The following is a 71306-nucleotide window of genomic DNA, read 5'->3' on the forward strand; positions in this document are numbered from 1 at the left end:
ATATACCGCAGAGCGTCTGAGTTCATAGACTTCGACTCGTCCACTCGGCAGCAAAAGGAGAGGGCCCTTGCATTTCACAATATTGCTGGTTTCCCCAAAGTGATTGGGGCCGTCGATGGAACCCGTGTTGCATTGAAGGCACCAATTGATGCACTTGTGACAGTCATCAACAGGAATGGGTTTCATTCATTAAATATAATGATAGTCTGTGGCAAGAACATAAGAACATAAGATAAACGAGAAGGTGTTGGCCATATGGCTCCACGTACTGGCTCCGCCATTCAATAAGATAATGGCTGATCATCACCCTCAACTCCTCTTTCCCGCCTGATCTCCATATCTCTAGATTCCCCCAGAGTCCAAAAATGTATCTATCTCAGCCTAGAATATACTCAAAGACTCAGCATTCACAGCCCTCTGAGGCAGAGAATTGCAAAGATTCACAACCCTCTGAGTGAATAAATTCATCCTCATCTCAGTCTTAAATAGCCAACCCCTTATCCTGAGATTATGCCCCGTAGTTCTAGACACTCCAGCCAGTGGAAACAACGTCTCAGCATCTACCCTGTCAATCCCTTTCAGATTCTTATATGTTTCAATGAGATCCACTTTCATTCTTTTAAACTCCAGAGAGTATAGGCCCATTCTACACAATCTCTCATCATAGGGCAGCCCTCGCAACCCAGGAATCAATCTAGTGAACCATTGTTGCACTGCCTCCAAGACAAGTATATCCTTCCTTAGATAAGGAGGCCAAAACTGTGCACAGCACTAAAGGTGTGATCTCATCAAGGCCTTGTACAATTGTAGCAGTACTTCCTTACTCTTATACTCCAACCCCATTGCGATAAAGGCCAACATGCCATTTCCTTCTTTATTGTCTGCTGTACCTACATTCTAGCTTGCCGTGTTTCTTGCACGAGGACTCCCAAATCACTCTGAATGCCAACATTTGAAAATTTCTCACCATTTAAAAAATGTTCTGTTTTTCTATTCATTCTACCCAACGCTGTTTACGGAGGTCACGGACCATCATCAAAGACCCTACCCACCCCAGCCACAGTCTCTTCGCCCTCCTGCCATCTGGGAGATGCTACAGATGCATTCGCACCCGAACGACCAGATTTAGGAACAGCTTCTTTCCCAGGGCTGCCATCCTGCTGAACTCCACAAATAAACTCTAAAGCCTGCACATCTGCCAATGCACTTTATTATGGTTATGTTTATGTTAATGTATTACAAGCCAAATGAATGTTGAATGTTTAAATGTCTTAATCTAAATGTACACTCTCGGGAGCCGCAAGCCTACATTTCGTTGTACTGCACTTGTGCACTAACAATGACAATAAAGTTGATTATGATTATGATTATGATTATGAATAACCTCACATTTCCCTACATTATACTCCATCTGCCAAGTTACTGCCCACTCACTTGGTCTTGTACCTCCACACAGCTTGTTGTCCCACCTAGCTTTGTATCATCAGCAAACTTGGATACATTACACTCAGTCCCTTCATCTAGGTCATTAATATAGATTGTAAATTGCTGAGGTCCCAACACTGATCCTTGCAGCACCCCACTAGTTACAGCCTGCCAACCTAGAAAAGATCCGTTTATCCCTACTCTTTGTTTTCTGTCAGTTAACTGATCCTCTATCCATGCTACAATATTACCCCAACCCAATGAGCCCTAATCTTGTGTAATAATCGTTTATGTGGCACCTTATTGAATGCCTTTTGGAAATCCAAATATATTACATCCACTGGTTCCCCTTTATCTACCCTGCTAGTAACATCCTCAAAAAACTCTAATAAATTTGTCAAACACGATTTCCCTTTCATAAACCATGTTGACTCTGCCTAATCAGGTTATGATTTTCTAAGTGACTTGATACCACTTCCTTAACAATGGATTCCAGCATTTTCCCGATACTGATGTCAGGCTAACAGACCTGTATTTCCCTGTTTTTTTCTCTGCATCCTTTCTTAAATAGCGGTGTTACATTTGCGACCTTCCAATCTGCTGGGACCATTCCAGAATCTAGGGAATTTTGGAAGATCAAAATCAATTCATCCACTATCTCTTCAGCCACCTGTTTTAGAACCCTTGGATGTAGACTGCAGGTGCAGGGGAATTGTAGGCTTTTAGTCCCATTAGTTTCTCTAGTACTTTTTTTCTACCTATATTAATTATGTTAAGTTCCTCACCCGCATTAGACCCTTGACTCGCCATCATTTTTGGTATGCTTTTTGTGTCTTCTACTCTGAAGACAGATACAAAATATTTGTTTAACGTTTCAACCATTTCCTTATTTCCCATAATAATGTCTCCTTTCTCAGCATCTAAGTGACCAACGTTTACTTTTGCTACTCTTTTCCTTTATACATATTTGTAGAAACTCTTACCATCTGGTTTCATATTTCTCGCTAGTTTTCTCTCATTTTAGTTTTTCCCTTTTTATCAATTTTTAGGTCAACCTTTGCTGGTTTCTGAAACTCTCCCAATCCTCAGGCTTACTATTATTCTTTGCAACATTATAAGCATCTTCTTTCAATCTAATGCTATCTTTAACTTCTTTAGTTAGCCATGGTTGGATCCCTTTTCCCGTGGACTTTTTGCTTCTTAATGGAATGTATTTTTGTTGAGAATTATGGAATATCTCTTCAAATGCTAGCCACTGCATTCTACCGCAATACCTTTTAATATATTTTTCCAATCTACCTTAGCCAACCATCCCTTCCAAACTATGGAATTGGCTTTAATAAGTTTAAGGCTCTAGTTTTGGCAAGTCGCTCTCAAAATTAACGTAAAATTCTATCATATTATGGTCACTCTGCCCCAGAGGATCCTTTACTATGTGATTGCTTATGAAACCTGTCTCATTACACAATACAAGATCTAAAATAGCCTGTTCCCTGGTTGGTTCCACGACATATTGTTCTAGGAAACTGTCCAGAATGCATTCCATGAACTTGTCCTCCAGACTACCTTTACCAATTTGATTTGTACAGTCTATATGAAGATTAAAGTCCCCCAAGATTATTGCATTACCTTTGTTGCAAGCTCCTACAATTTTTTGATTAATATTCTGTCCAACGGTATAGCTACTGTTAGGGGGGCCTATATGCTACTCATATCAGTGTTTTCTGCCCCTTGTCATTCCTTATCTCCACTCATACTGATTCTAGTTCCTGATCTTCTGAGCCGAGATCCTTTCGCACTACTGTTCTTATGTCATCCTTTATTATCAGGGCTACCCCACCCTCCTTTCCCTTTCTGCCTATATTTTCGATACTTCAAGTACTCTGGAACATTTAGTTCCCAACATTTAGTTCCCAACCTTGTCGACTATCCAACCATGCCTCTGTAATGGCTATTAGATCAAAGCCATTTATCTCTATTTGTGCCACTAGTGTGTTTATCTTGTTATGAATGCTTCGTGCATTCAAATAAATAGCCTGTAATTTATTTTGTTACCATTATTCCCTGCTTTGACCTTATTCTCTGCTGCATTGCTACCATTTTACTCTCTGCCCCTTCCTGTCACACACTGCTTATTTTTTTTTACATCAAATCGCTACACTGCTCTATTGCCTTGACATTTCTCTTTAGATTTCTAAATATCCCCTCATCTGGCCCCTTCCCCCCCCCCCTTTTTAGTTTGGAGCACTATCTACAGCCCTAGTTATTCAATTCACCAGGACGCTGGTCCCAGCTCGGTTTAAGCAGAGCCCGTCCTGATGGAACATCTCCCTCTTTCCCCAGTACTGGTGCCAGTGCCCCATGAATTGAAACCCCTTTTTCCCACAACACTCTTTTAGCCATGTGTTTAACTCTCTGATCTGCTTGGCCCTATGCCAATTTGCACGTGGCTCAGGTAGTAATCCAGAGATTATTAATTTGTTGTTCTGCTTACTAATTTAGACCCTAGCTCCTCAGACTCCCTCAGCAGAACCTCATTCTTAGTTCTACCTATGTCGTTGGTTCCTACATGGACCACGACAACTGGATCCTCCGCCTCCCACTTCAAGTTCTTCTTCAGCCGTGAGGAGACATCCTTAACCCTGGCACCGGGCAGGCAACACAGCCTTCGGGACACTGTTTTGTGGCTGCAGAAAACAGAATCTATCCCGTGGACTATACTGTCCCCTACTACTAACACATTCGTTCCTTCTCCCTCCACCTGGATGGCCCCCTTTACCACAGTGATCAGCTGGCCCATCCTCCCTGCAGTCATTTACCTCATCCATATATGTAGAAAGTACCTCGTACCTGTTGGACAAGGTTCAGGGCTGAGGCTCCTCCATCACTACATCCTGGTTCCCCATACCTTCCTGACTCGCAGTCACACCCTCCTGTCCCTGACCACTAACAGATTCTAAAGTACTACTTAACCTAAAGGGTGTGACTGCCTCCTGAAAGAAACTGTCCAGGTAACTCTCCCTCTCCCGGATGTATCGCAATGTCTGCAGCTCATACTGTTCTGAGCCAAAGTTCCTCGAGTTGGAGACACTTACTGCAGATGTAGTTGCTCAGGATCGCAATGCCCTACACAAACACCCACATGCGGCAGTTACGGCACACTACCTGCCCTGCCAGCTCTAACCTTGCTTTATTTATTAATTAATTAGTTTAAGATTTTATTCATTCGATATTTTAGGTTTATTGCTTGATTGTTTTATTAGGTTTAAGTTATTAATTTTAGAAGTACTAGCAGGTTATAGTTTCTGAGCTCTGAATTTAACCCCATTCCCTAAAATAGAGCAAAAAAGAGCAACTGATGATCCTAGACATGAATACAGTTCACCGGGGAAGTGCTCATGACTTCTTCATCCTCTGTCATTCGGACTTATAGCACCCACAGCACATTACCTCCAGGATCCGCATGGATGTTGGGCGACAAGGGCTACCCGCTAAAACCGTGGCTTATGATACCATACGGCAAAACAAATAATGAGGCAAAGGAGAGATACAACCGGGTACATATGTCCACACAGCAAGTGGTGGAGAGGACAACCGGGGTTCTGAAATCATGCTTCGGGTGCCTGGACAAGACAGGCGGGATTTTGCAGTACTTTCCTCTGAAAGTTTCAAGGATCGTGGTGGCCTGTTGCGCTTTACACAACTTTGCCCTCGGGAAGGCCTGACCCTTAACCCTGCAGACGAGATCCCCGTGGAAATGGAGGACATGGAGGATGCCAACATTGATGCCCCTGTTGCCAGGCTCGATGGGGAGGAGCGAAGCACTGTGGAGAGCAGAGCTGCAAGAGAACAGCTAGTCGCCAACACGTTTACGAGGTGATGATTGTGTCACCTCCTACCTCCCCCTCCCCCAGCAAGGCACGATAAAGAACACACACAATATAAAGTGAAACAGTGCACTTTTATTGTAGCATCAAAGATGTTTGATGAACTTTCTTGATGTTCTAAATCTTTAAATGCAAATAGTTAGCTAGCTTTTTACTACTTTCTGAAAATTTGTCATGATAAATTGGTTGATAAAAAATGTAAACAGTTAAAAGTGCATTTTTGAATTATTTAGTTCAATAAAGACTTTACATTCAAGATGTAAACTTGATTTTTTCTACTTTGTAAACAGTTGTCATGTTAAATTCGTTTTAATAAAAAGAGTTAAAATACTTTAAAGAGACTACAGGCTATACATATGAAATGAAATAGTTAAATACACTATAAGTCACAAATAAAAATTTCAAGAAATAACACAACACCGTGCATCTGTGCCTGAGTGTTGAAGGAGGTGGATTGTGCAAGACGTGGCACCCTACTGTCTCCTGCTCATCCCCCATCCCTGTGACCGGAGCCCTCTCATGCCAAGGGCATGACCCCTGTGTGCCACCTCTTGCCCTACAGCAGTTGACTGCTGACGGGGTTACTGCTGCTGCTGAAAGGTAACATTTGTTTCCAACATAATTAGCGGAGCTGCTGTTTCCTGGGGTTGCATTGTGTCTGCGCTGGGAGCAGGCAAGGTGGTTTCTGTGGGAGTCAAATTAATGGCAGCCGAACCTGCTGGCCTCAACTGGAATAGTTGAACCAGAGACTCATTAATCTGATTCATCGCTTGATGAACATGGCCCATCACATCAGAAATGCTGTGTAAAGCCAGGACGATCTCAGTAAAAATTGCCTGTGCAGTTTTGCCGAACTGATTGATGATCTGTAGAATTCTGTCCAACCTATTGCACATATTGCTCCAAGAACATCAATCCCCTGCTTGATAGAGGCAAGGGAGTCAAGTTTTTTCCCATGAAGAGTGAGCATTTCTCGCCTCAACCCTGCAATCTGTTGCACCTGAGTTTCTAAATCATTCTGCTATGCGAAACGTCTAGCTGCTTCTCGCACTTGCTCTGCAGTATCAAGTCGGTGGCTGGCTGTGGGACGACAATCGTCTCTGCCTCTCACAGAGCCAGAGGAGCGTATCATCATGGTCAAGGTTCCCACTTCACTCAGCCACCCACCCAGGTTCCAGACCCTCCCCTTCCACTAGCTGACACTCCACAAATTCCTCCTCCTCCGCCTCACTTACTGTTCACATTTGATCTGTGACCACTCCCCCAATGCCCTCTACAGCCGCAGACTCGCTGCACTGTTGGTCACGTGTGTACGGCGACAGCTTTCCACCTGTAGGAAGGAAACAGTAAACATTTACAATGGTGAAGCATATTGATCTGCCACATCACTGAAGTTGATATTCTGTTCACACCTTAGAGCTTTAAACATACAGCAGGACAGAGCAAACTACCTTTCCTTACTCCAGTGTCTGATTGTGCAACAGACACTGAAATGCCACTACTGATTCCAAGCTAGTGTGTGACCCTTTCCTCATGATCTGACAACTTCCTCAGAGTGGCAGCACCACCATCTTTCATGGCACGCTCTCTGGCGTTATGTGCCATTTTACTCTAAATCGAAAACAGAAATGAAAATGAAATTCAGTATTCCTGCAGAGACCACCCACCTGTTTGGAAAGAGGACCAGATGCTGCTTTGGAGACAGGGCATTTTTCACTAATTGAAATTTCACACCTGAAATCTGTGGAGTACAGATAAGTTTTCTTACAAGCACAATAGATGACCCTGACCGGCTCCAAAACCATTACATTTTATGACTAGCTCAGATGCCTGGCTAATGAATTCACTTCACAACAGCTATGCAACCAAACATGTTTTACATTTGACATTTCTAATAAGTGTAGAATCCCTGGCAGATCGCATCAAATCATTACATTTTTGCGGCATTGTTCCGCTGTCCGTGGAAAGGTGGCGTTGGCGTTAACAGCCTCACAACTTCTGTCCAAGCTGTCATTTGTCCTTTCTGCGTTGCTCTGGACTTTGTTGTTCCAATGGTCCACAGACACTTCACCTCAACCTCACTGTGAAGATTGCTGATGTCATCGTCAGTGAAATTCTGAGTTCTCTTCATCATCACAAATATGTTTGCTCCTTCCATTTCACTTTGTTTTATAAATAAAATTATTGAAAACTCTTTTAAAGTTTTTAAAACTCTTTAAAATCTTTAAAATTATTAAAAAATCTTCAAATCCATGTAAAAGTCTTTAAAATTTTCTAAAAGTTTACAAAGTTCTTTAAACCTATAAAAAAAACTTACCATTAAGAATTACAACTTCTTTTTAATGCTGAAGGAGCTTCACAGTTTTTAAAGATGGGGGCATGGCCTATGCAAATATGGAATTTTGACTGGTCTTGTGGGCGGATCTCACTTACGAATGAAGGCTGTGGCTCTGCGCACGCTGCACTCCTGGGCAGCGTGATGTCATACGCTGTTGAGACAAAAAATGACTCTCCGTGTGGGGACAGACTGCAGGTAGGCGCCGATTTATGTTGCTGGTCAGAGGCGTTCGCCCGCGGGAAGCCTCCGACTGCAAATTCAGGGCTGGTGTCAGTATAAGTGACCATAACGCTGTCTGACTGTCCTAAAAACTAAACTGGTGCTCTGAGGTCCATTTAGGGAAGGAAACCTGCCGTCCTTACCCTGTCTGGGCGCCTATATGTGCCTCGAGTACCACAATAACGTGATTGATTCTAAACTATCCTCTGAAGTGATCCTAAAAGTCACTCAATTTGCTGAAACCCGCTACCAGCGGTTCAAGAAGAAGGCCCACGACCATCACCTTTTCTCAGGCCAGCTAGGGATGGCCAATAAATGCCGAGTTTGCCAGCAACGCCCACATCTCCAAAACTATTAATAAGCAAACATTGTAAAGGTTAGATTGAAGTCTCCCTTGGTGACTGTGATATGAATCTGAGCTTCGAACAGGGTGTGGAGCAGAATAACTGTAAGGATTAGAGCGAAAAATCTCTGTTGGTGGACTTTGCTCAGGGTGTATTTGTTAACAGGACAAACATTCAACTGAGTAACCTAAGAAGGTGCTGCGGTACAAGGTAGGAACACAACAAATTATGAGAGCATGTATATTATGGGTTTAAAAAACTTATGATCTGTAAATCTGTACATTTATCCCAGATATATAGTTTTGGAATTGAAAGGCACCGTGTGTTGCTGCATCATTCTTTTTTAAAAAGGCGAGGGATGATCTATTTGAGGCGCTTAAGATGACTAAATGACGTGTTATTTTGAAAGGGTAGATAGAGAGAAACTTGTTTTCCTCTGGTGAAGAAGTCCAGAACAAGGGGGCATGAACTTAAATTAGAGCTAGGCAGTTCAGGCCGCACCTCTTCAGACAAAGGGTGGTGGGAATCTGGAACTCTCTCCCCCAAAAAGCTGTTGAGGCTGGCGATCAATTGAACGTTTCAAAGCTGAGATTGATAGATTTTTGTTGAGTAAAGGCATCAAAGGTTATGGAACCAAGGTGGGTGGATGGAGTTAAGATACAGATCAGCCGTGAATTAATTGAATGGAGGTACAGGCTCGAGTGGCTGAACAGCTCCTGTTTCTATATCCCTGTCCCTAAGTCCCTATGATCCGAGGTCACTGTGTCCCTCTTTCAATCTGCCCCTATGTCTCTATATCCCTAAGTTCCTAAGTTCCTATGTCCCTCTTTCACTCTGACCCCTGTCATTATGTCCCTCTTTAACTCTGACTCTATATCTCTAAATCCCTATATTACTATGCCTCTCCGTCCATATGTCCCTCTGTCTGTATGTCCCTCAATCACTCTGTCTCTATGTCTCTATATCTATATGTTCCTATGACCCTTTGTCCCTATGGCCCTTTGTGCCTCTGTCCCCCTATTCCTATGTCCCACCTTCCCTCTGTCACCCTGTCCCTATGTCCCCCCTTCCCTCTGTCCGCTTGTCCCTATTACCCTCTTCTCCTCTGTCCCAATGTCTCTATGTCTCTAAGTCCCAATATCCCTTTGTCCAATTTTCACTATGTCGGTATGTCTCTACGTCCTTCTGTCCCTCTGCCCCCTTTCCCCTGGTACCACTGCCCTCTGTCCCCGGTACCTCTGCCCTCTGTCCCCCGGTACCTCTGCCCCATGTAGCTCTGATCCCTGTCCCCGTATCTCTGCCCTCTGCCCCCCCTGTACCTCTGCCCCGTCCCCCTGTCTCTCTGTCTCCGTCCCCATATACCTGTGCCCCCTGTCCACATGTACCTATGTTGCTGTGCCTCTATTTCCCTATGTCCTTCAGGGCCTCTGTAGCCAAACCCCCGTGTCATGCCCCTCTGTTGCCCAGACACCATCCCCCTGCCTCCATGTGCCTCTGTCCCTCTGCAAGATGTCCCTCTGTCCCCTGTCCCTCTGCCCCTGTCCCCCTGTCCCTCTGTTTATATGCTTGTGTTTCCATATGTCCTTCTGTCCCTTTGTTGCGCTGGCCCACTGTCCCTTGTACGTCTGCCCCTGTCCCCATGTCCCTCTTTCCCTCTGATCACATCCCCCTGTCCCTCTGCCCCCCGTCCACTGTCTCTCTGACCCCGTCTCCATGTACCTCTACCCCCTGTCCCCATGTACCTCTGTTGCTATGCCTCTATATCCCTATGTCCTTCTGTCCATCTGTTGCCCTGCCACCTCCCCCCTTTGCCATGTCCCTAAGACCCTCTTTCCCACTGTCCCTATGTCACATGTCACTATGTCCCTTAGTCAAAATGCTACATTTCAGGGTTTGCATGGCGACCAACACCTCCACTCATCACTCGAAGATCAAATAAAAGGCGTGTTTTGAAAATGACCCTAAAGGAAATAATGGTACCAGGTCTGATCACTGGTCCCAGCTGTCTTACATAGACATAGAAACATAGAAGATAGGAGCAGGAGTAGGCCATACGGCCCTTCGAGCTTGCTCCGCCATTCAATGTGATCATGGCTGATCATCCAAATTCAGCACCCGGTCCCTGCTTTCTCCCCATACCCCTTGATCCCTTTAGCCTTGAGAAATATATTCTAAATTGGGGGAAGGCCGATTTTAATAGGATAAGGCAGGATCTGGCCAAAATGGACTGGGATCAGCTACTTGTAGGAAAATCCGCATCGGAGCAATGGGAGGTTTCAGAAGGGAGATTGAGATCATACAATGGCAACATGTTCCCGTAAAGGTCAAGGGTGGTTCCAAAAACCACAGGGAACCTTGGATGTCAGGGGATATACGAGAATGGATTAGGAAAAAAAGGAGGGCTTTTGGTAGATACAAAAGGCTAAAGACGGAGGAAGCCCTAGAGGAGTACAAAAAGTGCAGGGGGATACTTAAAAAAGAAATTAGGAGATCAAGGAGGGGCCATGAAATAACACTGGCGAGCAAAATAAAGGAAAATCCAAAGATGTTTTATAAGTATATTAAGGGTAAGAGGATAACGAGGGAAAAAATAGGGCCCATTAGGGACAAAAGTGGCAATCTGTGTGTGGAGCCGGAAGATGTAGGAGGGGTTCTAAATGAATTTTTTGCATCTGTTTTCACTATGGAGAAGGACGATGTAGACATAGAAATAGGGCGGGGGGACTGTGATATGCTCAAACATATTAACATCGAGAGGGAGGAGGTATTGGCGGCTTTAGCTGGCCTAAAAATGGATAAATCCCCAGGCACGGATGAAATGTATCCCAGGCTGCTGTGTGAGGCAAAGGAGGAGATTACGGGGGCTCTAACACATATATTCAGGACCTCTCTGGCCACAGGGGATGTGCCAGAGGACTGGAGAACCGCTAATGTAGTACCATTATTCAAGAAGGGTAGTAGGGAAAAACCGGGGAACTCCAGGCCAGTGAGCCTAACATCAGTGGTAGGAAAATTATTGGAAAAAATCCTGAGGGACAAAATTTGTCTCCACTTGGAGAGGCAAGGATTAATCAGGGATAGTCAACATGGCTTTGTCAAGGGAAGATCATGTCTGACTAATTTGATTGAATTTTTTGAGGGGGTGACTAGGTGTGTGAATGAGGGTAACGCAGTGGATGTGGTATACATGGATTTCAGTAAGGCCTTCGATAAAGTCCCGCACAGGAGACTGGTCAAGAAGGTAAGAGCCCATGGAATCCAGGGTGCCTTGGCACATTGGATACAAAACTGGCTTAGTGGCAGAAGGCAGAGGGTGATGGTCGAAGGTTGTTTTTGTGACTGGAAGCCTGTGGCCAGTGGGGTACCACAGGGATCAGTGCTGGGTCCCTTGCTGTTTGTGGTCTACATTAATGACTTGGATATGAATGTAAAGGGTATGATCAGTAAGTTCGCGGATGATACAAAAATTGGTAGGGTGGTAAATAGCGAGGAGGGTAGCCTCAGTCTGCAGGACGATATAGATGGGTTGGTCAGATGGGCGGAACAGTGGCAAATGGAATTTAACCCGGAAAAGTGCGAGGTAATGCACTTTGGGGGGACTAACAAGGCAAAGGAATACACAATGAATGGAAAGACCCTAGGCAAGACGGAGGGTCAGAGGGATCTGGGTGTGCAAGTACACAGATCCCTGAAGGTGGCGGAACAGGTGGATAAGGTGGTAAAAAAGGCATATGGGATACTTGCCTTCATTAGCCGAGGCATTGAATATAAGAGCAAGGAGGTTATGATGGAGCTGTATAAAACACTGGTTAGGCCACAGCTGGAATACTGTGTGCAGTTCTGGTCGCCACACTACAGGAAGGATGTGATTGCGTTAGAGAGGGTGCAGAGGAGGTTCACCAGGATGTTACCAGGGCTGGAGCGCTTCGGCTATGAAGAGAGACTGGGCAGATTGGGTTTGTTTTCCTTGGAGCAGAGGAGGCTGAGGGGGGACATGATTGAGGTGTACAAAATTATGAGGGGCATAGATAGGATGGATGCTGAGGAGCTTTTTCCCTTAGTAGAGGGGTCAATAACTAGGGGGCATAGATTCAAGGTAAAGGGCGGGAGATTTAGAGGGGATTTGAGAAAGAACTTTTTCACCCAGAGGGTGGTTGGAGTCTGGAACTCACTGCCTGAAAGGGTTGTGGAGGCAGAAACCCTCACAACATTTAAGAAGCATTTGGATGTGCACTTGAAATGCCATAGCATACAAGGCTACGGGCCAAATGCTGGAATATGGGATTAGATTAGGCAGGGCTTGATGGCCGGCGCGGACACGATGGGCCGAAGGGCCTCTATCCGTGCTGTATTACTCTATGACCCTATGACTCTATATCCAACTCCTTCTTGAATATATTTAATGAATTGGCCTCTACTGCCTTTTGTGGTAGAGAATTCCACAGGTTCATCACTCTCTGGGTGAAGAAATTCCTCCTCATTTCTGTCCTAAATGTCCTACCCCTTATCCCTAGACTGCGACCCGTGGTTCTGGACTCCCCAACCATCGGGAACATTCTTCCTGAATCTAGTCTGTCCAGTCCTGTCAGAATTTTATAAATTTCAATGAGATCCCCTCTCATTCTTCTAAACTCCAGCGAGTACAAGCCCAATCGATCCAATCTCTCCTCATACGTCATTCGTGCCATCCCAGGTATCAGCCTGGTGAATCTTCGCTGAACTCCTTCCATGGCAAGAACATCCTTCCTCAGATAAGGCGACCAAAACTGCACACAATACTTAAGATGTGGTCTCACCAAGGCCCTGTACAACTGCAGCAAGACATCCTTGTTCCTGTACTGAAACCCTCTCCCTGCGAAGGCCAACATACCATTTGCCTTCTTAACCGCCTGCTGCACCTGCATGCTTACCTTCAGCAACTGGTGCACAAGGACACCCAGGTCTCGTTGCACTTCCCCTTCTCCCAATCTATTGCCATTCAGATAATAATCTGCCTTCCTGTTTTTGCCACCAATGTGGATAACCTCACATTTATCCACGTCTTATCACAAACTGGGTGGTTGAGTAAATCTAGGAATGGAGTAGGGGACATTTAGCATTCCCTTATTTTTCCATGTCTGGTACCCTTGCAGTTGCCCCTGTGCTGATTAACTGCTCTGTTTAAAAATCTTTGAGCAGGAAACATGCTGATGGCTCCAACTATCCATGAACTGGCCTGCGCTTGCGGGGCACATTGCTGCTAGGCTTCAGTTTGTGGGCAAACAATACAGAACCCCATTTCTATAGTGCTATTCACGAACTCATGGCGTCCCAAAGTGCTTTACAGCCAATTAAGTACTTTATTTGCTTTAATGTCGGGAAATGTGGCAGCCACTTTCCACACTCCAAGCTCACACATAAAGCAATGTGATATTGACAATCTGTATTTGTGTTGTTAGTTGATGGATAAATATTGGTCCTGGACATTGGCTATTAGTGCCCTCTTCTTCTTCAAAATAGTGCTGTGGAATCTTTTATCTCCAAGTGAGAGGGCAGACCCGGGCAGGGTTTAATATCACATCCGGACATGGCACCAGCGACAGTGCAGTGAGCTGATTGGTCTCAGTTCACCTCGGTAGTGACTCTGAGTGTCAGTCTGGCTTTTTGTTCTCAAACTTTCTGTAGTGAGACTTGAACCCATGACCTTCTGACATGGCGTGAGAACTCTATAATGAAAACAGTGGAGAGACAAGCAAAGTTAATGTTTCCAGTAAATGACCTTTCGCCACATAGTAAGCCAAGAGCGACATTCACTAATCCAATTTGGAGTTGGCTCCATGTGTCAGTCATTCTTCGTGTGATAATGAAATTCCTGATGACATCTGTCAATTGCTTTAGGCCGAGAAACAACTCTGACTTTATGGAGCTTGCGGAGGGTTTGGAATTGCACCTGGAACGTCGACTCTATTTTCTCTCCATGGATGTTGCCTGGCCTGCTGAGTTTTTCCAGCATTTTCTGTTGTTATTTTTAAATTGCATTACCCGTGCCCCTAGTGGCAGTCGCTGTTAATGCTTTGGAATATCCTCATTCTCAGACCTTAAATCGAGAGAGGAATTCAATAGTCCAGCTGGATAAAGTTAAGGCTTCACTACAATGTAATTGATGTTTATGGGACCTTGCTGTGCACACATTAGCTCACATGATACCCTATGTTACAACAGTGACTACACGTAAAGAAGTACGTCATTGGGTGTGAAGTGCGTTGGCAGGTCCTGACGTCTTTAAAGTTGCGATATAATTGCAAGTTCTTTCTTTCCTTCTAGAGGATAATATTTGTGTTACACGCATTCTCGTCTGCTTCCCAACAGATGGATTAGGAGAAATTGGCACCCTTAAGTTGTCTGTAAATGAGAGATTTGTGGAAAAATATTTAAATTATAACCTCAATAATGAAAATGGGAAGAAATGAAGAGAGATCTCAATAATTCTACCCAATATAATTTCATAACATCGAATTGTGATATCTACAAACTAATCTCATTGTTGGTGTAATGGTGCTGAATTAATCCACCAGATACAATTTGTCGATATTTAAATACCCTAACAAGAACAGATTATTTTTGATTAGATTCTCAGCAGGTGAACTATTGTGGCCGAGTGATTGAAAATGGAACCAAAACAATCCACATCGACAGATGGAAAAGGTGCAATTCGAAAAGTGATCAACTATATAACTGGCAATGGTAAGAGAGGAAAAGTAAAACAGGCAGGCATCAGAGTTATGGCTACATGAATGAGTAAGATGTTAACTTGGCTAACAGGATGCAGCACAGTAAAAGAGGAGCAGGAGTAGGCAGTCCAGATCCTGCAGCCTGTTACACAAGTCCAGGAGGAGGCCATTCAGCCCTTTGAGGCTCTTACATAGGAATAGGAGTAGGCCATTCTGCCCCTGGAACCTGTCACACAGGAACAGAAAGAGATCAGTCAGCCATTTGACCCTGTAACCTAGGAACAGGAGGACGCCATTCTTCCCCTGGAACATGTTGCATAGGAACAGAAGGAGGCCAGACATGCCCTCGACCCTGTTACATGGTAACAGGAAGAAGCCAGTTAGCCTTTTGAGTCTATTACATAGGAACAGGAGTAGGCCATTTAACTCCTCGAGCCTGTTGCACAGGAACAGGAGCAAACCATTTAGCCCTTCAAGCTTGTAACATCGATAAAGGATTAGGCCATTTAGCCCCTCAATCTGTTACATAGGAAGAGTGGGAGGCTCTTCAGCCCCTCAAAACTGTTACATGGGAACAAAAGAATAACATTCAACTCTCGGAGTCTGTTACATAGGAGCAGGAGTATACCATTCAGCCTCTCAACCCTGTTGCATAGGAATATGAGTCGACCATTCAGCCCCTGGAGTCTGTTACATAGGAACAGGAGTAGGCCATTCAGCCCCTAATGCCTGTTAAATAGGAACAGGAGTAGGCCAGTCAGCCCCTGGAGTCTGTTACATAGGAGCAGGAGTAGGTCAGTCAGCACCTGGAGTCGTTTACACATTCAGCCCTCGAACATGTTCCACCATTCAGTCAAGTCATGGCTGATCTGTATAATAATTCTATTTAGACATTTTATTACGTGAGATAAAGAAAACGTTGTTTATGGCCAATTTAAAAGTTGTGCCAATCGGTTGACATTAATAGTTATTTGTACTAATATTCCTATAAATAGGTCAGTCATATTTTGTAAATTGCTATTTTCATTCACGTTCACTTATTTTTTTTATAGCTGAGGATAAACATGGAATCAAACAAACACTGGACAGTTACAGTGACACGGAGTTAAACATTATCACCCAGTTCTACCGTCAGAGATTAGAGGAGGCGATTTTGGAACTGGTGGAAAATATCGCCCTGGCACTTATGGCCGCAGATTCGTTGAGTGGCGACGAATATGGGGTAGGTTGGATTACACGAGTCCTGTGTTATACCAATTTTGTGTTAATGTTTATTCGAATAGAAAGCTCATTTTGAATCAAGGGTAAAGTATCAATTAGTTCTTGTGTAAATTGGGTGTTAGCCAATTGGTCGCCCATTATATGCCCTGCCCGATTTACTTCATTTAGGTGCACCACTGCTCTACTCCCCAAACACCTCCAACATGCCCAGCATTCACCAGCTAAGACAGCTGGTTGGCAGTCAACTGCTGGACCCTTCCCCATGTGTCTAACTATGCACCAGGAAATGCGCGGATCAACTCCAGAGTGATTGGCTCACTAGTCTTTCCTCAGCTTCTCTTGAAATCTTACCACAAGCTGTATTGGAGTTTGCATTCAGCTTCGATGGAATAATGTTGGATGCTGAAAATGAGACATGTGTAATCAAGCTGTAGAGCAAATACCCGCAATAAAAGATTGAGGAAACTCTGCTGCAAGTGTGTAATGCTGCACCTGAACTTCCTCACTGTTTGTGCTGATCTTTCAATCCATGCCTGTGGTAAACCACTGTTATACCTGCCTGTGTGTGTGTTTGTATTCCACTGTGTACATGTCTGTACATGCCTCGGCTGACTCCTCCCACGAGTCCAGGTATAAAGGTGACTGCTCCACAGTCCCTCTGTATTCTGGACTGGTCGACCACTCGAGGCACACCTTCATTCTCTTGTTAATAAAAGCCTGTTAGTTACTCGCTTAACCTCAGTCTTTTGAGTAATTGATAGCGCATCAATTTTATTAACAAGATTTTTTATAATGGAGAAGATCCTCACACCAGCATGCCTGGACTTAGACCATCGGGAGGCGGACGCATCCACCAAGTTTGCTCACTGACTTAAGTGCTTTGAAAGATTCCTGATCGCCTCCGCTGCAACGGTCAAATCGGATGAGGACAAACTGGATGTCCTGACCTCCAAAGTGAACCACCGAGCGTACTCGGTCATCCAGGACGCGACCTCATACACGGCTGCTCTCAAGCTCCTCAAGGACCAGTACACGTGCCCAGTGAACGAGGTGTACGCCAGGCACCTTGTGGGGAGTCGTAAACAACAACCTGGGGAATCGACCGAGGAATACCTTCAGGCACTGTCTGTGCTTGGCCGGGCCTGTGGTTGTAAGGATGTAAAGGCCGCCGTGTACACAGAGGAACTTATCCGGGACGCTTTTGTTGTGGGCCACAGGTCCAATTACACACGACAGCGACTGTTGGAGCAGAGTGACCTCGACAAGGCCTCTGAACTCGCACTATCATTGGACGCAGCCTACCGGGGCATGGATGCCTACTCCTCTGCACCGTGGACGCCGCGGGGAATGACAGCCTGGGACACGGTAGGACCGTCTCATAGCGCCGTGCCACCCCGGCCACATCCCAGCAACGGCCCAACTACCGCAGCAGTGTCCCAAGGCCAGAAATGCTACTTCTGTGGCCAGGCCAAACACCCCAGAGCGCGCTGCCCGGCGAAAAATGCGATCTGCTCGGGCTGCGGGAAGAAGGGACACTATGCCAGCGTCTGCAGGGCCAAAGCCACCCCGAACCCCAGCAGCGCCGCATGTGGGCTGGGCGGGCCGCCATCTTGGGCCTCCCCAGCCATGTGCGAACCACCGGAACAGCAGCCATTTTGGATGCCTCCAGCCACATGGGGATCATGGACATCGCCATCTTGGACGCCAGCCGGGACGCAGCAGGCCCCCAACACCGCCTCATCTGATACCCGCAGTGACACACCGACCCCTACGCTGGCCTCCGTTATGCTGGACCAAGCGAGACTGCACCAACTGGCCCGGTCCACAATGGACATTAAGGTAAATGGTCATGAAACAACCTGCCTTTTTGACTCTGGGAGCACGGAGAGCTTCATCCACCCCGACACAGTGCGGCGTTGCTCTCTCCCACTCCTGCCTGCGCACCAGCGGATTTCTATGGCCTCCGAGTCCCAGTCGGCGGACATTGGCGGCTACTGCGTGGTGACACTCTTAGTAGACGGGACTGTGTACGATAATTTTAAACTTCTGGTCCTGCCCCACCTCTGCGCTGCCGTTCTACTGGGGTTAGATTTTCAGTGCCACCTTAAAAGTGTTACGATGGCGTACGGTGGACCCCTCCCCCCACTCACAGTCCGCAGCCAGCAGCTTCCAAATTGCCTGCTGCGCACCAGGTGCAACATCTCCACACTCAGAGTCACCCCCCCCCCCACTGTTTGCTAACCTCACCCCCGACTGTAAGCCCATCGCCACAAAGAGCAGGCGATACAGTGCCGGGGACAGGGTTTTCATTAAAACCGAAGTGGAGCGGCTCCTGAAGGAGGGGATTATTGAGGGCAGCACCAGCCCCTGGCGAGCCCAGGTTGTGGTCGTTAAGACCGGCGAGAAGCAGCGCCTGGTCATCGACTACAGCCAGACAATAAATCGCTACACCCTGCTGGACGCTTACCCACTCCCCCGCATAGCTGATATGGTCAACCAGATCGCGCAGTACCGCGTCTTCTCGACCATTGACCTGAAATCAGCGTACCACCAGCTCCCTATCAGCCCTGAGGACCGCCAGTATACTGCCTTTGAGGCAAACGGCCGCCTCTACCACTTCCTTAGGGTTCCCTTTGGCGTCACCAATGGGGTCTCCGTCTTCCAAAGGGAGATGGACCGGATGGTCGATCAAAATGCGTTGCAGGCCACTTTCCCATATCTGGACAATGTGACCATCTGTGGCCATGACTTGCAGGACCATGACGCAAACCTCGAAAAATTCCTCTGCACCGCCCAACTCCTGAACCTGACGTATAACAAGGAGAAGTTCATATTCCGCACAACCCGCCTCGCCATCCTTGGCTGTGTTGTGGAACACGGAGTCATCGGCCCCGACCCCGACCGGATGCGTCCCCTTATGGAACTCCCACTGCCCCACTGCTTCAAGGCCCTGAAGAGGTGCCTAAGGTTTTTCTCCTATTACGCCCAGTGGGTCCCCTACTATGTGGACAAGGCCCGTCCGCTGATCAAGTCCACCTCTTTTCCCTTGACGGCAGAGGCCCGCTTAGCCTTCCACCGTATCAAGGAAGACATTGCCAAAGCCACCATGCATGCAGTGGACGAATCCATCTCCTTCCAGGTGGAAAGCGACGCGTCCGACTTTGCCCTGGCCGCTACCCTTAATCAGGCGGGGAGACCCGTGGCCTTCTTTTCACGAACCCTCCAGGGCCCGGAGACCAGACACTCCGCTGTTGAGAAGGAGGCCCAGGCTATTGTGGAGGCTGTGCGTCATTGGAGGCACTACCTGGCCGGAAAACGATTTACCCTGCTCACAGACCAGCGTTCAGTTGCTTTTATGTTTAACAACAAGCAGAGGGGCAAAATCAAAAACGACAAGATCTTGAGGTTGAGAATCGAACTTTCCACCTACAACTACGAGATCTTGTACCAGCCCGGGAAGCTCAATGAACCCCCGGATGCTCTATCGCGTGGCACCTGCGCCAGCGCACAGATCGATAGACTGCGGGCCCTCCACAATGACCTCTGCCACCCGGGGGTCACCAGGTTCTTCCACTTCATCAAGGCCCGCAACCTGCCTTACTCCATTCAGGAGGTCAGGACCATGACCAGGAACTGCCAAGTCTGCGCTGAGTGCAAACCGCACTTTTATAGACCAGACAGGGCTCACCTGATAAAAGCCACTCGCCCCTTCGAGCGCCTGAGCGTTGATTTTAAAGGGCCTCTCCCCTCCTCCGACCGCAATGTGTACTTCCTCAACATTATTGATGGGTACTCCCGTTTCCCGTTCGCCATCCCCTGCCAGGACATGACCAGTGCCACGGTCATTAAATGTCTGAATGACCTCTTCACCCTGTTCGGTTTCCCCAGCTATATCCATAGCGACCGGGGCTCATCGTTTATGAGCGACGAACTCCGTCAGTACCTGCTCGCTAGGGGTATTGCCACAAGCAGGACCACCAGTTACAACCCCCGGGGGAACGGACAGGTGAAAAGACAGAATGCGACAGTTTGGAAGGCCGCCCTGCTAGCCTTAAAGTCTAGGGGCCTTCCGACCTCCCGCTGGCAGGATGTGCTCCCCGATGCGCTCCACTCTATTCGGTCACTGCTCTGCACTGCCACTAATGCCACCCCTCATGAGAAAATGTTTGTCTTCCCAAGGAAGTCCACATCGGGGACATCGCTACCGCCATGGCTGATGTCCCCAGGGCCGGTCCTACTGAGAAGACACGTGAGGACCCATAAAATGGACCCCCTGGTCGAGAGGGTCGACCTCCTCCACGCCAACCCCCAGTATGCTTACATTGCGTACCCGGACGGGCGGGAGGACACAGTCTCCATACGAGACCTCGCACCCTCGGGGGCCCCAGTAACCCACTACCCACTACCACCGCCCCCACGATCCAATATCCAATCCCAGCAGACGGCACGCCTGGGCCCCGCGACCCGCTCGACACCCACGAGGACTACACACCAGTGCCCCAGCCTACGCGGGACTCGACGCCGGAAGCTTCACTACCCCTGCCGTCGCCACATCGATCACAGCGGCAGACAAGACCTCCGGAGAGACTCCAATACACAAACTTTTAATACACTTCACCACGCTGGACTCATTTTTAAACAAGGGGTGAATGTGGTAAACCACTGTTATACCTGCCTGTGTGTGTGTTTGTATTCCACTGTGTACATGTCTGTACATGCCTCAGCTGACTCTTCCCACGAGTCCAGGTATAAAGGTTACTGCTCCACAGTCCCTCTGTATTCTGGACTGGTCGACCACTCGAGGCACACCTTCATTCTCTTGTTAATAAAAGCCTGTTGGTTACACGCTTAACCTCAGTCTTTTGAGTAATTGATTGCGCATCAGGAGCTTTACTCTGTATCTAACCCATGCTGTACCTGCCCTGGGAGTGTTTGATGGGACAGTGTAGAGGGAGCTTTACTTTGTATCTAACCCGTGCTGTACCTGCCCTGGGAGTGTTTGATGGAACAGTGCAGAGGGAGCTTTACTCTGTATCTAACCCGTGCTGTACCTGCCCTGGGAGTGTTTGATGGGACAGTGTAGAGGGAGCTTTACTTTGTATCTAACCCGTGCTGTACCTGCCCTGGGAGTGTTTGATGGGACAGTGTAGAGGGAGCTTTACTCTGTATCTAACCCGTGCTGTACCTGCCCTGGGAGTGTTTGACGGGACACTGTAGAGGGAGCTTTACTCTGTATCTAACCCGTGCTGTACCTGCCCTGGGAGTGTTTGACGGGACAGTGTAGAGGGAGCTTTACTCTGTATTTAACCCCGTGCTGTACCTGCCCTGGGAGTGTTTGATGGGACAGTGTAGAGGGAGCTTTACTCTGTATCTAACCCATGCTGTACCTGCCCTGGGAGTGTTTGATGGGACAGTGTCGAGGGAGCTTTACTCTGTATCTGACCTGTGCTGTACCTGCCCTGGGAGTGTTTGATGGGACAGTGTAGAGGTAGCTTTACTTTGTATCTAACCCGTGCTGTACCTGCCCTGGGAGTGTTTGATGGGCAAGTGTAGAGGGAGCTTTACTCTGTATCTAACCCGTGCTGTACCTGCCCTGGGAGTGTTTGATGGGACAGTGTAGAGGGAGCTTTACTCTGTATCTAACCCCGTGCTGTACCTGCCCTGAGAGTGTTTGATGGGACAGTGTAGAGGGAGCTTTACTCTGTATCTAACCCGTGCTGTACCTGCCCTGGGAGTGTTTGATGGGACAGTGTAGAGGGAGCTTTACTCTGTATCTCACCCTGTGCTGTGTCTGCCCTGGGAGTGTTTGATGGGACAGTGTAGAGGGAGCTTTACTCTGTATCTAACCTGTGCTGCACCTGCCCTGGGAGTGTTTGATGGGACAGTGTAGAGGGAGGTTTACTCTGTATCTAACCCATGCTGTACCTGCCCTGGGAGTGTTTGATGGGACAGTGTAGAGGGAGCTTTACTCTGTATCTAACCTATGCTGTACCTGCCCTGGGAGTGTTTAATGGGACAGTGTGGAGGGAGCTTTACTCTGTATCTAACCCGTGCTGTACCTACCCTGGGAGTGTTTGATGGGACAGTGTAGAGGGAGCTTTACTCTGTATCTCACCCCGTGCTGTACCTGCCCTGGGAGTGTTTGATGGGACAGTGTAGAGGGAGCTTTACTCTGTATCTAACCTGTGCTGTACCTGCCCTGGGAGTGTTTGATGGGACAGTGTAGAGGGAGCTTTACTCTCTATCTAACCTGTGCTGTACCTGCCCTGGGAGTGTTTAATGGGACAGTGTAGAGGGAGCTTTACTCTGTATCTAACCCGTGCTACACCTGCCCTGGGAGTGTTTGATGGGACAGTGTAGAGGGAGCTTTACTCTGTATCTAACCCCGTGCTGTACCTGCCCTGGGAGTGTTTGATGGGACAGTGTAGAGGGAGCTTTCCTCTGTATCTAACCCCGTGCTGTACCTGCCCTGGGAGTGTTTGATGGGGACAGTGTAGAGGGAGATTTACTCTGTATCTAACCCCGTGCTGTACCTGCCCTGGGAGTGTTTGATGGGACAGTGTAGAGGGAGCTTTCCTCTGTATCTAACCCCGTGCTGTACCTGCCCTGGGAGTGTTTGATGGGGACAGTGTAGAGGGAGCTTTCCTCTGTATCTAACCCGTGCCCTGGGAGTGCTCAATACTAACACTGTTTTCATTCCCCATACCGATGACGCTCACCTTGAAGAGTGCAACATTCACATTTTTAAACTGAATTAATAAATGCAATCAGATATTTTAATTATTGGTGGAATTATTTCCCTACAAGGGGCGAAACTTTTTATATAAATAATGTTTATATGTGCAAGGGGAACTAAAACATGCAGCCAAGTAACTCCGTATGCAACTTACGGCACAGTCGGTGGGTCTTGTATCAATACATCCCGCACTTCATATCTTGGTTTCACTGGATTCAACTCATTAATTTTAATCCTGGTCATGTTCCCTTGTAGACCGTACACTTCAAGTAGTAGAGGAACCTGCAAAGGTGCAGACACACACACACACACACACACTGACACGTGCATACAACTCCAGGAGGGACTGGTCAATAGAGAAGAAAGTCCGACATGGCTCGAAGTAATTTTTACCCCCCACCCCCCCACTCTAGTTTTCTTCCTTGCTTTGCGGAGGATGTGTTGTTGGTTGAGGTTCGGTTCCATTCCGTAAGCACCATCGAGGTCGAGGGTTAAACGTGCTAACAGTACAAATACAAGCGGGACCCAGAACCATCTCCAGTCGCTCTTCCTCCCCTCTTTGCTTCACTCAGCCCTTCCTTCCCTTTCCAGTTCTGACCACCGTTTCAAGAAGGCAGTGGGTGGATTTCTGGAGAAGGAGGTGATCACAGGAGATGGAAGGCACAAGTAAATCATCCTGGACAATGGTCAGCGGGTTTGGGGCTTTGCCCGATGACCCGTGAGGGACAAGATTTTTCCACAGACGATTTTGGAACTGGCTACAGGTCCTTGTGCTTTTGCCAGGGGGTGGGGATAGAGTCAGCTGGAGGATGGGGCAACATGCGTGAGCCCAGTTTACATAAACAGAACGGGTCTCCACCTAAAACATTCAGCTATCTTTTCAAAGGCTGCCAAAGCATAGAACGATACCGCACAGGAGGAGGCCATTCGACCCATTGTGCCTGTGCCGGCTCTTTGAAAGAGTTCTCCAATTAGTCCCACTACCCCCTGCTCTTTCCCCACAGCCCTGCACATTTCTCCTTTTCAAGTATTTATCCAATTCCCCTTTTGAAAGTTACTATTGAATCTGCTTCCACCGCCCTTTCAGGCACCGCGTTCCAGATCACAACAACTCGCTGCGTAAGGTTTAAAGTAATTGGTGGAAGGTTTAGAGGGGATTTGAGGGGAAATTTCTTCACCCAGAGGGCGGTGAGGGTCTGGAACTCACTGCCTGAAAGGGTGGGAGAGGCAGGAACCCTAACCACATTTAAGAAGTGGCTCAGTGATGATTCTCCAATTTGATCAGTTGAAGAGCCTCACTGTTTCACAGAAGCCACAGACCCCCGTAGAGGGCACCGCGCATGGATCAGTCACTGGATTAGGGCAAGTCTGCACTCTAAAGCCTGTCAAACCTTTGTTGTCAGCTGTCAGCGAGGTGAATGACAAGTGCCATTCCTTAGCCGCTGGCTGTAAAATCCGTGCCATTAATTAATGCTGTGCCTAAAATTCTGGGCTTAATTGTACAAATCGTTTAAAAATATTAATTGCTAGAAATTTGTGTTTATGACACTTTAGCCTGCAGGTCGTGAGTTCAAAGACTCACATCAGAGACTCGAGCCCTATAATCCAGGCTGACACACCCCAATGCCAGTTCTGAGGGAGCACTGCAGTGTCAAAGATGGCTTCTTTCAGATGAGATATTAACCTGTCCTGTCAGGTGAAGGTGAACAATTTCATTTCACTGCTTCCGAAGTTGAGCTTGGGAGTTCTCCCAAGTTTTCTGGGGAGAATATTTATCCCTAAACCAACATCACTAAAAATCTGATTATCTGCCGTTATCACATTATCTGGTTATATGCATTACAGTTGCAGCACTTCCTGCAATACAATGACGAGTACTTTTCAAATGTACCTTATTGGCTGTAAAGCCCATTGCGATGTTCTGCATGATGAATGACTTTATATAAATTAAAGTATTTATTGTTACATTCTTTGTTTTGCTTTCTTCCTTCATGCACTTCCTTTACTCCTTTCTTTCATTCATTTAATCTTCGCTTGTTTTTTTTCTTTCTGACCTTCCTTCTTTCTTTCTTTCATTCTTTCCTTAATTCCTTCTTATTGCAGTTCGTCAGTAAACTGGCAAAGCATCAACGCAGAAAGGAAGCAACTCGATACCTTCTAGAAACGGTGACTGAAAAGGAAGGACCGGCAGAAAGGACACTGTGGGAAACGTTGGTGAAAATGCAGGGGGCGAGGCCAAAACTGAAACGCATTTTGAAAGAAATCCAGATAAAAGGTATTGCCTGAACAACTATTTGTACTACCAAACTAATGTAGGTATTTTACTAGATTTCCCAGAGCTAAACTCCATACTAATTAGATGAATCACCTTTACTAGGTTCTAGTCTACTTCATAATGCACGCGGCAGTCAGCTGGAAGAGAAGCTATCAGGAGATCTAAAAGGTAAGTGAATGGCCAGTTTCTGAAATAATCATAGAATGATACAGTACAGAAGAAGGCCATTACAGGCCTTTGTGGCTCTGCCGGAATCAGATAAATAGATCAATCAACTTTATATGATGATCTCCAACAGTAACTGTAAGGTGTATTGAAACTTAATACACTAAGGGGGTGAACACCGACTTGGGCGGGGGTGTAAATTGGACTGCCGCAAGTTATACACCCCATGCCCGATATTAAGTTCATTTGAAGTATATTCAATGGCAGATGCGATACCCGCCTGAGCTGTGTCGCTGCCCAAGTATACTTTCACCCCACTGGCACTGAATATCTCCAGTTTCTGATGCCCATGTGGCAGTATGGAGCTGTACCAGTGAGAAAGGCCTCAGCTTTTTATCCGGCATGTTCCCAGTGTGCCAAAGTAAAGTCACAACTGTTTTGTCCTTTGTTCATACTTGAGATGTTGTTGTTGATGGCCAGGCCGGACATTATTGTGCAGCCCTAATTTCCTATATACAACTGAACCCCTCGCTTGGCCCACTTAAGAGAAACTTCAGGAGATGGACAGGTTGGTGTTGGACTGGAGTCAGATATAGGCCCAGGCAGGGAAAGACTGCAACCAGATATAGGTCCTGACTGGGTAAGGACGGGTGTCACATAAAAGCCCAGTCTGGGCAAGGACAGAACTTACATACATGCCCAGGTTGGGTAAGGACTTGTGTCGCATATAGTCGCAGACTGGGTAAGGACTGGAATCATATATAGTCTAAGAATCGGTAAGGAATGGAGTCATATATAGGCACTGACCGGCTAAGGACTCGAGTCACTTATAGGTCGAGACCAGAAATGAATTGGAGACACATATAGGCACAGATTGGATAACGACTGGAGTCAAATTTCAGTACAGGGAGAACAAGGACTGCAATAACATATAGGTCAAGATTGGCTAAGGACTGAAATCACATATAGTCCCAGACTGGGTCAGGACTCGAGTCACATATAGGCACAGACTTGGTAAGGACTGGAGCCATATAAAGGCCCAGACTGGGTAAGAACTGGACTCACATTTCGGTCCAGACTGGGTAAAGACTGGAGTCACATATAGGCCCATACTGGGTAAGGATTGGATTCATATAAACGCCCAGACTGGGTATGAACTGGAGTCACATATAGGCCCAGACTGGGAAAGAACTGAAGTCACATATAGGCCCAGTCTTGGTAAGGACTGGAGTCACATATAGGCCCAGACTGGGTAATGACAGGAGTCACATATAGGCCCAGACTCAATAAGGACTGGAGTCACATGTTGCCACAGACTGGGTAAGGGCTGTAGTCACATATAGCCCCAGATTGGGTAAGGATTGGAGTCACATATAGCCCCAAATTGGGTAAGGATTGGAGTCACATATAGCCCCAGAGTGGGTAAGGACTGGAGTCACATGAAGGCACAGACTGGGTAAGGGCTGGAGTCACAGATAGGCCCAGAATGGGTAAGAACTCGAGTCACAGATAGGCCCAGACTGGTTAAGGACTGGAGCCACATATAGGCCCAGATTGGGTAAGGACTGGAATCATTTTTAGGTCCAGACTCAGTAAGGACTGGTGTCACATATAGGCCCAGACAGGATAAAGACTGCATCACATCTAATTCCAGACTGGGTAAGAACTGGAGTCATACATAGCCCCAGACTCGACAAGGACTGGAATCATATATAGGCCCAGACTGGGTAAAGACAGGAGTCACATATAGGCCAAGATTCGGGAAGGACTGGAATCATACATAGGCCGCAAATGGGTACGGAATAGAGTCACTTGTAGGTACAGACTGGGTAAAAACTGGAGTCACATATAGGCCCGGACTCAGTAAGGACTGGAGTCACATGTAGGTAGAGACTGGGTGAGGACTGTAGTCACATATAGGCCTGGACTGGGTAAAGACTGGAGTCACATGTAGGCCCAGACTGAGTAAGGTCTGGAGTCACATATAGGCCCAGACTGGGCAAGGACTGGAGTCACATATAGGCCCAGACTGAGTAAGGTCTGGAGTCACATATAGGTCCAGACTGGGCAAGGACTGAAGTCACATATAGGCCCGGACTCAGTAAGGACTGGAGTCACATGTAGGTAGAGACTGGGTGAGGACTGGAGTCACAAACAGGCCCGGACTGGGTAAAGACTGGAATCACATATAATCCCAGACTGGGTGAGGACTGGAGTCGCATATAATCCCTGAGTGGGTAAGAACTGGAGTCACATAAAGGCCCAGAGTGGGTAAGGACTGGAGTCACATAAAGGCCCAGAGTGGGTAAGGACTGGAGTCACAGAAAGGCCCAGAGTGGGTAAGGACTGGAGTCACATAAAGGCCCAGAGTGGGTAAGGACTGGAATCACAGAAAGGCCCAGAGTGGGTAAGGACTGGTCCAAAGATGTGCGGGTTAGGTTGATTGGCTATGATAAATTGACCCTTAGTGTTAGGGGGATTAAATACGTGGGGTTACGGGGATAGGGTGGGATATGTGTTGGTGTAGGGGTTGCGGGGAATTGGGTGGGATATGTGTCGGTGTAGGCTCGATGGGCCGAAATGGCCTCTATCTGCACTGTGGGGTTTCTGTGATTCTGTGATTCTGTGACTGGAGTCACATAAAGGCCCAGAGTGGGTAAGGACTGGAGTCACATAAAGGCCCAGAGTGGGTAAGGACTGGAGTCACATATACGCCCAGATTCGGAAAGGACTGGAGTTCCATGGAGGCACAGACTGGGTAAGGACAACAGGTGTCCTGCCCTAAAAGGACATTACTGAACCAGATATGTTTTTATGACAAGCAGACAGATTCATGGTCACTTTTTTTTTAATTGATGCCGGAATTTCGTTCCTGATGGTTATCCTGTGACTCTCTACTGACACTGTATATATATTAGAAGCTGCTCAGTTGGACAAGGCTGCGATAAGATTAATTGAATCCTTGGTTTTAGGGTAATAGGAACATAGGAATTGCTTGAGGACTCTTGCAAGCTAACAAAGGGAAAGAATATGAAACTAAACGAATATAGAAATGCATATTTGACCATTAAGGCAGTAAGTCAGAATGGTTCAGCACAGTATTCCTTTGTCTTGTAGCCACCAGCATTAAACGTTGTTCCCCTCACATGGCTAACTGTCATTTCTTCTACAGGGGTGTAAGTTCATCTTGGGCGGTAGTGTAAAGTGGGCGATATTGAATCAGCAGCTGGTTTTGTGCTCCATCAAAATAACTTTTCCACTGGGTGTAGGTTGATGATATGGTGATGATGTAAATTGGGAGATATCGAATCAGCCGTCAATTATATCCCCTCCCTGATTTCTCTTTCCACTGAAGTTAATGGTCGGTAAAATTGGTTGGGGTATATAACGGGCAACAATTCGGCATTGTCCATTTTAGAAGCTCTCCCGTAATTAAATGTAAACCCCAATGGAAAAGACAGCAGTTGTGGGGTGCACATTTTTATCAACGGTAGCGTAAAATGGGCGGCATCGCATTTAACACCCGTTATAGGCAAGGCCCAATACTGCCGTTAATGGCATTGAATATCAGGCAGAGTGTATAACGGGCGGTCGATCCGATATTGCACGTTACTGCAGAAGATGAATTTCTACCCCGTGGACTGTAAAATTGGCATACAATTCGCCCGTTTTGATTTACCTTATAAAACATCTGCCTATATGTTTCCCGGCCATTTTGGTGTCTAACAATATTAAAATAATGGCGATATTAATGGCATTCTTAATATTTCAATGAAAGACATCCAAAAGCAACACAAGGAACATCTCCTCTCCCAAAACGGGAAAGTGAGCAATGGCACAATCCGAGGAAGGGACATAACAAAGACCTTCTCAATCGTTGATCGATACACTGAACTGATAATCATTTCCTCTCTCCGCGAGCGGAGATTGATGGAACACGAGCTGCTGGCCAGAGGGAAGGACCACGAGGAGTGGCAGCAGAAGCACGTCAGCAGCGACCTTGAGAAAATCTGCATCGATCAATTATTCAGGAGTAGTTTCGGCCACTCCAGCCTGTCTGGGACCTCGGTGGTCAGCGGGGTGGCCAGGATTGGCAAGACCACCATGGTGGAGAAGATGGTTCATGAATGGGCCACAGGGAGAATCTATCCTCAGTTTCAATTTGTCTTTCATTTCAAAATCAGAAACCTCAACGCCATAAATGGGACCACTTCTCTGAAAGAAATAGTGCTGGATTCTTACCCTTATTTGGAAAAGGTACTTGGAGATATATGGATGAGGCCGGAATTTCTGCTCTTCGTGTTCGATGGGTTGGATGAGTTCCAACACACGGTAGATTTCACAGATCGTGGGGCAAATAAAGGCTCTGGGAACAGCTGTACCGGACCCGAATGGAGATGTCAAGTGTCCGATATTGTCCGCTCTCTGGTACAGCAACAGGTGCTAAAGGGTTGTTCTGTACTGGTCACAAGTCGGCCAACTGCTCTTGACTCACTGGAGCAGGCCAATATCAACCTCTGGGCCGAGATCCTGGGTTTCCTGGCCACCAAAAGGAAGGATTATTTCAAAAGGTTCTTCAGGAATGAGAAACTCGCCACCGATGTCTTCAAGCACGTGGAGGAGAATGAAATTCTGTACACCATGTGCTACAACCCTTCCTACTGCTGGATCTTGTGCTCTACCTTGGGCCCACTCTTCACTCAACCGGAGGGGAGAAGACCTCTCCCTAAAACCATCACCCAACTCTTTTCCAACTACATTTACAACCTCTTGAAAAACCACAGGCGAGATGTTGAGGACCAGCGAGCGGTGTTACTCCGAATCGGGGAGCTGGCCTATCAGGGAGTTTCCAACAGGGTCATTGTCTTCAATGAAGACCACTTCTGTCAACATCAGTTGGAGCCCAACAAGTTCATTTCCGGGTTTATGATGGAGATCCTGGAGAGAGATGACGCCACAAAAAATGTTGTGTACACGTTCCTCCACCTTACCATCCAAGAGTTCTTGGCGGCCCTTGCTCAGTACTTGACTCCAAGGCACCAGAACGTATTGGAGCTCCTTCAATGGGCTTTTAAGAAGGATGATGGTCGCTTTGAGATCTTTATCCGATTCTTGGTGGGTCTCTCATCGTCCACTTCAGCTCGGCAGCTGGAAGAGATCCTTGGCCCGCTGTCTCACCAAACCACCTGCCAGGTGATTGACTGGCTGAAGATCAACGTTCAGGCAGAGATCAAGAACATGGACAGGAACATGGGTAAAAGGCAGCTCCTAAACATGTTCCACTACCTGTGCGAGTCTCAGAACTTTGCTTTGGCCCAGAAGACCGTCGGATTGGTGGAGAGGCTGAACTTTGGGGACTCCAACCCACGGATCGCACTGAGATTGAGCCCGCTGGATTGTGCCGTGCTTTCCCACGTGGTGCAACTGTGCGCAACTGTTGAGGAGCTGAATTTGGAGAAGTGCTACATCCAGGAGGAAGGAATCAAGCGACTGGTCCCCGCGATGCACAAATGCAAAGTTCTGAGGTATTTATTAATGGGGGTGAAATTGAGCATGCTGGTGACGCAAAGCAGGTGGCATCTCATTGGTCGCCTGTTATAGGCTGCACCCGATATTCAGTTCCCTTGACTTTAATTTGGGGCACGGGAGCGTTCTCCGCCTTGCCAGATTTCCTCTGCTTCCTTCAACCTCAAAAGTTGTGGCACTGAGCCCCTGACACAGAGCAGGAAGATCCCAAGTTCCATTCACCGCCTGTGCTGAGTTGGCTGATCTGGCCAGGAGTGGCACAGAGATCCCCACACACAGAGCAGGAAGGTCCGAAGTTCCATCCACGGCCTGTGCTGAGTTAGCTGATCTCAACAGGTGTGGCACTCAGCCCCACACACAGAACAGGAAGGTCCTAAGTTCCATCCACGGCCTGTGCTGTGTTTGCTGAGCTCAACAGGTGTGGCACTCAGCCCCACACAAATACAGAACTGGACGGGGCTGGGTTCCATTTACGGGCTGTGCTGAGTAGTTGCTCTCATCCAGTGTAGGGCCGAGCCCCACACACAGAGCAGGAAGGGCCCAGGTTCCATCCCCTGCCTGTGCTGTTAGCGGATCTCATCCAGTGTAGGGCTGAGCCCCACACACAGAGCAGGAAGGGACCAGGTTCCATCCCCGGCCTGTGCTGTTAGCGGATCTCATCCATTGTGGGGCCGAGCCCTACACACAGAGCAGGAAGGTTCCAGGCTCCATCCCTGGCCTGTGCTGTCAGCGGATCTCATCCAGTGTAGGGCCGAGCCCCACACATAGAGCAGGAAGGGTCCAGGCTCCATCCCTGGCCTGTGCTCGGGGGAGTGGAGAATGGGGGATAGTGCTTGGGGGGAGTGGAGAATGGGGGATAGTGCTCGGGGGAGTGGAGAATGGGGGATAGTGCTCGGGGGAGTGGAGAATGGGGGATAGTGCTCGGAGGAGTGGAGAATGGGGGATAGTGCTCGGGGGGAGTGGGAAATAGGGGATAGTGCTCGGCAGGATTGGAGAATGGGGGATAGTGCTCAGGGGGAGTGGAAATGGGGGATAGTGCTCGGGGGAGTGGAGATTGGGGAATAGTGCTCGGGGGGAGTGGAGAATGGGGGATAGTGCTCGGGGGAGTGGAGATTGGGGAATAGTGCTCGGGGGGAGTGGAGAATGGGGGATAGTGCTCGGGGGAGTGGAGATTGGGGAACAGTGCTCGGGGGGAGTGGAGAATGGTGGTTAGAGCTCGGGTGGAGTTGACAATTGAGGATAGTGCTAGCAGGAGTGGAGAATTGGGGATAGTGCTGGGGAGAGTGGAGAATGGGGATAGTGCTCGGGGGGAGTGGAGAATGGGGGATAGTGCTTGGGGATTTGGAGAATGGGGGTTAAGGCTCGTGGGGAGTGGAGAATGGGGGCCAGTGCTTGGGGGGTGGAGAATGGGGGATATTGCTCGGGGGAAGGTGAGAAAGGGGGATAGAGCTCGATGTGATTGGAGAATAAGGGATAGTGCTCGGGGGGTGTGGAGAATGGGGGATAGTGCTCGGGGGGAATGCAGAATGTGCGATAGTGCTCGGGGGGTTGGAGAATGGGGGAAAATGCTCGGTTGGAGTGGAGAATGGGAATAGTGCTCGGGGGAGTGCAGAATGGGAGATAGTGCTCAGGGGGATTGGATTTCATGGATGATGCTCGCGGGGAGTGGAGAATGTGGGTTAGTGCTCGGTGATGTGGAGATTGCAGGATAGTTCTCAGCGGGAGTGGAGAATGAGGGATAGTGCTTGGTGGGAGCGGAAAATGAGTGATAGAGCTCGGGGTGAGTGGCGAATGGGGATAGTGTTCGGGGTGAGTGGAGAATGGGGGATAGGGCTCGGGGGATTGGAGAATGGGGGAGAGTGCTAGAGGCAGTGGTGAATTTGGGATAGTGCTCGTGGGGAGTGGAAAATGGGGGATAGAGATCGGGGGGAGTGGAGAATGGGGGATAGAGCACGGGGGGAGTGGAGAATTGGGGACAGAGCTCGGCGGGAGTGGAGGATGTGGGGTAGTGCTCGGGGGAAGTTGAGAATTGGGGATAATGCTCGGGGGGAGTGGAGAATGGGGGATAGTGCTCGGGGGGTAGTGGAGAATTGGGTATAGTGTTCGGGGGGGTGTGGAGGATTCGGGGTAGTGCTCGGGCGTGTGGTGAATGGGCGATAGTGCTCGGGGGCAGTGGAGAATGGGGATAGTGCTCGGGGGGATTGGAGAATGGGGGATAGTGATCGGGGGGAGTGGAGATTTGGGGATAGTGCTCGAGGGGAGTGGAGAATTCGGGATAGTGCTCGGGGGGTCGGGGGACAATGCTCGGTTGGAGTGCAGAATGGGAATAGTGCTCGGGGGGAGTTGAGAATGGGGAATAGTGCTCGGGGGGAGTTGAGAATGGAGGATAGTTCGCGGGGGGAGTGGAGAATGAGGGGTATTGTTAGGGAGGAGTGGCAAATTGGGGATAATGCTCGGGGGGTGTGGAGAATGGGTGAAAGTGCTTGGGTGGAGTGGAGAATGGGGGATAGTGCTCGGGGGTGTGGGGAATGGGGGTTAGAGCTTGGGGGGAGTGGAGAATGGGGGTAGATCTCGGGGGAGAGGAGAATGGGGGATAGTCCTCGGGGTGTGGAGAATGGGGTATAGTGCTTTGGGGGCGTGGAGAATAGCGGATAGTGCTCGAGGGAAGTGGTGAATGGGCTATAGTGCTTGGGGTGAGTGGAGAATGGGGGATAGTGCTCGGGGGACTGGATAATGTGGGTTAGTGCTCGGGGGAGAGGGGTTTGGGGTTAGTGGTTGGGGGGAGTGGAGAATGGGAGGTAGTGCTCGGTGGCAGTGGAGAATGGGGGATAGTGCTCGGCGGGTGTGGAGAATGGGGGATAGTGCTCGGGGTGAGTGGAGAATGGGGTTTAGAGCTCGGAGGGTGTGGAGAATGGGTATAGTGCTCAGGTGGAGTGGAGAATGGGGGATAGTGCTCGTGGGGAGCGGAGAATGAGGATAGTGCCCGAGTGGAGTGGAGAATTGGGCATAGTGCTAGTTGGGAGTGGAGAATGTGGGATAAAGCTCGGAAGGGGGGGTGGAGAATGGGGATAGTGTTCGGGTGGAGTGGGTATTGGGGGAAAAAGCTCGTGGGGGAGTGGGGAATGGGCGATCGTGGTCAGGGGGAGTGGAGAATGGGGGATAGTGCTCGGGGGAGTGCAGAATGTGGATAGTGCTCGGGTGGATTGGGAATAGGGGATAGTGCTCAGGGGAGTGGAGAATGGGAGATAGTACTCAGGGGGAGGGGGTAGAATGGGGATAGTGCTCCTGGGAGTGGAGAATGGGGGATAGTGCTCGGGGGGAGTGGAGAATGGTGACAGTGCTCGGGGGGAGTGGAGAATGGGGATAGTGCTCGGGGGAAGCAGAGAATGGGGATTGTGTTCGGGGTGAGTGGAGAATGGGGGATAGTGTTCGGGTGGAGTGGAGAATGGGGGTTAGAGCCCAAGGGATTGGAGAATGGGGGAGAGTGCTAGAGGCAGTGGAGAACGGCGGATATAGCTTGTGGGGAGTAGAGAATCGGGGATAGTGCTCCGGGGGAGTCGAGAACGGGTGATAGTGCCCGGTGGGAGTGGAGAATGGCGATAGTGCTCGGGGGGAGTAGAGAATGGGGATAGTCTTTGCGGTGAGTGGAGAATGGGGTATAGTGCTCGGGGGGAGTGGAGAATGGGGGTTAGAGCCCGGCGGGTTTGGAGTAACGGCGCTAGTGCTCAGGGGATAGGAGAATGGGGGAGAGTGCTAGAGGCAGTGGCGAATTTGGGATACGGCTCGTGGGGAGTGGAGAATGGGGGATAGAGGTCGGGGGGAGTGGAGAATGGGGGATAGTGCTCAGGAAGAGTCGAGAATGGCGGATAGTGTTCCGGGGGAGTCGAGAATGGGTGATAGTGCTCGGGGGGTGTGGAGAATGGGGATTTAACTTGGGGCTAGTGGAGAATGGGCGATAGTCCTCGGAGGGAGAGGAGAATGTGGATTGAGCTCGGGGGGATTGGGAATAGGGGATAGTGCTCGGGGGGAGTGGAGAATGAGAGATAGTGTTCAGGGGGAGTGGAGAATGGGGGATAGTGCTCGGGGGAAGTGGAGAATGGGGGATAGTGCTCAGGGGGAGTGCAGAATGAGAGATAGTGCTCAGGGGGAGTGGAGAATGGGGGATATTGCTCAGGGGAGTGGAGAATGGGGGATAGAGCTCGGGGTGAGTGGAGAATGGGGACAGTGCTCGGGGGGAGTGGAGAATGGGAGATAGATCTCGGTCAGTGGAGAATGGGGGATAGTGCTCGGGGTGAGTAGAGAATGTGGGATAGTGCCCGGGGGGAGTGGAGAATGAGGGATAGTGCTCGGGGAGTGGAGAATGGGGGATAGTGCTCGGGGGGAGTGGAGAATGGGGGATAGAGCTAGGGTGAGTGGAGAATGTGGACAGTGCTCGGGGGAAAGGGGTATGGGGGTTAGTGCTCGGGGGTAGTGGAGAATGCGAGATAGTGCTTGGGGGACTGGAGAATTGGGGCTAAAGCTCGCGGAGAGTGGAGAATGGGGGATAGTGCTCGGGGGACTGGAGAATGGGGGATAGTGCTCGGGAAGAGTGGAGAATGGGGTATAGTCTCGGGGGGGAGTGGAGAATGGGGGATAGTGCTGGGGGGGTGGAGAATGGGGGATACTGTTAGGGAGGAGTGCAGAATTGGGTATAATGCTCGGGGGGAGTGGAGAATGGGTGAAAGTGCTTGGGGAGTGGAGAATGGGGGATAGTACTCGGGGGTGTTGAGAATGGGGGATAGTGCTTGGGGGGAGTGGAGAATGGGGGATATTGCTCGGGAGGTGTGGGGAATGTGGGTTAGAGCTCGGGGGGAGTGGAGGATAGGGATAGTGCTCAGGGGAAGTGGAGAATGGGGGATAAAGCTTGGGGGATTTGGAGAATGGGGATAGTGTTCGGGAGGAGTGGGGTTTGGGGGATAGTGCTCGGGGGGAGTGGAGAATGGGGGATAGTGCTCGGGGGGAGTGCAGAATGGGGATAGTGCTCGGGGGGAGTGCAGAATGGGGATAGTGCTTGGGGGGATTGGGAATAGGGTATAGTGCTCGGGGGGAGTGGAGAATGAGAGATATTGCTCAGGGGGAGTGGTGAATGGGGGATAGTGCTCAGTGGGAGTGGAGAATGAGAGATAGTGCTCAGGGGGAGTGGAGAATGGGGGCTAGTGCTCAGGGGGAGTGGAGAATGGGGGATAGAGCTCGAGGTGTGTGGAGAAGGGGACAGTGCTCAGGGGGATTGCAGAATGGGGGATAGAGCTTGGGGTGAGTGGAGAATGGGCAACAGAGCTCGGGGTGAGTGGAGAAGGGGGCTAGTGCTCGGGAGGAGTGGAGAATGGTGTATAGTGCTTGGGGGGAGTGGAGAATGGGGGATAGTGTTAGGGAGGAGCGGAGAATTGGGGATAATGCGCGGTGTTGTGGAGAATGGGAGATTGGGCTCGGGGGCAGTGGAGAATGAGGGATATTGCTCAGAGGGAGTGTAGAATAGGGGATAGTGCTTGGGTGGAGTGGAGAATGGGGGATAGTGCTCGGGGGAGTGGAGAATGGGGGATATTGCTTTTGGGGTGTGGAGAATGGCAGATAGTGCTCGGGGGGATTCGAGAATGGGGGATAGTGCTCGGGGGAGTGGAGAATGGGGGGTAGCACTCGGTGGGTGGAGAATGGGTGATAGTGTTAGGGAGGAGCAGAGAATTGGGGATAATGCTCGGGGGGAGTGGAGAATGGGGGATAGTGCTCGGGGGACTGGTGAATGGGGGATAGTGCTCGGGAAGAGTGGAGAATGGGGTATAGTATCGGGGATGAGTGGAGAATGGGGGATAGTGCTGGGGGAGTGGAGAATGGGGGATACTGTTAGGGAGGAGTGCAGAATTGGGTATAATGCTCGGGGGAGTGGAGAATGGGTGAAAGTGCTTGGGGGAGTGGAGAATGGGGGATAGTGCTCAGGGGGGAGTTGAGAATGTGGGATATTGCTCGGGAGGTTTGGGGAATGTGGGTTAGAGCTCGGGGGGAGTGGAGGATAGGGATAGTGCTCGGAGGGAGTGGAGAATGGGGGATAGTGCTCGGGGGAGTGCAGAATGGGGATATTGCTCGGGGTGATTGGGAATAGGGTATAGTGCTCGGGGGGAGTGGAGAATGAGAGATATTGCTCAGGGGGAGTGGTGAATGGGGGAAAGTGCTCGGGGGAGTAGAGAATGGGGGATAGTGCTCAGTGGGAGTGGAGAATGAGAGATAGTGCTCAGGGGGAGTGGAGAATGGGGGCTAGTGCTCAGGGGGAGTGGCGAATTGGGGATAGAGCTCGGGGTGTGTGGAGAAGGGGACAGTGCTCAGGGGGATTGGAGAATGGGGGATAGAGCTTGGGGTGAGTGGAGAATGGGCGACAGAGCTCGGGGTGAGTGGAGAAGGGGGGTAGTGCTTGGGAGGAGTGGAGAATGGTGTATAGTGCTTGGGGGGAGTGGAGAATGGGGGATAGTGTTAGGGAGGAGCGGAGAATTGGGGATAATGCTCAGGCTGGGGAGATTGGGAGATTGGGCTCGGGGGCAGTGGAGAATGAGGGATATTGCTCAGAGGGAGTTGAGAATAGGGGATAGTGCTTGGGGGGAGTGGAGAATAGGGGATAGTGCTTGGGGGGAGTGGAGAATGGGGGATAGTGCTCGTGGGAGTGGAGAATGGGGGATAGCGCTCGGTGGGTGGAGAATGGGTGATAGTGTTAGGGAGGAGCAGAGAATTGGGGATAATGCTCGGGGGAGTGGAGAATGGGTGAAAGTGCTCGGGGGGAGTGGGGAATGGGGGATAGTGCTCTGGGGGAGTTGAGAATGGGGATTGTGCTTGTGGGGAGTGGAGAATGGGCGATATTGCTCAGGGGCTGTGGGGAATGGGGGATAGTGCTCGGTGGGAGTGGAAAATGGGGGCTAGAGCTAGGGGTGAGTGGAGAATGGGGGATAGTGCTCAGGGGACTGGAGAATGGGGGATAGTGCTCGGTGGAGAGGGGTTTGTGGGTTAGTGCTCGGGGGGAGTGGAGAATGGGAGATTGTGCTCGGGGGCAGTGGAGAGTGAGGGACAGTGCTCAGAGGGAGTGGAGAATGAGGGATACTGCTTGGGGTGAGTGGAGCATGGGGGATAGTTCTCGGGGGAGTGGAGAATGGGGGATAGTGCTTGGGGGAGTGGAGAATGGGGCATAGTGATCGGGGGGAGTGGAGACTGTGGTATAGTGCTCGGGGTGAGTGGAGAATGGAGGATAGTGCTCAGGGGGAGTGGAGAATAGGGGACAGTGCTCAAGGGGAGTGGAGAATGGGGGATAGTGCTTGGGGAGGTGCAGAATGGGGGATATTGTTAGTGAGGAGTGGAGAATTGGGGATAATGCTCGGGGCGGTTGAGAATGGGGGATATTGCTTGGGGGGAGCGGAGAATGAGGATAGTGCCCAAGTGGAGTGGAGAATTGGGCATAGTGCTTTGGGGGAGTGGTGAATGGGGCATAAATCTTGGGGGGTTTGGCGATTGGGGATAGTGCTCTGGGGGATTGGCAATAAGGGATAGTGCACAGGGGGAGTGGAGAATGAGAGATAGTGTTCAGGGGGAGTGGAGAATGGGGGTTAGAGCTCGGAGGGAGTGGAGAATGGGGGATAGTGCTCAAGGGGAGTGGAGAATGGGGGATAGTGCTCAGGGGGAGTGGAGAATGTGGGATAGAGCTCTGGGTGAGTGGAGAATGGGGACAGTGCTCGGGGGGAGTGGAGAATGGGGGATAGAGCTCAGTAAGTGGAGAATGGGCGATAGAGCTCGGGGTGAGTAGAGAATGGCGGATAGTGCCTGGGGGGAGTGGAGAATGAGGGATAGAGCTCGGGGTGAGTGGAGAATGGGGACAGTGCTCAGGGGAAAGGGGTATGTGGGTTAGTGCTCGGGGGGAGTGGAAAATGGGAGATAGTGCTCGGGGGTGTGGAGAATCGGAGATAGTGCTCAGGGGCAGTGGAGAATTGGTGCTAAAGCTCAGGGAGAGTGGAGAATGGGGGATAGTGTTCAGAGGGAGTGGAGAATGGGGATAGTGCTTGCGGGGACTGGAGAATGGGGGATAGTTCTCAGGGAGTGGATAATGGGGGTGAGTGCTCGGGGGATTGGTGAATAGGGATAAATCTTGGGGGGTTTGGAGAATGGGGATAGTGTTCGGGAGGTGTGGGGTTTGGGGGACAGTGCTCAGGGGGAGTGGAGAATGGGGGATAGAACTCGGGGTGAGTGGAGAATGGGGGATAGTACTCGGGGTGAGTGGAGAATGGGGGATAGTGCTCAGGGGGAGTGGAGAATAGTGGAGAGTGCTCAAGGGGAGTGGAGAATGGGGGATAGTGCTTGGGGGAGTGGAGAATGGGGCATAGTGATCGGGGGGAGTGGAGAATGTGGTATAGTGCTCGGGGTGAGTGGAGAATGGGGGATAGTGCTCAGGGGGAGTGGAGAATAGGGGACAGTGCTCAAGGGGAGTGGAGAATGGGGGATAGTGCTCGGGGAGGTGCAGAATGGGGGATATTGTTAGTGAGGAGTGGAGAATTGGGGATAATGCTCGGGGCGGTTGAGAATGGGGGATAGTGCTTGGGTGGAGTGGAGAATGGGGGATATTGCTCGGGGGGAGTGGAGAATGAGGATAGTGCCCAAGTGGAGTGGAGAATTGGGCATAGTGCTTTGGGGGAGTGGTGATAGGGGCATAAATCTTGGGGGGTTTGGCGATTGGGGATAGTGCTCTGGGGGATTGGCAATAAGGGATAGTGCACAGGGGGAGTGGAGAATGAGAGATAGTGTTCAGGGGGAGTGGAGAATGGGGGTTAGAGCTCGGAGGGAGTGGAGAATGGGGGATAGTGCTCAAGGGGAGTGGAGAATGGGGGATAGTGCTCAGGGGGAGTGGAGAATGTGGGATAGAGCTCTGGGTGAGTGGAGAATGGGGACAGTGCTCGGGGGGAGTGGAGAATGGGGGATAGAGCTCAGTAAGTGGAGAATGGGCGATATAGCTCGGGGTGAGTAGAGAATGGCGGATAGTGCCTGGGGGGAGTGGAGAATGAGGGATAGAGCTCGGGGTGAGTGGAGAATGGGGACAGTGCTCAGGGGAAAGGGGTATGTGGGTTAGTGCTCGGGGGGAGTGGAAAATGGGAGATAGTGCTCGGGGGTGTGGAGAATGGGAGATAGTGCTCGGGGGCAGTGGAGAATTGGTGCTAAAGCTCAGGGAGAGTGGAGAATGGGGGATAGTGTTCAGAGGGAGTGGAGAATGGGGATAGTGCTTGCGGGGACTGGAGAATGGGGGATAGTTCTCGGGGGAGTGGATAATGGGGGTGAGTGCTCGGGGGATTGATGAATAGGGATAAATCTTGGGGGGTTTGGAGAATGGGGATCGTGTTCGGGAGGTGTGGGGTTTGGGGGACAGTGCTCAGGGGGAGTGGAGAATGGGGGATAGAACTCGGGGTGAGTGGAGAATGGGGGATAGTACTCGGGGATTGGAGTATGCGGACAGTGCTCCGGAGGAGTGGAAAATGGGGGATAGAGCTCGGGGTGAATGGAGAATGGGGGATAGTGCTCGGGGGGCATGGAGAATGGGGGATACTGCTTGGGGGGAGTGGAGGATGGTGGATAGTGCATGGGGGACTGGAGAATGCGGGATAGTACTCGGGGGAGAGGAGTTTGGGGGTTAGTGCTCGGGGGGAGTGGAGAATGGGAGATAATGCTTGGGGGACTGGAGAATGGGGGATAGTGCTCGGGGGTGAGGGGTATGGGGGCTAGTGTTCGGGGGACTGGAGAATGGGGATAGTGCTCGGGGAGAGGGGATTGGGGGATAGTGCTCGGTGGGAGTGGAGAATGGGGGATTGTTCTTGGGGAGTGGAGACTGGGGGATAGTGCCCGGGGGAGTGCAGAATGGGGGATAGTGCATTGGGGGTGTGGAGAATGGCAGATAGTATTCGGGGGGAATGGGGAATGGGGGATAACGCTCGGGAGGAGTGGAGAATGGTGTATAGTGCTTGGGGGGAGTGGAGAAGGGGGATAGTACTCGGGAGGAGTGGAGAATGGGGTATAGTGCTCGGGGTGTGTGGAGAATGGGGGATAGTGTTAGGGAGGAGTGGAGAATTGGGGCTAATGCTCGGGGGGAGTGGAAAATGGATGAAAGTGTTCGTGGGGAATGGAGAATGGGGGATGGTGCTCGGGGGATTTGAGAATGGGGGATAGTGCTCGGGGGGAGTGGAGAATGGGGGATATTGCTCACGGGGTGTGGGGCATGGGGGAAAGAGCTTGGGGGGAGTGGAGAATAGGGCTATTGCTCAGGGGAAGTTGAGAATGGGGGATAGTGCTCGGGGGAGTGGAGAATGAGGACAGTGCCCGAGTGGAGTGGAGAATTGGGCATAGTACTAGGGGGAGTGGAGATTGGGGGATAATGCTTGGGAGCTTTGGAGAATGGGGATAGTGTTTGGGTGGAGTGGGGTTTGGGGTATAGAACTCGGGGGGAGTGGAGAATGGGGGATAGTGCTTGGGGGGAGTGCAGAATGGGGATTGTGCTTGAGGGGATTGAGAATAGGGGATAGTGCTCGGGGGGAGTGGAGAATGAGAGATAGTGCTCTGGGGGAGTGGAGAATGGGGGATAGTGCTCAGTGGGAGTGGAGAATTGGGGATAGTGCTCAGGGAGAGTGCAGAATTGGGGATTGTGCTCGGGGTGAGGGGAGAATGGGTATAGTGCTCGGGGGGAGTGGAGAATGGGGATAGTGTTCGTGGTGGGTGGAGAATGGTGGAAAGTGTTCGGGGAGTGGAGAATGGGGATAGTGCTCGGGGGAGTGGAGAATGGGGAATAGTGCTTGGGGGGTGAAGAGTGGGGGATAGTGCTCGGGGGGAGTGGAGAATTGGGGATAGTGCTTGGGATAGAGGGGTTTGGGGGTAGGTGCTCGGGGGGAGTGGAGAATGGGAGATAGTGCTCAGGGTGAGTGTAAAATGGGGGATAGTGCTTTGCGGGTGTGGAGAATGGCGGATAGTGCTCGGGAGACATGGAGAATGTGCTATAGTGCTCGGGTGGAGCGGAGAATGGGGGATAGTGCTCGGGGGGATAGTAGAATGGGTGAAAGTGCTTGAGGGGTGTGGAGAATGGTGGAAAATGCTCGGGGGGGTGTGCAGAATGGGGGATAGTTCTCGGGGGGAGTGGAGAATGGGGGATAGTGCTTGGGTGGTGTGGGGAATGGGGATTAGAGCTCGGGGGGAGTGCAGAATGGGGGATAGTGCTCAGGATTTGGAGAATGGGGGATAGTGCTCGGGGAGTGGAGAATGGGGGATAGTGCTCGGGGAGTGGAGAATGGGGGATAATGCTTTGGGGGTGTGGAGAATGGGGGTAGTGCTCGGGAGGCATGGACAATGAGGGATAGGGCTCAGAGGTAGAGGGGTTTGGGGGTTAGTGCTCGGGGGAGTGGAGAATGGGGGATAGTGCTCAGGGGGAGGGAAAATGGGGGATAGATTTTGGGATGAGTGGAGAATGGGAGATAGTGCTCGAGGGGAGCGGAGAACGGGGTATAATGCTCGGGGGAGTGGAGAATGTGAGGTAGTGCTCGGGGGAGTGGAGAATGGGGGAGAGCGCTCGGGGGAGTGGAGAATGGGGCTAGTGCTCAGGGGAAGTGGAGAATGGGGGATAGTGCTCGGGGGAGTGGAGAATTGGGGATAGTGCTCGGGGGAGTGGAGAATGGGGGATAGTGCTCAGGGGGAGTGGAGAATGGGGGATAGTGTTCGGAGGGTGTGGAGAATTGGGGATAGTGCTCGGGGGAGTGGAGAATGGGGGATAGTGTTCGGGGGAGTGGAGAATGGGGCTAGTGCTCAGGGGAAGTGGAGAATGGGGGATAGTGCTCGGGGGGAGTGGAGAATGGGGGATAGTGTTCGGAGGGTGTGGAGAATTGGGGATAGTGCTCAGGGGAAGTGGAGAATGGGGGAGAGTGCTCGGGGGGAGTGGAGAATGGGGGATAGTGTTCGGAGGGTGTGGAGAATTGGGGATAGTGCTCGGAGGGTGTGTAGAATGGGGGATAGTGCTCGGGGTGAGTGGAGAAAGTGGGATAATGCTCGGAGGGTGTGTAGAATTGTGGATAGTGCTCGGGGGGAGTGGAGAATTGGGTAAAGTGTTAGGGAGGAGTGGAAAATTGTGGATAGTGCTCGGGGGGAGTGGAGAATTGGGTAAAGTGTTAGGGAGGAGTGGAAAATTGGGGATTGTGCTCGGGGGGAGTGGAGAATGGGGATAGTGCTCAGGGGGAGGGAAAATGGGGGATAGATTTTGGTATGAGTGGAGAATGTGAGGTAGTGCTCGGGGGAGTGGAGAATGTGAGGTAGTGTTCGGGGGAGTGGAGAATGTGAGGTAGTGTTCGGGGGAGTGGAGAATGTGAGGTAGTGCTCGGGGGAGTGGAGAATGTGAGGTAGTGTTCGGGGGAGTGGAGAATGTGAGGTAGTGCTCGGGGGAGTGGAGAATGTGAGGTAGTGTTCGGGGGAGTGGAGAATGTGAGGTAGTGCTCGGGGGAGTGGAGAATGGTAGATAGTGCTCGGGGGAGTGGAGAATGGTAGATAGTGCTCGGGGGAGTGGAGAATGTGAGGTAGTGCTTGGGGAATGGAGAATGGGGGATAGTGCTGGGTGTGGGGTGGAGAATGCGGATAGTGCTTGGGGGAATGGAGAATGCGGGATAGTGCTCGGGGGAATGGAGAATGGGGGATAGTGCTCGGGGAATGGAGAATGGGGGATAGCACTCGGGGGAGTGGAGAATGGGGGTAGTGCTCGGGGGGTGGGGAATGGGGGATAGTGCTCGGGGGATGTGGAGAATGGGGGATAGTGCTGGGTGTGGGGTGGAGAATGCGGGATAGTGCTTGGGGGAATGGAGAATGGGGGATAGTGCTCAGGGGGAGTGGAGAATGGGGGAGAGTGCTCAGGGGGTGTGGAGAATGGGGGAGAGTGCTCAGGGGGTGTGGAGAATGGGGGAGAGTGCTCGGGGAATGGAGAATGGGGGATAGTGCTCGGGGGGAGTGGAGAATGGGGGATAGTGCTCGGGGTGGGGTGGAGAATGGGGGATAATGCTTGTGGGGAATGGAGAATGAGCGATCATGCTCGGGAGGTTTGGAGAATTGGGGATAGTGTTTTGGGGGAGTGGAGAATTGGAGAGAGTGCTCTGGGAGTGGAGAATGAGTGATAGTGCTCGTGGGCAGAGGAGAATGGGGGAGAGTGCTCGGGAGGTGTGGAGAATGGGGGATAACGTTTGGGGGGGTGGCGAATGTGGGATAGTGCTCTGGGGGTTGGAGAATGGGGATAGTGCTCGGGCGGAGATGAGAATGGGGATAGTGCTCAGGGGATGTGGAGAAGGTGGGATAGTGCACGGGTATGTGAATGATGGGGGATAGTGCTCAAGGGGTGTAGGGAATGGCAGACAGTGCTCGGGGGAGTGGAGAATGGGCGATAGTGCTCGGGGGGAGTAGTGAATGTGGGATAGTGCTCGGGGGGTGTGGAGAATGGTGGTTAGAGTTCTGGCGGGGTGGTGCATGCAGTATAGTCCTCGGGAGGACTGGATAATGGGGAATAGTGATCAGGGGAGCGCAGAATTTGCGATAATGCTCGGGGGGTGGAGTATGGGGAATATTTCTCGGGTGGGTGGAGAATGGGAGATAGTGCTCGGGGGGTGTGGAGAATGGGTGATAGTGCTGGGGGAGAGTGTGGTACTTGGGATAGTGCTCGACGGGAGGGGAGAATGGGGGTTAGTGCTCGGGGGGAGTGGAGAATTTGGGATAGTGCTCGACGGGAGTGGGGAATGGGTGATGGTGCTTGGGGAGAGTGGAGAATTTGGGATAGTGCTCGATGGGAGTGGAGAATGGGTCATAGTGCTTGGGGGAATGGAGTATGGGGATAGTGCTCGGGGGGAATGGATAATGTGGGAGAGTGATCGGGGGAGTGCAGAATGGGGAAGAATGCTTGGAGAGAGTGGAGAATTTGGGATAGTGCTCGGGGATAGTGGAGAATGGGAGATAGTGCTCTGGGGGATTGCAGAGTGGGAGATAGTGTTCGGGGGGAGTGGAGAATGGGGACTGGTGATCGGGGGAGCGGAGAATGTATGTTAGTGCTTGGGGAGAGTGGAGAATTTGGGATAGTGCTCCGGGGTAGTGGTGAATGGGGTTAAAAAGTGCTCTCGGGGAGTGGAGAATTTGCGATAGTGCTCGGGGGGAGAGGAGAATGGGGGATAGTGCTGGTGGCGGGGTGGAGAATAGGGGATATTTCTCGGAGGTGGGTGGAGAATGGGAAATAATGTTGGGGGGGAGTGGAGAATTTGGGATAGTGCTTGGGTGGAGTGGAGAATTGGTGATAGTGATCGGGGCCAGTGGAGAATGGGGGATAGTGCTTGGGGGTAGTGGCATATGGGGCTAGTGCTTGGGGAGAGTGGAGAATGGGGGATAGCTCTCGGGGCCAGTGGAGAATGGGGGATAGTGCTTGGGGGTAGTGGCATATGGGGCTAGTGCTTGGGGAGAGTGGAGAATGGGGGATAGCTCTCGGGGCCAGTGGAGAATGGGGGATAGTGCTCGGGGGGTGTGGAGAATGGGTGGCAGTGCTCGGAGGGAGTGGAGAATGGGGAATAGTGCTTGGGGGGTGACGAATGGGGGATAGTGCTCGGGGGGTGTGGAGAATGGGTGGCAGTGCTCGGAGGGAGTGGAGAATGGGGAATAGTGCTTGGGGGGTGAAGAATGGGGGATAGTGCTCGGGGGGAGTGGAGAATTGGGGTTAGTGCTTGGGCTAGAGGGGTTTGGGGGTTAGTGCTCGGGGGGAGTGGAGAATGGGAGATAGTGCTCAGGGTGAGTGTAAAATGGGGGATAGTGCTTTGCGGGTGTGGAGAATGGCGGATAGTGCTCGGGAGACATGGAGAATGTGCTATAGTGCTCGGTTGGAGTGGAGAATGAGGGATAGTGCTCGGGGGGATTGTAGGATGGGTGAAAGTGCTTGAGGGGAGTGGAGAATGGTGGAAAATGCTCGGGGGGGTGTGGAGAATGGGGGATAGTTCTCGGGGGGAGTGGAGAATGGGGGATAGTGCTTGGGTGGTGTGGGGAATGGGGGTTAGAGCTCGGGGGAGTGCAGAATGGGGGATAGTGCTCGGGGTTTGGAGAATGGGGGATAGTGCTCGGGGAGTGGAGAATGGGGGTTAGTGCTCGGGGGAGTGGAGAATGGGGGATAGTGCTCGGGGGGAGTGGAGAATGGGGGATAGTGCTCGGGGGAGTGGAGAATGGGGGTTAGTGCTCGGGGGGAGTGGAGAATGGGGGATAGTGCTCGGGGAGTGGAGAATGGGGGTTAGTGCTCGGGGGAGTGGAGAATGGGGGATAGTGCTCGGGAGGCATGGACAATGAGGGATAGGGCTCAGAGGTAGAGGGGTTTGGGGGTTAGTGCTCGGGGGGAGTGGAGAATGGGGGATAGTGCTCAGGGGGAGGGAAAATGGGGGATAGATTTTGGGATGAGTGGAGAATGGGAGATAGTGCTCGAGGGGAGTGGAGAATGTGAGGTAGTGCTCGGGGGAGTGGAGAATGTGAGGTAGTGCTCGGGAGAGTGGAGAATGGGGCTTGTGCTTAGGGGAAGTGGAGAATGGGGGATAGTGCTCGGGGGGAGTGGAGAATGGGGGATAGTGTTCGGAGGGTGTGGAGAATTGGGGATAGTGCTCGGGGTGAGTGGAGAAAGTGGGATAGTGCTCAGAGGGTGTGTAGAATTGGGAATAGTGCTCGGGTGAGTGGAGAATTGGGAGATAGTGCTCGGGGGGAGTGGAGAATGGGAGATAGTGCTCGGGGAGGGAAAATGGGGGATAGATTTTGGTATGAGTGGAGAATGGGAGGTAGTGCTCGGGGGAGTGGAGAATGGGGGTAGTGCTCGGGGGGTGGGGAATGGGGGATAGATTTTGGTATGAGTGGAGAATGGGAGGTAGTGCTCGGGGGAGTGGAGAATGTGAGGTAGTGCTCGGGGAGTGGAGAATGGGGGATAGTGCTGGGTGTGGGGTGGAGAATGCGGGATAGTGCTTGGGGGAATGGAGAATGGGGGATAGTGCTGGGTGTGGGGTGGAGAATGCGGGATAGTGCTTGGGGGAATGGAGAATGGGGGATAGTGCTCAGGGGGAGTGGAAAATGGGGAGAGTGCTTGGGGGAATGGAGAATTGGGGATAGTGCTCGGGGGGAGTGGAGAATGGGGGATAGTGCTGGGTGTGGGGTGGAGAATGCGGGATAGTGCTTGGGGGAATGGAGAATGGGGGATAGTGCTCAGGGGGAGTGGAGAATGGGGGATAGTGCTGGGTGTGGGGTGGAGAATGCGGGATAGTGCTTGGGGGAATGGAGAATGGGGGATAGTGCTCAGGGGGAGTGGAGAATGGGGGAGAGTGCTTGGGGGAATCGAGAATGGGGGATAGTGCTCGGGGGGAGTGGAGAATGGGGGATAGTGCTCGGGGGGAGTGGAGAATGGGGGATAGTGCTCGGGGGGAGTGGAGAATGGGGGATAGTGCTCAGGGTGGGGTGGAGAATGGGGGACAATGCTTGGGGGGAATGGAGAATGAGCGATCATGCTTGGGAGGTTTGGAGAATTGGGGATAGTGTTTTGGGGGAGTGGAGAATTGGAGAGAGTGCTCTGGGAGTGGAGAATGGGGGATAGTGCTCGTGGGCAGAGGAGAATGGGGGAGAGTGCTCGGGAGGTGTGGAGAATGGGGGATAACGTTTGGGGGGAGTGGCGAATGTGGGATAGTGCTCTGGGGGTTGGAGAATGGGGATAGTGCTCGGGCGGAGATGAGAATGGGGATAGTGCTCAGGGGATGTGGAGAAGGTGGGATAGTGCTCGGGGATGTGGAGAATGGGGGATAGTGCTCAGGGGGTGTAGGGAATGGCAGACAGTGCTCGGGGGAGTGGAGAATGGGGGATAGTGCTCGGGGGGAGTAGTGAATGTGGGATAGTGCTCGGGGGGAGTGGAGAATGGTGGTTAGAGTTCTGGTGGGGTGGTGAATGCAGTATAGTCCTCGGGAGGACTGGATAATGGGGAATAGTGATCAGAATTTGCGATAATGCTCGGGGGGTGGAGTATGGGGAATATTTCTCGGGTGGGTGGAGAATGGGAGATAGTGCTCGGGGGGTGTGGAGAATGGGTGATAGTGCTGGGGGAGAGTGTGGTACTTGGGATAGTGCTCGACGGGAGTGGAGAATGGGGGTTAGTGCTTGGGGGGAGTGGAGAATTTGGGATAGTGCTCGACGGGAGTGGGGAATGGGTGATAGTGCTTGGGGAGAGTGGAGAATTTGGGATAGTGCTCGACGGGAGTGGAGAATGGGTCATAGTGCTTGGGGGAATGGAATATGGGGAATAGTGCTCGGGGGGAATGGATAACGTGGGAGAGTGATCGGGGGAGTGCAGAATGGGGAAGAATGCTTGGAGAGAGTGGAGAATTTGGGATAGTGCTCGGGGATAGTGGAGAATGGGAGATAGTGCTCTGGGGGATTGCAGAGTGGGAGATAGTGTTCGGGGGGAGTGGAGAATGGGGACTAGTGATCGGGGGAGCGGAGAATGTATGTTAGTGCTTGGGGAGAGTGGAGAATTTGGGATAGTGCTCCGGGGTAGTGGTGAATGGGGTTAAAAAGTGCTCTTGGGGAGTGGAGAATTTGGGATAGTGCTCGGGGGGAGAGGAGAATGGGGGATAGTGCTGGTGGCGGGGTGGAGAATAGGGGATATTTGTCGGGTGTGGGTGGAGAATTGGAGATAGTGTTCGGGGGGTGTGGAGAATTTGGGATAGTGCTTGGGTGGAGTGGAGAATTGGTGATAGTGATCGGGGCCAGTGGAGAATGGGGGATAGTGCTCGGGGGTAGTGGCATATGGGGCTAGTGCTTCGGGAGAGAGGAGAATGGGGGATAGCTCTCGGGGCCAGTGGAGAATGGGGGATAGTGCTCGGGGGGTGTGGAGAATGGGTGGCAGTGCTCGGAGGGAATGGAGAATGTGGGACAGTGCTCGGGAGGACAGGAGAATGGGGATATACCCGGGGTGAATGGAGAAAGGGGGATAGTGCTTGGGGAGTGCTGAGAATTTGGGATAGTGCTCGGGGGTGTAGAGAATGGGGATATAGTGCACTGAGGGTGTGGAGAAAGGGAGATACTGCTCGGGGCGAGTGGAGAATGGGAGATAGTGATCGGGGGAAAGGTGAATGGGGGATTTTTCTCGGGGTGGGGTGGAGAATGGCAGATGGTGCTCGGGGGGTGTGGAGAATGTGCGATTGTGCTCGGGGAGAGTGGAGAATTTGGGATAGTGCTCGGGGGGTGGAGTATGGGGGATATTTCTCGGGGGGTTGGAGAATGGCAGACAGTGCTCGGGGGGTGTGGAGAATGTGTGATGGTGCTCGGGGAGAGTGCTGAATTTGGGATAGTGCTCGGTGGGAGTGGAGAATTTGGGATAGTGCTCGGGGGGAGTGGAGAATGGGGGATAGTACTCGGGGGTGTGGAGAATGGGTGGTAGTTCTCGGGGGGAGTGGAGAATTGAGGATAGTGCTCGGGGGTTTGAGGAATGTGGGACAGTGCTCAGGAGGACTGGAGAATGGGGATAGTACTCGGGAGGAGTGAAGAATGGCGGATAGTGCTCGGGGTAGGGGGAATGTGGGATATTGCTCAGGGGGATGGGAGAATGGTGATATATACGGGGTGAGTGGAGAATGGGGGATAGTGCTCGCAGTGAGTGGAGAATGGGGATAGTGCTCGGGGGAGTGGAGAAATTAGGTTAGTGCTTGGGGAGAGTGAAGAATTTGGGATAGTACTCCGAGGGAGTGGAGAATGGGTGATAGTGCTCTGGGGGAATGGAGAATATGGGATAGGGCTTGGGGGGAATGGAGAATGGGGGATAGTGCTCGGTGAGCGTGGAGAATGGGGGATAGTGCTCGAAGGGAGTGGAGAATGGGGATAGTGATCAGGGAGCGGAGAATGGGGGATAGTGCTCGGTGTGTGGAGTATGGGGGATATTTCTCAGGGGGTGTGGGGAATGGAAGATAGTGCTCGGGGTGTGTGGAAAATGGGAGTTTTGCTCGGGGGAGTGGAGAATGGGAGATAGTGCTCTGGGGGAGTGGAGAATGGGCGATAGTGCTCAGGGGGAATGGTGAATGGGGGATAGTGCTTGGGGGAAGTGGAGAATGGGAGATAGAGATCGGGGGGAGTGGAGAATGGAGGATAGTGCTCTAGGGGTGTTCAGAATTTGTGATAGTGCTCGGGGGCAGTGGGGAATGGGGGATAGTGCTTTGGGGGTGTGGAGAATTTGCGATAGTGCTCGGGGGTTGGAGTATGGAGGATAGAGCTATGGGTGAGTGGAGAATTTGGGATAGTGCTCACAGGAAGTGGAGAATGCGGCTAGTGCTCGGGGGGAATGGTGAATGCGGGATAGTGCTCAGGGGTAGTGGAGAATGGGGGATAGTGCTCGGGGGAGTGGAGATGGGGGATAGTGCTCGGGGGAAGTGGAGAATGGGAGAAATTGCTTGGGGAGTTTGGAGAATGGGGATAGTGCTCGGCGCAGTGGAGAATGAGGATCATGCTCGGGGGGAATGGTGAATGGTGGATAGTGCTCCTTGGGTGTGGAGAATGTGGGATAGTGCTTGGGGAGAGTGGAGGATCTGGGAAAGTGCTCGGGGGGGGGTGGGGAGCATGTGGTATATTGCCCGGGTGGAGTGGAGAATGGGAGATAGTGCTCGGGGGGAGTGGAGAATGGGGATAGTGCTCGGGTGTAGTGGTGAATGGGGCTAGTGCTTGGGGAGAGTGGAGAATTTGGGAAAGTGCTCGGGGGCAGTGGTGAATGGGGGATAGTGCTCAGGGGGAGTGGAGAATGGGGGACAGTGCTCGGGGGGAGTAGACAATGGTAGATAATGCTCGGGGGAGTGGAGAATGGGGATAGTGCAGGGGGGAGTTGAGAATGGGGATAGTGCTCGGGGGGAGTGGAGAATTTGGCACGATGGTCTATTCTTGAAACTTATTGAAAGTGGTGTAGGGGGAAAAACATATGATGTAATTAAATCAATGTATACAAACAATAAATGTGCAGTTAAAATTGGAGACAAACAAACAAAATACTTCCCACAGGGGTGTGGTGTGATGCAGGGCTCGCCCATCTCACCGACATTCTTTAATATTTACATAAATGAACTGGCAAAACTACTTGAACAATCTGCAGCACCTGGCCTCACCCTATATGAATCCAAGGTTAAATTCCTCCTCTATGCAGATGACCTGGTTCTGCTGTCACCAACTAAGGAGGGTCTACAGCAGAACCTGGATCTGCTAGAGTCGTTCTTTCAGACCTGGGCCTTGACAATAACCCCCCAAAAAACCAAAGTCCTTGTGTTCCAGCAAAGATCCAGACATCAGGGACCCAGAATAAATTTCACACTAGGAACAACTAAAATTGAACAAACCACTAACTACACATTCTTGGGCTTAAAAATCAGTTCTACGGGACATTTTCATCTGGCTGTGAATGAACTGAAAGAGAAAGCTAGAAGGGCTTTCTATGCCATTAAAAAATCAATCCAAATAGAAATCCCAATTAGCATTTGGCTCAAAATTTTTAAATCAGTAATTGAACCAATTGCACTCTATGGCAGTGAGGTGTGGGGACCGCTAACACAACAAGATTTAGCAAAATGGGACAAACACCCAATTGAGATCCTACATGCAGAATTCTGTAAAAGTATCCTCCGGACTCAAAGGAAAACCGTAAACAATGCATGCAGGGCAGAACTAGGCCATTATCCATTAATAATTACTATCCAAAAAAGAGCCACCAAATTTTGGAAATACCTAAAAATGAGCAACCCCCACTGCTATCATTACGAAGCCCTGAAATGCCAAGAGAGGACCATAAAGAAGAATACCCTCAGTCAACTAGTCCTGGGACTCAGTGAAGTAACTACTAACACTGCTAACAATAACCAGCCCCAGGAGAGTGACATCGTAGCACAGAGAATTCGACCCAACACAATTGTCACTAAGCAAAAGGAAAAATATCTGTCATATTGGGCAGAAACAACAAAAACCCAAAACAAACTCAATTGCTACTTGGCCCTAAACAGACAATACAACATGGCTGAATACCTGACCATGGTAAAGGATAGCAAACTGAGAAAAACCTTGACAATGTACAGACTTAGTGTACATAGCCTGGCCATCGAAAAAGGCAGACACAGACAGACCCAGCTGCCAAGAGAGGACAGGATATGCTCTCACTGCAGTCAGGGAGTGGTGGAGACAGAGATGCACTTCCTCACAGCTTGTGGAAAATATCAGGGCATCAGGGAGAATTTCTACCCAAAATTCACAAAAATATGCCCTGAATTCAGAAATTTGAATGACGACCAAAAACTCCCATACCTACTAGGGGAAGAGAGAAATTGTGTAACCTTAGCGGCACACTATGTTACAGCTTGCCATAAACAGAGGGACAACCATTAAATCTAAGAAAAGAGTTTTTTTCAAATTATACGAGTGTATATTTATACACTCAGGGATATATCTGTTTATACACTGTATGGATAGATCTGCGTTTATGTGTTCAACCATAAATGTTTTTCGATGCTTTGGCAACATAAGATGTACCTTGTCATGCCAATAAAGCGATTTGAATTTGAGTTTGAATTTGAATTGGAGATAGCGCTTGGGGGGAGTGGAGAACAGTGATAGTGCTCGGGGGGAGTTGAGAATGCGAGATGGTGCTCGGCGGGGAGTGGAGAATGGGGATAGTGCTTGGGGGGCGTGGAGAATCGGGGATAGCACTCAGGGGAGTGGAGAATGGGGAATAGTGCTCGGCGGGAGTGGGGAATGGCCGATAGAGCTGCTGGGGGGTGGCAAATGAGTAATAGTGCTTGGTAGGAGTGGAGAATGGGGATAGTGCTTGGGGGGAGTGGAGAAAAGCGACAAAGCTCGGGGGGAGTGGAGAATGGGGGATAGTGCTCAGGGGAATGGAGAATGGGGGATAGTGCTCGGGGGGCTGGAGAATGGGGGATAGTGCTCGGGGGGAGTGGAGGATCGCCGATAGAGCTCGGGGGTGTGGAGAATGAGTAATAGTGCTTGGGGGGCGTGGAGAATCGGGGATAGCACTCGGGGGAGTGGAGAATGGGGAATAGTGCTCGGCGGGAGTGGGGAATGGCCGATAGAGCTGCTGGGGGGTGGCAAATGAGTAATAGTGCTTGGTAGGAGTGGAGAATGGGGATAGTGCTTGGGGGGAGTGGAGAAAAGCGACAAAGCTCGGGGGGAGTGGAGAATGGGGGATAGTGCTCAGGGGAATGGAGAATGGGGGATAGTGCTCGGGGGGCTGGAGGATGGGGGGTAGTGCTCGGGGGGAGTGGAGAATCGCCGATAGAGCTCGGGGGTGTGGAGAATGAGTAATAGTGCTTGGGAGGAGTGGAGAATGGGGATAGTGCTCTGGGGGACTGGAGAATGGGGGATAGTGCTCGGGGGGATTGGAGAGTGGGGGATAGTGCTCAGGGGGCTGGAGAATGGAGGATGGTGCTCGTGGGGAGTGGAGAATGGGGGATAGCGCTCGGGGGGATTGGAGAGTGGGGGATAGTGCTCGGGGGGATTGGAGAGTGGGGGATAATGCTCGAGGGGAGTGGAGAATGTGGGATAGTGCTCGGGGGGGAGCGGGGAATGGGGAATAGTGCTCGGGGGGAGTGGGGAATGGGGGATAGTGCTCGGGGGAGTGGAGATTGGGGGACTGTGCTTGGGGGGAGTGGGGAATGGGGGATAGTGCTCGGGGGAGTGGGGAATTGGGGATAGTGCTCGGGGGGAGTGGGGAATGGGGGATAGAGCTCGGGGGGAGTGGGGAATGGGGGATCGTGCTCAGGGGGAGTGGAGAATGGAGGATAGTGCTCGGGGGAAGTGAAGAGTGGGCATAGTGCTCGGGGGAAGTGCAGAATGGACGATAGTGCTTGGGGCCGGTGGGGAATGGGGGAGAGTGCTCGGGTGGAGTGGGGAATGGGGGATAGTGCTCGGGGGGAGCGGAGAATGGGGGACAGTGCTCGGGGGGAGTGGGGAATGGGGGATAGTGCTCGGGGGGATTGGAGAGTGGGGGATAGTGCTCGGGCGGATTGGAGAGTGGGGGATAGTGCTCGGGGGGATTGGAGAGTGGGGGATAGTGCTCGGGGGTAGTGGAGAATGTGGGATAGTGCTCGGGGGTAGTGTGGAATGCTGATATGGCTCAGGGGGAGTGGGGAATGGGGGATAGTGCTCGGGGCCGCGGGGAATGGGGAATAGTGCTTGGGGGAGTCGGGAATGGGGGATAGTGCTCGGGGGAGTGGAGATTGGGGGATTGTGCTTGGGGGGAGTGGGGAATGGGGGATAGTGCTCGGGGGAGTGGGGAATTGGGGATAGTGCTCGGGGGGAGTGGGGAATGGGGGATAGAGCTCGGGGGGAGTGGGGAATGGGGGATCGTGCTCAGGGGGAGTGGAGAATGGAGGATAGTGCTCGGGGGAAGTGAAGAGTGGGCATAGTGCTCGGGGGAAGTGCAGAATGGACGATAGTGCTTGGGGCCGGTGGGGAATGGGGGAGAGTGCTCGGGTGGAGTGGGGAATGGGGGATAGTGCTCGGGGGGAGCGGAGAATGGGGGACAGTGCTCGGGGGGAGTGGGGAATGGGGGATAGTGCTCGGGGGGATTGGAGAGTGGGGGATAGTGCTCGGGCGGATTGGAGAGTGGGGGATAGTGCTCGGGGGGATTGGAGAGTGGGGGATAGTGCTCGGGGGTAGTGGAGAATGTGGGATAGTGCTCGCGGGTAGTGTGGAATGCTGATATGGCTCAGGGGGAGTGGGGAATGGGGGATAGTGCTCGGGGCCGCGGGGAATGGGGAATAGTGCTTGGGGGAGTCGGGAATGGGGGATAGTGCTCGGGGGGTGTGGTAAATGGGGGATAGTGCTCGGGGGGAATGGGGGTTAATGCTCGGGGCGAGTGGGGAATGGGGGATAGTGCTTGGGTGGAGTGAGGAATGGGGGATAGTGCTCTGGTGGAGTGGAGAATCAGGGATAGTGTTCGGGGGGAGTGGAGAATGGGGATTATGCTCGGGGAGAGTGGAGAATGGGGGATAGTGCTCGGGGGGAGTGGAGAATGGAGGATAGTGCTCGGGGGAGTGGAGAGTGGGGATAGTGCTCAGGGGAAGTGCAGAATGGGGGATAGTGCTCGGGGCTGGTGGGGAATGGGGGATAGTGCTCGGGTGGAGTGGTGAATGGGGGACAGTGCTCAGGGGGAGTGGAGAATGGGGGACAGTGTTCAGGGGGAGTGGAGAATGGGGGACAGTGCTCGGGGGGAGTGGAGAATCGGGGATAGTGCTCGGTGGGTGTGGAGAATGGGGATAGTGCTCGGGGGGAGTGGAGAATGGAGGATAGTACTCAGGGGGAGTGGAGAAAGGGGGATAGTGCTCTGGTGGATTGGAGAATTGGGATAGTGCTCGGGGGAAGTGGGGAATGTGGGATAATGCTCGGGGGGAGTGGAGAATGGGGGATATTGCTGGGGGGAAGTGGAGAATGTGGGATAATGCACAGGGGGAGTGGAGCATGAGAGATAGTGCTCAGGGGGAGTCGGGAATGGGGGATAGTGCTCGCGGGAATGGAGAATGGGAGCTATTGCTTGGGGGGAATGGAGAATAGGAGAAAGTGCTCAGAGGGAATGGAGAATGGGAGAGAGTGCTCGGGTGGTGTGGAGAATGGGAGATAGTACTCGGGGGAATGGAGAATGGGAGATAGTGCTCAGGGGCAGTGGAAAATGGGGGATAGTGCTCGGGGGGAGTTGAGAATATGGGATAGTGCACAGGGGAGTGGAGATTCAGGGATAGTGCTCGGGGGAGTGGAGAATGGGCGATAGTGCTCGGGGGTAGTGGAGAATGGGGGATATTGCTCGGGCGGTGTGGAGAATGGGGGATATTGCTCGGGCGGAGTGGTGAATCGGGGGTAGCGCTCGGGGGGTCTTGAGAATACGGGATAGTGCACAGGGGAGTGGAGAATGGGGGATAGTGCTCAGAGAGAGTGGAGAATGTGGATACTGCTCGTGGGTTGTTGCGAATTGGGGATATTGCTCGGGGCTAGTGGAGATTGAGGGATAGTGCTCAGGTGGGGCGGAGAATGCGGGATAGCGCTAGGGCGGAGTGAAAAATGGAGAATAGTGATCGTGGGGAGTGGAAAATTTGGGATCATGCTCGGGAGGAGTGGCGATTCGAGGATGATGCTGGGGGAGTGGAGAATGGGGTATAGTTCTCGGGGAGAGTGGAGAATGGGGGATAGTTCTCGGGGAGAGTGGAGAATTCGAGATAGTGCACAAGGGGAGTGGAGAATGTGAGATATTGCTCGGGTGTCTGGAGAATGGTGGATAGTGCTCAGGCAGAGTGGAGAATGGCGGATAGTGCTGGGGGGAGTTGGGAATGGGGGATAGTGCTCGGAGGAATGGAGAATGTGAGATAGTGCTCGGGGGGAGTGGAGAATGGGGGATAGTGCTCGTGGGGAGTGGAGAATGGGCGATTGTTTTTGGGGGGAGTGGAGAATGGGGGATATTGCTCAGTGGGCATGGAGAATGGGGGATAGAGCTTGCAGGGAGAGGAGAATGAGGAATAGTGCTTGGAGAGAGTGGAGAATGGGGATAGTGCTCGGGGGGAGTGGAGAATGGGCGATAGTGCTTGGGGGGAGTGGAGAATGTGGGATATTGCTCGGGCAGCGTTGAGAATGGGTAGAGAGCTCGGGGGTTTTGAGAATGGAGGATAGTGCTTGCAGTGATTGGAGAATGGGGGAGAGTGCTCGGGGGAGTGGAGAAAGGGTGGTAGTTCTCGGGGTGTGTTGATAATGGGGGATAGTGCTCGGGGGAAGTGAAAAATGGAGAATAGTGATGGGGGAGTGGAGAATTTGGGATAGTGCTCGTGGGGTGTTGCGATTCGGGGTTAATTTTCAGGGGAGTGGAGAAAGGGGTATAGTGCTCGGGTCAGTGGAGAATGGGGGATGGGGGATAGTGCTGGCCGGGTGGAGAATGGGGATAGTGCTCCGGGGGATTATAGAATGTGCTGCTAATGTGCCATTGCCCGAATTTGAAATTTAACCAATATTCCTTTAAATTAAATATTTATTAATAAATTTATAAAATTTTAACCCAATATGCCTTTCGATGGATTACCATAACTAAATAGGTAACATTGCTTACATTGGTTGAATTTCAGCCCGGGGCTGGCTGGGATTTTAACCCGCCCAGCGGGAGGTTAACAGAATATATTCGACCACAGATTTTACTCCTCGCCCGCTTTTACTCTCCATTGACTTCAAATGAGTATAATATCGGGCGAAGTGTTAAAACCAGCGATAGGCACAATCCCATTAGTTTCCTGTCAAGCATTTTAATGACTCCCAAGTTTAAGTTAACACAAAAGTACTGTGTCATTGTATCATTCTATGATTCAACGCAGATGGTGGCCTCTCAGCCCATTGTGCCTGTTCCGGTTCTTTGAAAGAACTGTCCAATTCATCCAACTTCCTTCCTCTTTTACCACAGCCTGCAAATTATTGCCCTTACGTTATTTATCCCATCCCCTTTTGAAATTTTCTATTGAATCTGCTTCCATCATCCTTTCAGGCAATGAATTCTAGAACATAACAACTCGCTGTGTAAAAAAAACCCTCCTCCTCTGTGTCCTTTGGTTATCGAGCCTTTTGCCAGTGGAAGCTATTTCTCCTTATTTACTCTACCGAAATCTTTCATGATTTTGAACAATTCTATTATATCTCTTTATCCTTCTCGTCTTCCACCGAGAAACCTCTGAGAACGTTTCTTGTGACATGGAAAGGATTTTTAGGAGAAGAGCGACGTTTTCCTTCCCTTATTTCGGACTCTTTTTCTCTTGGCTTTCAGGCTGAATCACAATAATATTGGAGACGCAGGAGTCAAACTGTTATCTGAAGCACTGAGGCACCCAGACTGTAAAACACAGAGACTGGAGTAAGTGACACACCCCATTTTAAACTAACACACCGCGCGGTGGGGGCGAGTCGGCCACTTGTTTCACACCCCACCCAATGTTACCATTGACCAATAAATACCTGGTGGGTTAGGTTATAATAATTGGCTGTTCTTTTCATATGGTGCAATATTGTGGAAAGTATGTTAGAGCTGGACAGAGCTCTGGTTAGACCCCATCTGGAGTACTGCTTTCAGTTCTGGACACCACACCACAGAAAGGATAGATTAGAACTGAAAGGGCTGCAGCACAGATTCATCAGAATTATACCGGGGCTAAAAGGATTAAATTATGAGGCCAGGTGGCATAGACAAGGCTATTATTCCCTTGAGTACAGAACATTAATGAATGAACTAATTGTGGTGTTTTTTTTCATTATAGGATTTGATAGGGTAGATATTAAGAAACAATTTCTTCTGGTGGGCGGAGTCCAGAACCAGGACGGATAATTATAATTTACAGCTAGACCATTCAAGGATCATTGCAGGAAATATCTCTTCACACAAAGGGTGGTGGAAATCTGGAAGTCCCTCCCCCAAAATGCCGTTGAGGCTGGCGGCGGGGGGGTGGGGGGTGGGGGGCGGGGTGTCAATTGAAAATTTCAAAACGGAGATTGATAGATTTTTGTTAGGTAATGGTATAAATGCTTTAGAGACTGAAGGCGAGTAGATGGAGTTAAGATATAGATCACCCATGATCTAATTGAATGAAAGAACAAGCTCGAGGGGCTGAATGGCCTTCTCCCGTTCCTATGTCCCCATTTTCCTTCCTATATTCCTAATGTCATATTTTATTGCCTTTTCGAGCAGGAGTAAATCCGGTTTTGAATTATTAATCTTTAGATTGCAGGATAACAATCTGACAGCTGCTTGCATTGAAGATCTCAGGACGGCTTTCAGTATGAACCAGTCTGTGACGATGCTGTACCTGGACGGAAATCAGTTCACGGACCAATGTGTTCCCGACCTGCGAAACCTCATACTGAGCTGTAAAACCTTGGAGCTGATCCAGTGAGTGCTTGTGTTAATACTGAATTATTAAATCTGTGGATAATGCTTTCTGTTATAAAATAATATGGGTGACAAATTGGTCTGGGGCAGTGTCACCAATTGGATGATGTGTCAGATGTGCTGCTCGTTAAAACCCTCTCGCGATATTCTGTTCCACTGGCATCAGAGGCATATTTCAACCTAACTAGTCAGATGGGAACACCCGTTTTACGCCCCGCGTGGTATTGCTCTCCAATACCTTCAGTCGAGAGTAAAATCAGGTGGATGTAAACATCTGCGTCCCAGCCAATCTTGTCAGATTCCCGACAGATACGTTAGGGTAAGATTGCTCCCGGAACTGAATATACAGCGACACGTATAACAGGAGGCCTGTGTCTGTTGCACACAGCCCGAATAATTTTTACCACATAAAATTTTTCAACACAGAGGAGGCCATTCGGCCCATCAGGCCTGTTCTGGCTCTTTGAAACAGCTATCAAATTAGTCCCACACCCCCTATTCTTATACCAAGGCCTGCAAAATATTCATTTACAAATATGTATCCAATTTCTCTTTCGAAAGTATAAAAGTGCCTTTTACTTGTATGATTGAAATGTTACAAGTCCTTTTGTCATTTTGGCCTAATCTATTAGTTGTCTGTTTACCTGTGTTTCAGAGTATGGAGGAATCAGTTCAGTTCAGATGGACAGAAACAGCTCAGGTCGCTGAGAGAATCCAGGGCTGGACTGCGAGTGTTTGTGTGATCACTGGACTGAGGAAGTGATTGGTCTGTTAATATAGTCTGAAATGTGTTTTGCTGAAATTCATAAGCAACAAAATTAGATACATGGGAGATTAAAATTGATCCAAAACAGCAAGTGCTTGAATTCTGAAATAAAACTGGAAATACTGGAAGTAGAAGGGGGACTCTCATTATCTTAAAGATAAGATAGCTTTAGTAAACATCCATGCCCGTCGAGAAACTGAGGGAATCAAGAGCAACGCTGGTTTTACACCTCGCCGGATTTTATTCTCCTTTGAAGTGAATGGAAGCAAAACCGGGCAGGATGTGAAAGACCCATTGCACCCGATACCGGGGTATCCCGCCCTGCGATTTGTGTTAAAATAAGAGCCACATAAGCGCAAGTTTAATACGTGGATGCTTGGTCCGAATTCTTGTTTAAAATCTTTCATCAGGTTAGTTGCATATTGATTGCGTGAGATTAATTCCTTGACTGACGGTGCAGCCATTTAACCTGCTAATAACCAGGCTGAGCTAAATAACAGGGCTGCTCCTGCCTGCTCTAGCTTTGTAGGTGCTTTGCTTCAGAAAGAAGGAGAAAGATGCAGTGAGAGAGATGAGATGTAGAAAGAGAGGGTCACAGAGAGAGAGGGATGTAGAGAAAGAGATGCAGCAAGAGATGAGATGCAGAAAGCGAGAGGTAGCGGCACAAATAGAAGAGAAAGAGATGGAAAGTAAAAAATATGTAGAACGAGTGAAAAACCAAGAGAGAGAGATACAGAGAGAGAGAGATATACAGAAAGAGAAAGGCATAGATATAGAGAGCAATACAGAAAGAGACATTGAGAAAAGAGAGATAGCAATACAGAGAGAGTGACAGAGAGATTGGAGATGTAGAATATAGAAGACATTGGAGATGTAGAATATAGAAGACAAACAGACATGTCACAGTGTAATCCTCGCCCAAAGGACAGAACCTCCTACCTTATTGATTGTTGCTGCTCACAACCGCAAACCTTTTATAACCCAAACTTGGTACAACTAATGAGTAATGTGGAGAGATACAGAGAGGTAATGAATGGGAAACACGCCAGGATCGGGGAAACTGCAGAGCGAACAGACAGACAGGGAGGGACTTATTGGGCACCGTTTCCCAATGTATTCGCGCCACATCACCTCTGGAAGTGTCTTCCAAGTGTCCACGGACCCCCTCCCACACTGCCAAATTCGTAATCAATTGGGTGGAGCATGCGCAGTACATGCTCCCTCAGTTTTTTCCAGGTATACAATGACCAATTGATTGGTCCCTAAAGTGACCTCGGGAGGCCGACCAGAGAAGGTAAATAAAATAGTTTTTGACTTTGCTTTAATGTGGGGTCAGGTGGATCAGGACTGGGACCTGGATTCACATTTGCTGTTAACTCCTTTCCTTCCCCGTGGGTTGGCTTGCTGTCCCAGCCTGCCGAATTTTACTGTCCCGACTGACGAGCTGCATCAGATGATTGACGTTTATCCCTCTCAGACTTTAAGCAGAGAATGCACGAAGCCCAATTTTCAGTGAGCTTCAGGCCCACGTCTTTGAGCGCATGCTCCACTTGTGCAACACACTTGGAGATGGTTTCCGGCTTGAGATCATTTTATCCCGCAGAGTAGACAATGTGGAGGATCTCTTTTTGTAAGACCAAAAAAAAACAAGTTAAACAAGAAAACTGTAACTAAAAGTCTAGTAACCTTTTAAATAAAAATTCAACAATCAAATTAAAATTTGGTCATTTAAACCGATTATGCACTCCAGTCCCCGCAGCGCCCACCAGTCACGAAATTGCTCGAGCGTGCCGGCGGACACCGCGTGCTCCATCTCCAGGGCCACCCGGGCGCGAACATGGCCGCGGAAGCGAGGGAGGCAATCTGGCTGGACGACCCCCTCAACCGCCCGCTGCCTGGACCAATTGATGTTTTTTTTTGCCAGGCCCAGGAGCAGACCCACGAGGAGGTCCTCCAACCTGCCCGCTCCCCTCCGCACCGGGTGACCGTAGATCAGGAGCGTGGGACTGAAGTGCAACCAAAACTTGAGGAGCAGCCCCTTCAAATAATGGAAGAGGGGCTGCAACCTCTCGCACTCAATATATACATGAAATACGGACTCCTCCAGACCGCAAAACAAACAGGCGGTCTGGGAGTCCGTAAACCTATTTAAGAATCTATTGCACGGGACTGCTCTGTGCAACACCCTCCAGGCCAAGTCCCCAATAGAACAAGGGAGGACTTCCGCATAGAGAGCCCCCCATTGGGGACCTCCGCCTCCGTCGGAAGGTAAAACGGCACGCCACGGCGTGTCCGGACGGCAGGCGAAGATGGCAAAGTGGAAGGTGTGCAGGAGCAGCCCGTACAGGAAACCCCTCTGTGCGGAATGAAAAGGCACGGAGGGTATTTCCTCGAGATGGCTCAAGTTGTGAGGCACCGATCCCCGAGGGGAGTTTCGGGGCATGGCGCCGATAAGGAATTCCGTCCGGACGGGGGTAAGCTCGGACGGGATCACCCCACGCGCCCGAGCCGCCTCGATACACCTCGTGGCGCCGGGGGGCAGCGTCGCTTTCACCACCCCGATGGCATTGACCGCGAGCCAGACGTTGTCCCAGGACATGCGTCGCACCAACTCCTCTGGCGCCATCCAGCCCGCTCCTCCGCCATCGAGTAGGTCCCCGACTCTAGTCATCCTGCCAGGCACAGCCCTGCATTCCGCCAGCCACCCGAACTCGCGGACTTGGAGGTGCGGATTCCTGAACAGCGGCTCCCGGAGGACAGCCGCCATTCCTGATGGGGGAGAGCTCCACCTGGAGGCGACGTAGTTCCAAACCCATAGTAGTTCCTGGTAGAAGAAAGGCAGCTCCCGCAGGCTCTCGCGCCTGCCGCTCACTTCCAAAAACAGGAGCTGCGTGTCGTAATTGAGGCCGTGCAGCTGGCGGAAAAAATACGTCGCCAGCGCACACCATCTCGGAGGATTCTCGACGTACAGGTATCTCTGCAGCGTCTGAAGACGGAAAGTCGCAGCCTGGGTGCGGAGGCACACCAACGCCTGACCGACCTCCCTAAGCGGGAGACTCAGAACCGTGGCAGAGACCCAGTGCTTCCTTTTGTCCCAGAAGAAATCGACGAGCTTCTTCTGTATCTTGGCGACAAACGCAGGGGGAGGGATCAAAGTGACGAACCGGTACCACAACATGGCGGCCACCAGTTGGTTTATGACCATCGCTCGACCCCTGTAGGACAACACTCGGAGCAATCCTGTCCAGCGTCCAAAGCGAGCGGTGACTTTGGCCTCCAACTCTTGCCAGTTCGCCGGCCAGGCGTCCTCGGCAGGGCTGAGGTAGACTCCCAGGTAGAGGAGGTGCATAGTGCTCCAGGCAAAGGGCCTGAACTCCTCCGGCAGGGAGTCCACCTGCCACTGACCCACCAGGAGTCCAGAACATTTCCCCCAGTTGATCCTGGCGGAGGATGCGTCCGAGTAAATCTGCTGGCATTCCCGCATCCTCCGCAAGTCAACGGGGTCTGTGACCATGAGGAGCACGTCATCGGCGTAAGCCGAGAGGACCACCTCCACGCCCGGCCCTTGCAGAGCCAGTCCTGCCAACCTCTTCCGCAAGAGGCGCAGGAAAGGCTCTACGCAAATGGTATATAACTGGCCGGACATGGGGCATCCCTGATGCACCCCCCTCCCGAAGCGAAGGGGCGCCGTCAAGGACCCGTTAACTTTAATCAGACACTCCGTGGCAGCGTACAGAAGTCGGATCCGGGTGACAAAATGCGTCCCGAACCCGAATGCGCGCAGAGTCCCAAAAAGATACTCGTGATCCACCCAGTCGAACGCCTTCTCCTGATCCAAGGAAAGGAAGGCGACCGACAGACCGGCCCTCTGGGAATGGTGGACCAGGTCCCGGACCAGATGGATGTTATCATGGATGGTCCGGCCCGGGACCGTGTAGGACTGGTCGGGATGGATCATGTGGGCCAGCACGGTGCCAAGGTGAACAGACATGGCCCTGGCAAAGATTTTGTACTCCGTGCTGAGGAGGGAGACCGGGCGCCAGTTCTTGAGGAGGCGGAGATCACCCCTCTTAGGCAGCAGGACAATCACCGCCCTGCGCCAAGAGAGGGGCATCTCCCCGGTCGCCAAACATTCCCCCAGGACCCGCGCGTAGTCGCCCCCCAGGACGCCCCAGAATGCCCTGTGGAACTCCACGGTCAGCCCGTCCAGCCCCGGGGACTTCCCCCTGGAGAGCTGGCGGAGGGCGCCGGACAGCTCCTCCAAACTCAGAGGAGCGTCCAGTTTTTCGGCGCCCTCCAGGCCGACCTTCGGCAGGTCCTCCCACAAAACTCTGCGCGCGTCCTCGCTGGATGGATCCGGAGAGAACAGAGCCCCGTAATAGGCGCGGGTCTCCGCGCGGATTCCCTCCGGATCCGAGACCAGGGATCCGTCGTCGGCCAGCAGCTCCAAGAGCTGCTTACTGACCCCCCGTCTTTTTTCCAGCGAGTAGAAGAAGGGGGAGCCGCGGTCCAGGTCCCGCAGGAACTGGATCCGCGACCTCACGTATGCGCCTCGGGACCTGATGAGCTGCAGGTCCTTCAGCGCGCCCTTCTTCTCTTCGTACACCAGCCGCAGGGCCGGGTCCTCGACGACTTGACCGAGACGGGACTCCAGGTCGAGCACCTCCTTCTCCAACTGCCCGACCCGGGCCTCCCGCCTCTTGGTCAACCCCTTCGCGTACTCCTGGCAGAAGAGATGGATGTGAGCCTTGCCCACATCCCACCATAGCCTCAAGGAGGGAAGCCCCCCTGCTTCCTTCTCCAGCCGGCCCAGAACCGACCGAATGAATCCCGGAACCGTGCGTCCTCCAGCAGCAGGTTGTTAAAGTGCCAATACGTGGACCCCCCCCGTGCGCGCAGCGGAACGAGCTCCGCCCACACCAGGTGGTGGTCCGTGCACGGCACCGGCCGCATGGAAGCCGCCGGAATGCAGGAGACGTATGCCCGAGAAATGTAGAGGCAGTCGATCCTGGACGCTCCTCTCCCAGACCTCACGCAAGTGAAGGCGCTGGAGTTGGGATGGAGATTTCGCCAGACGTCCACCAAGTCGAGGGACCCGACCAGGTCCCTCAACTTCTCCGTCGCTGCCGGGCAAGGCAGGGTGCCCGTGCGGTCCCTCACCTCGAGGGTACAATTAAAATCCCCCCCGAGGATGACGCACTCGCCCGCGTCGATGGAGCCTAGAAGAGTGGACACTTCCTGCGCACCGGCCTGAGGGGCGTACATGTTCACTAGATGGAGCGGCACGCCCCCCAGGTGAACAGTGACCTGGAGCAAGCGGCCCGGCACGAGCTCCTTGACCCCCAAGGTCTCCGGCTGAAAATGCGGGGCCAACAAAATAGCCACCCCACTGGAAACACTGGAGAGGTGACTCATGCTGACCCCTCCTTGCCACTCCAGGAGCCACGTGGCCTCGTCTCCCGGAATGGTGTGGGTTTCTTGCAGGAAGCACACCGCATACTTCCCGTCCCGAAGGACCGAAAAGTTATTAAATCTGCGGCTAGCTTCCCTGCTGCCGTTGATGTTGAGGCTGGCTATGGTTATCTTCATTTCAGAAGCATAATCCAACCCCTACTTAACACTAACGGGGGAAGGGAGGGCGGCCGCTAGTCGACCGCCACTCCCTTTGCAGCCCAGTGAGGAAGGACCGGAACTGCCGCAGCTCGAGCGGGTCCACGCCCGCGTCCGCGACCATGGTCTTGAAGGCGACGCGGGCCGACCCGACGAGCAGCGCCAGCTCCGACCATCTATCGAGGGCCAGCCGGGTCTTATGACGACCCTGGCACATGGCCACAAAGTCCCGGAGATCCTCAATGGGAATGAGGGGGGTCCCGGCGAGGGGCGCGAGGTCCTCCATCTCCTCATCAGCGATGGAATCGCATTCCTCCTCCGCCCCCACCACCGAGTCCCCCTCCTCCACCGGGTGGTCGCCACCGGCTGCCGACCCGTCCGCCACGCGGAACGCAGCGAGCGGCTCGGCCGCGACGGCCGGCCCCACCTCCGCCCGGATCCCACCCCCAGGATCGGTAGCGGAGGATTCCTCCCTGGGCTCCTCTAAGGGCGCCGGGCCAGAAGACGGCGGCGGTTCAGAGCCCCCCTCCGCCCCAGGCGCCAGAACGACTGGAGTGATCGGAGAGTACGTAAAAACGAACTGCTCCATGTCGCCCGGCGCCGGAGACAGAGACAGAGGGCCCTCCTCTTCCGCGCCACCGGCCTCCAACCCAGCGGATGGGGTAATTTCAGTTAACCCCTCGACGAGGTCGAGCAGCACCTGGGAGACGACCGGGTCACTTTGGGCGAGCTCATTATCCGAGGACTCGCCCGACCCGGACCCCAGGCCGCCCAACCCATCGAGGGGTAACGGTACTGATAAAGGGTCTACTTCTGCTGCGGGTTGCTCCGCGACCCCCCCCACGGGCAGGGTCTCGTCCCCATCCCCGGGAGGCACGAGCTGGGCAGACACCTCTGCCTCAGCCCCCCTAGGGACAGGCGACCCCTGCCGTTCGCCCGTGATGGTATTAGCGGTGGGGTGGGGCGCAGTACCCGCGGCGGGCGACGACTCCCCCTGACCGGAGGGACCTTCCTCCTCCCGGCCCTCTTCCTCATCCAGGGGGTCGCGCCTTCTTTTAAGTGCGGAGGGGTAGAGGGAGACCTCCATTTCCGCAGCGGCCTTCCCTGCTCCCTCCGGTGGAGTGAGTTCTTCGGGTCCCCCAGGCCCGAGCCCGGCCGCAGGTTCTGGCGCTACCGCCTCGGCGGTCGCGGCCACAGGCTCGGGCACGAGGGCCCCCCCCTCCGCACTCCGCGATTAGCGCGGCGACGCTCTCGGGCGTCAGGGGCTCCATATTATGGGGTACGCCCTCCACGGGGGGACACGCCCTTCGGTATTTACTTTTCCCCCACGCCCTCTTCCCGACCGGACAACCCTCCTCCCCCCCGCCGGAGGCCAGGATGGCATCGACCTCCGACGATGACCGCACCCCGGTAGTATTTGTTTGAGGGGGGGCACGGCTAGACCCGGGGGGAGGAGCGGCGGCGGCGCCAGCTTCGGCCACGCCAGACGATCTGGCGGCCTTGGAGGCGGGGCAGTTCTTACGAATATGCCCCACCTCCCTGCAGGCGTGGCACCGCACGCCGTCCGTCGTATAGAAGACGCGGTACGGGGTCCCCTCATGGAGGACTGTAAAGGCCCCGTCCGTCTCCCCCTCCTGCACCAGCTGGATAAAGGCCTGGCGCCGGAAGGAGAAGACATGGCGAAGGCTGGGTTCCCGGAATCCGAGCGGGATCGGCGTAATCCCCGACCTCACCTCCCCAAGTTGGTGCAAGTGGGGGAGGAGGAGCTCACCGGAGATGAAGGGCGGGACGTTAGACAACACGACCCTCTGCACGGTGGCCTCAAGAGGGTCCACTGGCAGGAAGGTCATGCCCACGGTGAGCCCCTGGGCGATGGCCAGGGCCACCGCCCGCTCGGACTCCAGGAAGAACACAGCCTTCCCATACATCCTCGAGGCGGCGAGGACGGCTGAAGGGCCGACAACCCCAGCCATCGCCTTCACACATTCCTCGATAGTCATGTTGGGGTGAGTGGAGCTCTTCACCCCGAGCTTCTTCGTAATAAGTCGGAACGGTGACAGGGCAGCGGAAGGAGCGGGAGCAGCCGCGGCTTTGGCCGTCACCGCCGCATACGTTCTCGCTGGCCCCGTCACCGCCGAAGACGTCGAAGCCATACTGGGGTGATTTTTTGGGTGCACAATGTGGAGGATAATCGGGCGGTACTAATGAAAGGCAGCTGATCCACATCATCACTAACAACAACATGCATTTATATAGTGCCTGTAATGTAACGATTATCAAACACAATTTGACACCGTGAAACATCAGGACTTATTACGACAGGGGAACACAAGCTTGGGCAAAGATGTAGGTTTTAAGCAGCACCTTAAGGATGGAGAAAGAGGTAGAGCATTGTACAGATTTAGGGACAATTTGCCGTGGTTTAGGGCCGAGGAGTCTGACGGCACGCCCGGCAAAGTTGGAACGATATAACCAGTGCTGCGCAAGAGGCCAGAATTGGAGGAACCCCGGTATTTCTGAGTTTTGTACGGCTGGAGAAGGTTACTGAGATAGGGAGGGACGAGGCCTTGGAGGGGTTTGAAAACAAGGATGAGAATTTTCAAAATGAGGTGTTGCCAAACCAGGAGTCAGTGTAGGTCAGAACGCTCAGGGGGTGATGTGTGAACGGGACCTGGTGCGAGTTAGGATGACCCATCAGAATGATGGATGAGCAGAAGTTTACCGAGGGTACAAGGTGGAAGGTCGACCAGGAAAGCATTGGAACAGTAAAGACTTGGGCCTAGAAATTCAGTTGCCTTAGCGCCGCTTTTGAGGCGCTAGAGGGACTAGCGCCAGAGTTATGGCCAGTTTAAAAATTCCCTGGGGCCCTAAATCGGCGTTGCACCGGTAGCGCTGCGCCGGCACCGATGACGTCATCGGTGTGCGCAGCGTCCCGGTTGCCATGCCGACGGGCCCTAGCGCCGAAATTCAGTTGCGGCCGCCTCGCCCGTGGCAGCCGCAACTAAGACTCTGGCAACAGAGTCTTGCATGAGTTTGCGCCGGCGCATTAAAGGCCCCGCGGCGGCCGGCCGCTTTCCCGCCGGCCGCCTGCCCGCAGCTCCCTCCCCGGACTTCTCCCCCCCACCCCCCGGAACAGATGCAAGCCCGGCACTTGTCCGAGGTGCCGGGCTCATTTTTAGACAGATTTGCGCGGGCCGCGGCCGGGTGCAGGCAGCTCCTCCTTAACGGAAGGAGGAGGCCTGCACTTCCCGAGCCTGCCGCACCGCATCGGGTGCCGCAGCGCCGGAATTGCGGCGCGAAACGGCAGTTAGCGCCGATTTACCGCCGCAAAGACCCTTCAGTAGCGCCGGCAGCCGTTTGGGCGCGGCCCTGCTGAATTTTTGGCGCGCGCAGGGGGACTTAGCGCCGGCACTAACTTCCGGCGCTAAAGCCCTGGCTAAGCCAAAACCCAATTTCTAGGCCTTGAGGTAATAAAAGAATGTTGAGTGATTGAACACCTGTTTTTTATGCCCTTACCTTTAGCTGAAAAACTATCACACTGAAACAGAAATAGATGTGTCCAACTGAATGATGCGCTGTGAGTCTAGAAAGTACAGTTTGCGAAATTAGCAGACAAAATCTAAATTGTAATATTTAAAATAGAATCCCTCCGTACCATTTTAATTGTGGTTTTGAGCTTTACATCATGAATGGCAGGCGAAGTTACTTGAAATGAGTGAAGTAACCATTCCAATACCAATACTGTACAGCAAAACAAACGAGAGAATGACTGGGCTAATCTTAACCTTCTTTCAATGGAGATTAAAATTGTGCGCCGTTTAGCACGAGCGGGAGACCAGAACCCGCCTGTTTAAGGCCCGACTGGTTTGGTTAAATTACCCCTTCTGGTGTCTTCACCAATGCTTTCATAAAGAACGCCAGTGCTATGCTACTCCTTGTGAATCACTTTGTTGACTCGCAGGGAGATTCCTCCCAAATTACCCAGCACCGTTCCATTTCCACAACCTGCCTCAAGAGCCCAATCATTTCCCTGTAGATTCCTGTGTCTCTGTGAGCTGGAGGTCACCGCATGCGATCTTAGAGGAACAATCCATCCTGTGACATTCCTCTTCTTTAGAGGAGGTGTTAACTAATTTAAAATGGAAATAACCAATTTAAAATGGAAATAACATTTTCCAACCAGGCGTCTGCTGAGTGCAAGGCTTTCAGTCTAGAACCGGAAATCCGCGCCATTTCCTCATAGTCCGGTACAAACACGTGATACAGGGATATGGGCACAGCACGTACACCAGCTAACGTCTGCATTTCCAATTCCATCGATCAGTCCATTTAGGCACACAGAGTAGGAATGCCCCAAGTTCTAGACTGCCTTAGAATTGGGAGGGGGAACTGGAAAGTGATTTCCGCTCTTGGAGCCAAGTTAAATTGATCTGACAGTCGGGAAACTGCTGGAATTGGGTGAACGTGGGTTTTGCACCCCACATTATTTCACTCTCATTGAATTCAACGGAGAGTAATATAGAGGGTGGTGAAGATGTAAAACTGGCTTTCCACCCAATCTCTGATTCCCGCCCGGCCTGTTATGTTAAAATTACCCGAGTGCGATGGGCGTGTGTGGGGGAAAGCCCAGCTTGTATCAGTGAGCAATCGCCGGACAGGCTGAGAAATGTCGAGTTGCCATCCACCCGACTGATCGCCTACCAACAAGTAATGAAGCACATCATGGGTGAAAGGTGAGGCGGGGGGAATTGGCAGGAGGCGTAGGAAGAAAATAAGATCGTTCTAAGTCAATAATAATATAGCGCCGTTGGTAGTTTATTTCAATCCTTTAAACAGCACGTGCATTACTGCATCAAAGATCAACAAGGTAGTTCACTACAGAAAGTCCAAAGAATCAGATCAGGTTACTGTTGTATTCCAGGGTATTTTCCACATCATAAACAGTTATGGCACGTCTCAAATTTCTCTTTATTCTGTTATTTATGAGTTGGTTTTTCAGGTAATACTCTTAGCTTCACGCGTGTTGTTCGATGGAAAAATGACATAATTCATGAAGTGGATTTAGAAGCCACTGCACCAAACAGTCTTCTTGCTGAATCATAGAATCACAGAATGACACAGCACATAATGAGGCCATTCGGGTCATCGTACCTGTGCCGACTCTCTGAAAGAGCGATCCAATTACACCCACTCCCCTGCTCTTTCCCCATAGCCCTGCAACTTTTTTCCATTTTAAGTCTTTCCACTTACCTTTTGAAAGTTACAATTGAATCTGTTTCCACCGCCATTTCAAACATTGCATTCCAGATTACAACAACTCACTGCATAAATACTTTTCTCCTCATCTCCCCTCTTGCACTTTTGCCAATTACGTTTTATCTCTATCCTCTGGTTACCAATTCCTCTGCCAGTGAAAATAGCCTCTCCTCATTTATTCTCTCAAAGCTACTCATAATTTTGAACACTTCTAATGAATCACCCTTTATCCTTTCCTGCTCTAAGGAGAACAATCCCAGTTTCCATAGGCTCTCGACATAACTGAAACCCATCATCCCTGTTAACATTCTAGTAAATCTCCTCGGCATCATCTCCTCTGCATTGTCTTGATATCTTTCCTAAAGTATGGTATCTAGAATTGGACACAATGCTCCAGTTGAGGCCTAATTAATAATTTACAGAGATTTCACATAACTTCCGTGCTTTTGTACACTGTGCCTCTATTTACAAAGCAAATTATCACATATGCTGTTAACAGCTCTATCAGCTTGCCCTGCCACCATCATAGTTGTGTGCCCCAGGAACCCCAGTTCTCTCAGTTCCTGCACCCCATTAAAAATTGTACTATTTAGTTTATAAAGATTCTCCTCATTCTTCCTTCAAAAATGCAACACTTCACACTTCCCTACGTTAAATTCCATTTGTACTTTGTCCCATAGTACGATCTCCTTTTGTACCATTAAAAAACTTTCTATTAGAATTACGGTGCTGGCATCAGGCTGTTGTAGGTTGGACCATGGGGATTGTTGTTTGAGGCTTACTGTCCTGATCAGTAGGCTCATTGGAAGGCTGGGCAGGAAAATGGAATTGTTG

At 51.6% G+C, this 71306-nt stretch overlaps 1 protein-coding gene across 1 annotated transcript; it reads left to right on the forward strand.

Annotated features, from left to right (window-relative positions):
* Positions 1–8313: 8313 nt before the first annotated feature.
* Positions 8314–59973, forward strand: LOC147092767 (NACHT, LRR and PYD domains-containing protein 3-like). Its single transcript, XM_085976020.1, has 9 exons — positions 8314–8423; positions 14822–14936; positions 15976–16145; positions 24984–25155; positions 25258–25323; positions 29099–30845; positions 57725–57811; positions 58673–58840; positions 59496–59973. The coding sequence occupies exons 2-9, from the start codon at positions 14861–14863 to the stop codon at positions 59581–59583; spliced, it is 2574 nt and encodes an 857-aa protein (XP_085832146.1). The 5' UTR covers positions 8314–8423; positions 14822–14860; the 3' UTR covers positions 59584–59973.
* Positions 59974–71306: the final 11333 nt, after the last annotated feature.

Source organism: Somniosus microcephalus, unplaced genomic scaffold (assembly GCF_052327205.1).
Source record: "Somniosus microcephalus isolate GS21.2 unplaced genomic scaffold, FLI_Smic_1.0 unresolved_chr2, whole genome shotgun sequence".
Taxonomy (NCBI): domain Eukaryota; kingdom Metazoa; phylum Chordata; class Chondrichthyes; order Squaliformes; family Somniosidae; genus Somniosus; species Somniosus microcephalus.

Bases quoted from the DNA above. Each gene is read 5' to 3' on its own strand.
- LOC147092767 (XM_085976020.1), top strand. From the start codon at position 14,861: ATGGAACCAAAACAATCCACATCGACAGATGGAAAAGGTGCAATTCGA. The intron at 25,156-25,257 runs GTATTGCCTGAA...CACCTTTACTAG, and splicing joins GAAAGAAATCCAGATAAAAG to GTTCTAGTCTACTTCATAAT. The intron at 25,324-29,098 runs GTAAGTGAATGG...TTTCAATGAAAG, and splicing joins GCTATCAGGAGATCTAAAAG to ACATCCAAAAGCAACACAAG.